General features: G+C 45.0%; 2 protein-coding genes and 1 pseudogene across 4 annotated transcripts; 2 read left to right on the forward strand and 1 right to left on the reverse strand.

The window, feature by feature from the left end:
* Positions 1-41014: 41014 nt before the first annotated feature.
* On the forward strand, positions 41015-46263 carry LOC127327899 (putative disease resistance RPP13-like protein 1). Of its 3 annotated transcripts, none has more exons than XM_051354703.2 (4): positions 41015-41321; positions 42150-45655; positions 45826-45907; positions 46028-46262. In XM_051354703.2, exons 2-3 carry the CDS (start codon positions 42158-42160, stop codon positions 45871-45873), a joined length of 3546 nt encoding a protein of 1181 aa, XP_051210663.1. In that variant the 5' UTR covers positions 41015-41321; positions 42150-42157; the 3' UTR covers positions 45874-45907; positions 46028-46262. The 3 variants fall into 3 exon arrangements, with proteins under 3 accessions (XP_051210663.1, XP_051210664.1, XP_051210662.1); XM_051354704.2 differs by lacking the exon at positions 41015-41321 and adding an exon at positions 41842-42050 and having other exon boundaries at positions 46011-46263; XM_051354702.2 differs by lacking the exon at positions 41015-41321 and adding an exon at positions 41843-42050.
* Positions 46264-46702: 439 nt separating this feature from the next.
* Positions 46703-49742, forward strand: LOC127328077 (receptor-like protein EIX2; annotated as a pseudogene).
* Positions 49743-50422: 680 nt separating this feature from the next.
* On the reverse strand, positions 50423-55168 carry LOC127327900 (V-type proton ATPase subunit C). Its single transcript, XM_051354705.2, has 10 exons — positions 54930-55168; positions 54767-54835; positions 54432-54659; positions 53454-53521; positions 53181-53322; positions 52762-52878; positions 52446-52571; positions 51246-51329; positions 50984-51063; positions 50423-50896 (listed from the first exon to the last, which is right to left on the reverse strand). The coding sequence occupies exons 1-10, from the start codon at positions 55065-55067 to the stop codon at positions 50797-50799; spliced, it is 1152 nt and encodes a 383-aa protein (XP_051210665.1). The 5' UTR covers positions 55068-55168; the 3' UTR covers positions 50423-50796.
* Positions 55169-72089: the final 16921 nt, after the last annotated feature.

The following is a 72089-nucleotide window of genomic DNA, read 5'->3' on the forward strand; positions in this document are numbered from 1 at the left end:
ACTGCCTCGGCCCCATGGACCAAGAAGAACGGAGTTTCCTGTGTCGCTGTATTGGGTGTTGTCCGTATACTCCACAGCACGCTAGGCAGCTCTTCTGGCCAAGTGTGTCGAGCTTTATCGAAGGGTGTCAACAATCATTTCTTGATACCATTGCAGATGATACCGTTTGCTTTCTCGACTTGACCATTGGTTTGCGGGTGCGCGACTGACGCAAAGTGTAGTTTGATGCCTACCTCTGCACAATATGCCTTGAATTCCTTGGAGGTGAAATTGCTGCCGTTGTCCGTGACGATGCTGTGAGGGACACCAAAACGGAAGACGATGCCCTTGACAAAACTTACCACCGATGCTGCATCTGGCGAAGTTATTGGTATTGCCTCAATCCACTTAGTAAACTTGTCGACAGCCACGAGCATATATACGTATCCTCCTGGCCATACCTTGTGTAATTTCCCCACCATATCGAGACCCCATTGTGCAAAAGGCCACGACAAGGGTATTGGCATCAGCTCTGCTGCCGGAGAATGAGGTTTTGCCGCGAATCTTTGGCACGCATCACAAGCGCGCACTATGTCCTTCGCATCTTCTATTGTAGTTAGCCAATAGAATCCTGCCCTGAAGACCTTGGCTGCTATTGCTCGGCTGCTTGCGTGGTGTCCACACACTCCTCCGTGTACATCCTCAGGATAATTCTTCCTTCTTCGGGTGTAACGCATCTCTGCAATACTCCCGATATACTTCGCTTGTACAGCTCTCCTTTGACCACAGTAAAAGCTTTGGATCGCCGAATAACTCGCCTTGCTTCTACTGGGTCTTCTAGTATCTCTTTCATTAGGATATATGCGACGTAGACCTGCATCCAAGGAACTTGAACCATCATTACCTCACGTGATTCCCCTTCTTCTTCCGATGTATTTGCTTCTGATTCTGCTGGAGCCCCCGAGTCTTTCTCGAGCTTCTTCTTCGGCTGTTTTGATGCTTTCCTCGCCTTGGTTGATCTTTCGCTTATCTCCTCCCAGAATACGCCTGGTGGTACTGCTAAGCATTGTGATCTGATGTTTGCCAAAACATCGGCTTCATCGTTGCTGAGTCTACTAATGTGGTTTACTTCACACCCATCAAAGAGTTTTTCGAGTTCATTATATACTTCCTTGTATGCTATCATGCTGTCATTGACTACATCGCACTGATTCATCACCTGTTGAGCCACCAATTGGGAGTCACCGAAAATTTTTAGTCGGGTTGCTCCGCAAGCTTTCGCCATCTTCATCCCATGTAAGAGCGCTTCGTACTCCGCCTCATTATTGGATGCATTGGAAAACGTCATCCGCAGCACATATTTCATTTTGTCTCCTTGAGGTGATACTAATATCACGCCTGCTCCAGCTCCTTCTACCCTTTTGGACCCGTCAAAGTTCATAGTCCAGGTACTCGATAAATCTGGAGGTCCTGTACTTTGCAGCTCCATCCACTCTGCAACAAAGTCCGGCAGGATTTGCGACTTTATTGCTTTTCTTTTTTCATACGTGATGTCCCGAGGGGAAAGCTCTATTCCCCAAAGGGAGACACGGCCTGTAGCTTCTGGATTATTCAAGATGTTCGACAGAGGTGCCTCATTGACTACTATGATCGGGTGTGCCGAAAAATAGTGCCGTAACTTTCTTGCTGTTGTGAATACTCCGTATGCGAGTTTCTGATAATGCGGGTACCTCTGTTTTGAAGGCGATAAAACTTCACTGATGAAATATACCGGCCTCTAAACTCCATGAAGCTTCCCTTCTTCTTCTCTTTCTACCACAAGTACTGTACTAACCACCTGAGGTGTGGCCGCGATATATAACAGTAGAGGTTCCTTTTCTTTTGGCGCCACCAGTATTGGAGGTGTCGAGATTGTGCGTTTAAGGTGCTCAAACGCCCTATCTGCTTCTTCGTTCCACTCGAACTTCTCTCCTTGCTTAATCAGCGTATAAAAGGGTAACGTTTTTTCTCCTAGCCTGGCGACAAATCTGCTCAGAGCCGCGACACGTCCCGTCAGCTGCTGTATCTCCTTAAGCTTCGTCGGCTTTCTCATTGTCACAATTGCTTGTATCTTCTTAGGATTAGCCTCAATGCCTCTGGCTGATACCAAGTATCCAAGGAGCTCTCCCGCGGGAATGCCAAAGGAACATTTCGTCGGGTTTAGCTTGAGGCGAAACTTGTCGAGATTATCGAAGGTTTCCTTAAGATCATCGATTAAAGATTCCATTGTCAACATAACCCTAGCTTTTTAGCAGTCGAGTACTTTTCCGGCTGAAACCCTCGAGATCTACTTGCCCTCTACTTCCGCTAAAACCCTAGTCTACAATCTGTAGGCATTGACAAGTTAATACCTTGTCAGCTGCGCTGATCATCCACCAGCACAATGTCTCGTAGATCCCCGTGTACCGGGGGTCTTGGCCGGGGCGCGCGGCCGCCTTGGACCCGAAAAGAGAACGCGGCCACGACTAGCTCTTCAACGACTACTTCTACCGCAAGGCATTGTTCACGCCGGCCATGTTTCGCCGTCGTTTTAGGATGTCTAGACCGTTGTTCACCCGGATAATGGATGGCGTCAAGGTCTACGACAACTACTTCTGCGCCAAAGTGGATGCAATTGGCAAGGAAGGCCTCTCTTCGTACCAGAAATGCACGGCAGCAATTAGGATGCTCGCATATGGTGTTGCCGGTGATTTCGTAGATAAGTACACGCGCATGAGTGAGTCGACCTGCTTGGATGCGATGTACAGGTTCTGCAGAGCAGTGATCGGTGCGTTCGGAGAACAATATATTCGGCAACCTAATGCAGAGGACACAGCTCGTCTGTTGTCAATCAACGCTTCCAGGGGGTTTCCTGGGATGCTTGGCAGCATAGACTGCATGCACTGGGAGTGGAAGAACTGCCCCTTTGGTTGGCAGGGGGCGTACAGCGGCCATTCTGAGGGGTGCACCGTGATTCTTGAAGCTGTTGCTTCACACGACACATGGATTTGGCACTCATTCTTTGGAATGGCTGGCTCGCACAATGACATCAACGTGCCGCAGCGCTCTCCGGTGTTTGATAGGCTAGTGTACGGTCAGTCCCCTGATGTGGATTTTTGAGATCAATGGCCACCACTACAACAAGGTTTGCCAAAGAGCAAGAGGCAGCCTGAAATATGTCGAGCGGGCGTTTGGCATCCTCTAAGCTCGTTGGGCTATCATCAGACACCCTGCTAGAGCATGGAGTGTGCGAACTGTAAGGGTATATTGCCCCTATGTGTGGTTTTGGTAATTAGTGACAACCCCTATGGACTAATGTTTTCATTGAGTTTATATGAAGGAATATTCCATAGGTACTACTTGTATTCCATGTGTTGGATTCAAGTATGGATGCCATGAAGATAAAGATATACCTTGTGTATTGGCATCAAGATCATCGATTTGAAGATATATATGTGATATGATCAAGAAGAAGAAATGAAGATGGGGTTCTTATGTGGAACTCAATATTAGCCATGCTCTAGCTTATGTGTTAAGCAATGAATGATCAAGATCTTGAGTGCTTGATTCCGAGTGGAGAATTCAAGATATGGCTCTAAGTCGGTGTCATGATAGTCTCATAAGTTGAGCTATGGTTGACTAAGATTTAGAGCATGCAAGCAAATGAAGAATTATTTATACACCTCAAGATAATATGATAGAGCATGAGAAGATACAAGGTTGACCAATACAAAGAGTGAAGAATAGATTCAAGTTTGGTCAACACATGAAGCATGAAGAATGTGCCACGTGAATTCATGTAGTATGGTAAGCCTTGTCAATTATGCTTCATGAACTAACCCATCATATATGTGCATCTGTGTTGTCCATGTGGGTTAGGTATCTTTCCATGGGCATGCATCAAAAGTGAGATCTCATATAGTCCATGAGAGGATGACATCAAGTGGTGATCGTCATCAAGGTTGAGTTGGGCAAGTTCAAGTTGAGCATCTCAAGAGGATCATATGCTTGAAGCTTGCCGTCCATTGGATGATAATGGACATGTGAAGATGTGCATCAATGGAGCTATCCCATCATGGTGTATGGGGGAGCATTTGTGAGTCTTCACGAAGCAACAATGATCAAGTAAGGCATTCCGGCTTGAGTGGAGCTTGAAGAGTTATCATCAAGATCAAGAGGGATGCGCAAGGCAAAGGTATGGCCTTGCTAGGTTTTTCTTTTACCGGTCTCAAGGTGATTGTTGGGAGACCGGGTTATAGGATAGATAGCCGCACTATCAAGAGGGGCTTTCGGTTGGGTAACTTGATCACATCATCTTAGGGAGCTCAACCCTTTGCATGCTTTGCATTCCATAAATCTTGTTGCTTCTTGGTGTTTCTCTGTGTGAGGTTCTTGAGCTTTTTGCTACTTTACAACAAGCCCAAGTTCATCGAAAACAGAATTCGTATGCATCTTCTATTACGTTTTCATGGTTGAAGGTTTTACCGGTTTGATGTTTTTATAGATAGGCAAAACCTTTTATATTATGTTTCTTACTCAATAGTTGGACTATGATGTTTCTATGCATAATGTTGTAGGGCTCATTGTCGTGATTCCAACTACCCCAAGATCATCGAAATCGGAGTCCGGATGCAAAAGTTATCGCAGTTTCGGTACACAGCCCGGTCCACCGAGTGCTGCTACCGGGTAGGACGGTAGCCAGCTCGGTCCCACCGAGTGCTGCTACCGGGTGGCTTGATTCTGCCCCCAAACGGTCATATTTTGATGGGCTATAAAAGGGGCATTCTTCCCCATTGTTCTTAGGGTTCTTAGGCACGTTTTTGACCACCATTGTTGACCTTCTTGAGCTTGCTTCCTCTCCCTTCCCTCCTATGATTCTTGCATATTCTTGGGAGATTTGAAAGAGGAGATCTAGATCTACAACCTCATCCAATCCATTCCTCCTCTAAGTGAGGGGAACTCTTGGGATCTAGATTTTGGAGTCATTTGTTGATTTCCTCCATTGTTCTTCCTCTCTAATCTCATCCTAGAATTTGTTGCTTGGGTGGGATTTGAGTGTGAAGGATTTGAACACCTCTAGTGTTCCTGCTTTGCATCGTTGCATAGTGTTGAGCTCTCCACCACGATTAGTTCGAGTGAGAGACCGTGAGCTTGTTACTCTTGGAGGGTGACCTCCTAGTTGGCTTGGTGGCTGTCCCGGTGACCTCTTCGTGGAAGATTGTGAAGAGGCCCGGGCTTCTCCTTCGTGGAGCTTGTGAAGTGGTTGTGGAGCTTGCCATCTCCGGAGTGGAGGAAAAGCTAACCATAAAGAAAGGGCCATTATCCTTCGTGGGTTTGGCTCGGAGAAGAAGGTGAGCCTTCGTGGCGTTGGGAAATCCTTCGTGGGACCTCCACCTCTCCAAACGTGACGTACCTTCTTGCAAAGGAAGGGAACACGGGAATACATCTTCGTCTCCGCGTGCCTCGATTATTTCTATACCCGAGCTTACTTTCCTTGTGATAGCCATCGAGTTTGAAGTATCTATTACATCTTGCTATCACTTGTTGTTCATATATATTGTGCCTATCTTGTTTAGCTCTAGTAGTTGTTGTTGCACTTAGTTGAGCCTAGCTTATTTAGGATTTGTGCTTGTGAAATAAACGTTAGTTTAATTCCGCATTCTTACAAGCCAAATTCGTAAGAGTTTTTAAACGCCTATTCACCCCTCCTCTAGGCAACATCTCGTCCTTTCAATTGGTATCAGAGCAAGGTCTCTCCTTCTTTAAGGCTTCACCGCCTTGAGAGTAAAGATGTCGACTAGTAATGTAGTGCACAATGACACAATTATCCTTGATGGCACAAATTATCTTTTGTGGAGAAATCGCTTGCTTTGTAATCTTCGGACCTTGTGTCCAAATATAGAGTGATTTCTAATGTAGGTTTTTCTCCTCCGATGGATCCTCAAAATCTATCTTTAGAGGATGAGAAAAACTTACATCTTGAAGCTCAAGTATCTAATGAGCTTTTATTCTCCTTGAGACCAGATTTTCGTAGGTTCTTGATACATATAAAGTGAAAGTCGTCTCATGAGATGTGGATCAAGCTTAAAGAAATGTTTGGTGGATCCATTTCTCATTTGGTCGGTGGTGTCTCCGAGGAGCTCTCTTCCCCTTCACATCATGAAGAGCTCCAAGTTGCTTCCACCTCCGGCCGTGATGATTTATCATCTTCTTCCACTTCACCAACGTGTTGCAAGACACAAGGTAATGACATGGTGAGTGGTGATGGAAATTGTAATGTTGATATTGTGCTCACTATTTGTGATCCTTCATCTCTATCCCATTGCAATGTTTCATCTTTGGACCTAGACACATCTAGCACCAAAAATGTCTTACATGCTAGTGTTGATAGTCCTTGCATATCATGTATAAACTCCCTACATAAATCCCATGATGATATGCTTGCCTTGTCTTGTTGCCATAATCAAAATGCTTCTATTTCCTCTAGTTGTTTGTTTACTAACAATGTAGAGGAAACCGAACACTCTATGGATCAAGACACGATTTCAAATAGGGATTCAAGAATATCCTCATCTTCATCCTCCGGTATGCACATGTGCCTTATGGCAAATGGATCAAAGGTATCTCCTACTTTGACCCCTAACACATCCTCTAATGAGGAGAGTGATGATGATGATGATGATGATGATGATAATGATGAAGAATATAATGCTTTGGTGCATGAGATGGGGCTTGAATATGCTTCTCTTCATGGTAATAAAGAAGCTCGTGCTAGTCTCGAACACTCTATGGAAACCATGTATAAATACAAGGGAACCATAGTAGAGTTGGAGTCCCATGTTGAAAATGGGAGAATGAGATTCAATCTCCTCAAGCATGAGCTGAACAATGAGAAGCATACTAATTTCCTTCTCACACAAAAAATTGAATCCTTTGAGCTTGAAAAGAAAAATTCTATTGATGATGCTTGTGCTACTAACTCTACTTCTTGTGAAGCATCTATCTTAAAGGATAATGTTGAGCTAAGGGCTCAACTTGAGTTGCTAACTAGCAATTATAGGGAATTGGAAGAAAGTCATAAAAAGCTCTCGGGCCCTCATGATGATCTTCTAATTTCCTATGATGGGCTAAAGTTAGCTCATGAGGCAAGTATCACCAAAGTAATATCTTGTGAGCCTCATTTGGACATTAGCACAACCTCTACTCAAAATACTATATTGTCTTGTGCTAGTCCTAGTAATCCATCTAGTCAAACTAGTGATACACCTTGTGTTGGATTACTTGCTTTGCCTTGTTGCTCTAACAATGAAGCTTCTACTTCCTCTAGTACTTGTATTTCTACTAACCATGTAGAGGAAATCAAAGAGCTCAAGGCCCAAGTCCTTTCTTTGAAGAAAGACTGGAAAAGCGTCATGAAGGGAAATCCGCACTTGACAAGATGTTGAGTGTGCAACAATCCCCCAATGACAAGAGTGGACTTGGATTCAAATCCAATAACAAGAACAAGTCCAAGAGCAAGAGCAACAAGAAGAAGGGCCAAGACAAAGTCAAGGATTCGGCCAAGATTGTTTGCTTCAAGTGCAAGGTTGAAGGGCATCATGTTAGATCATGCCCATTGAAGAAGAAGAAGCACTTGAGTGAGAAGCAACAAGGGAAACGACCACAAGGTCAATCTCAAGCTCAAGCTCGACCTCAAGTTGAAGATAGGCCACTTCTCCAGAAGAATCAAGATAAAGTTCCCCAAGAAAAGAAATCAATAAAGAAGAGAAAGGGCAACACTTGCTACTTATGTCGTGAGAATGGGCACTTTGCCTCTTCATGCTTAAATGGTACCTTATCTAACCCTATCATTATTAATGATGATTACTCTCTTGGGAAGGATAAGAATGGCAATGTGTTTGCCAAGTTTGTTGGAACTCCAAGTGGTTTCAAGAAAAGAACCATTTGGGTTGCCAAGCCTATTGTGACTAACCTCTTAGGACCCAACTTGGTTGGGGACCAACAAGCTCAAACTTGATCAATAGGTGTATGTGGAGGGCTTTGGAGATTTGGCTACTTCATGAAGAATTAAGGGATCTTCATATATTATATTTTGACCAAGCCAAGTCGTATGGATTATCATCTATATCTTATATCCAATGTTCCTCTTTGCGGTAACTTATACTTCAATTCTTCATATTTATTGTAAGTTACTTGCCCCCTTTGCATGTTTGGTTTTGTACCAAATATGTGTTTGTATGTGTTGTGTCTTACTTGCCTATCTTGTGTATCCAAGTATGTTTGTTTGACTCATCATATACTTGTGTGTTGTTTTGAGCCTAATGCATCTTGATGACATCTTATTTGGCTCTCTTTGAGTGATTAATGGAACATCCCATTTTGGGGGAGTGATATGCCTTGTGCATCTCTCTTTCTTTAAAAATGTGTGTACATGGGTACCACCACTTAGTATTGATATTGGAAGATTATCTAGTCATTATGTGGTGTGCCATACTCATGAGAAATTCAAATTCTAAATGTCCATTAATCATCTCTAGTCGAATTTTAATTGCCTCTTGATTAGAAGAAATGTTTTATCACATTTTGGGGGAGTAATATGTTTTGTACATATCACAAGCCAAGAAAATGTGAACATATGAGGTTATGCCACTTAGAGTTGATACTCTTAATTATATTGTTCCTAGGTGGCATGTTTGCTCAAACAAGCTCCTCTTTTATTAAAAAGATTTTATTGCTCATCTTATGAGTTCTTGTTTGAGTAGGAAATTCTTGGTGCAGTTTTTCCTCAAATACATATCTCTATATCTTATTTGGGACACCGTTTGCTTCAAGTTATTCTAATCATTGCTGTGCGTGATTGTTTGACTAGTTGAAGCTATCAAGAATCTTCATCCGTGCATAGTGCTTAATCTTATATATATTTATCCTATGCCTTTTTTGTGAAGTTGATCTCGTATCAATTAATAATCTTGTATGTGGTAATATCTGTGGATCATCTTCATCTTGGATTATCATTTTATTTGCCACTTAGAGTTGATATTTTTAATTATCTTATTCCTAGGTGGCATGTTTTCTCAAACAAAATCACTCTTATTAAATGCTCCCTTTGCTTATCTTTTTGTTTTTGTTTGAGTAAGAGATTCTTGGTGCGGTTTTCTCAAAGACATATCTATACATCTTATTTGGGAAATCGTTTGCTCCAAGTTATTATAATCATTGCTTTGCATGATTGGATATATTGATAATCTCTATTTATGCATGGTTCTTAATTCATATCTTTAACCATATGCATCTTGTGAAGTTGAACCCGAATCCTTGAAATATAACACTGGAAGTTAATTCCAATATTCTCATTGTCTTTGACAATTTATAACATTATATGTGGTTGGATTTATGGATCATCTTCACCTTGGATTTCTTCTTATTGCCTTATTTTATTTCCAAGAAATCTTTTGTTGCTCTCATGTGTCTTCCTTGTCCCTTTGAAAAATATTTTGATAAATTCTCTTGATTCATATCAAGTGTTTGTTTTGTAATACAAACCTTTTCTTTACGGTACATTGTGCCATTGTGAAGTGTAGAGGGTTTGGTTTATTTGTTTGAACCTTGCTCTTTTGGGAGTGTGTTATCTCATTCCTTCCTACATGTTTTATTTGTATGAATGAGATAACTCTTTGAGCACGTGTGGCTTTATTCACCTTTTATGCTCAATGATTTCTACTTAGTTCATTTGTTGAACTTTGTTGAATAAATATTTTGTAATTTTCTTATTTGATATAATTTGGACAACAAACTTGTTTGGTCACACCTTTATGCCTTCTTGAATTCATTTGGTGTTTTGTCCAAAGTGTATATTTCTTGGATCTTTAAAGTCTTTGTGCATGCTTATATGTAATTTGTTTATATTTGTAGCATGCTTGCTTTCTTTGATCCAATATATAGGGTATACTCCATCAAATCCTAAATGGCTAAGATGTGCATAAAGTTCCAACTTCATCTATAAATATGCACATATTGATATGGAATGTATCCTATGTATTGTGGTTAGTCTAACCATTTTGGACCCAATAAGTTTGGGGACCAAGATGTACTTGAATGTTGTTTTAGGTACATTGGAGATGCAATGGAGGCTTGTCTCATCTATAAGGAAGGTGTTGTCACCATATGAGAATTGGAGTCAAGCTAGGATGATCGATGAACTCTTATCTACTACATCATGCCATTGCTATCTCGTTAACAAGTATCGTATTCATGCATACTCATATAACATCCAACCTCTTGTAGGTTGCATCTTGGCATGAAATCCTTTATTTCGAAAATATTGTGATTCTTGAAAAATCCTTTTTAAAGAAAACTTCTTATTGTACATTTGAGTAACTTGAGAAGATGCATACGATGGGAATATATATAAATCATGTTTATGATTCATCTATCCCAAATATGCCCGCTAGCAATTTATTGCATATCAATTCCTCAAAGAACTCTTATGTGCAATATTGATGAAATTACGAGATAAATCCCTATTTGTGATATTTGTTGCCTTTCTCAAAACATTCCAACTAGCTTTACTTCCCTTATTGTTAGTTGTGATGTTTTCGAGATTTTCTTGGTTGAAGTTCATTCATATACCATAAGTGAAAATTGGAGCCATAGGCTATATATGCTTTTAAGCAAACATCCTTTGGTATATTTTATGACTTCATCTTGGATATCATGTCTTATTTATTTTTAACCTCTTGTGTGTGCATGTTTCTTTATGGATCATCTTGTCCACTTTAGAAACTTATATACATGATAGCATTAATCCATTACCTTGATATCCTTGTTCCTTGCCGACCATCCTTTTATTCTTTTGGTTTTAGTGGTGTTGGTAAGGACTTGATTTATGAGTGCTTGGTTTATTTGTTTTTCTTCATGCACTCATATCTCGTAATTGTTGGACTCAAGTTGTTCTTGATAAGCATATTCTCTTTATCTTGGTTGTGTTCTAAATGATATAGAGGTAGTGAGGATTCCATGTTTGTGCATATTGTATTCAAATGCAAACATTATAAATTGTGCACGAACCTTGGGGAGCTTCCTTATTTTATTTAGAGCACTATATCTCTCTTATCAAGATATCTTTGTTTATCCAATTGGATCTTTGATTGCTTGCTTTATTTGTTGAAGCTTACTTCACCATGTTATCTTTGTGCAATCTTTGGTCCTCAATATAGTTTGACTTCCTTCAAGTATTTGTCATTGGATATGTGCATTTGATTTCACTCAAATTATGAGAAGTGCACACCTTGGGGAGGAACTCACATTATATTGGCTTTCTAAATTTTTCACCCATTTTGGCACTTGATGCCAATGGGGGAGAAGTTTAGAGGGTTTAAGGGAATGGTTTTATACTTAAGTTTGGTTTGTGCTTAAGTGTTTTGCCTCTCATGCATTCCATATTTATATGTCTTGCATGGTTGTATATATATAGTGGAAACTATCCCAAAGGTTAATCTTGACAATGTATGCAATGAATTCATGTTCATCACACGTGCATACATTGTGGGGGAGTTTGCTCTATATATGTTGGTTCTACTCACATTCCTTGCATTAGTTGTAGTTGTGTGAGTAGAGCTGGTTTTGATATGGGCTAGTAGCTTCGTGTTACTTGACCATATCAAATACAACCTCTTGTATACAACTTATTCTCGGATAAGTTGCATACTTGTTTCTAATTTTCATTATATAAACCCTCTTATTGTGGTTGTCATCAATTACCAAAATGGGTGAGATGAGGGTATATTGCTCCTATGTGTGGTTTTGGTAATTAGTGACAACCCCTATGGACTAATGTTTTCATTGAGTTTATATGAAGGAATATTCCATAGGTACTATTTGTATTCCATGTGTTGGATTTAAGTATGGATGCCATGAAGATAAAGATATACCTTGTGTATTGGCATCAAGATCATCGATTTGAAGATATATATGTGATATGGTCAAGAAGAAGAAATGAAGATGGGGTTCTTATGTGGAACTCAATATTAGCCATGCTCTAGCTTATGTGTTAAGCAATGAATGATCAAGATCTTGAGTGCTTGATTCCGAGTGAAGAATTCAAGATATGGCTCTAAGTCGGTGTCATGATAGTCTCATAAGTTGAGCTATGGTTGACTAAGATTTAGAGCATGCAAGCAAATGAAGAATTATTTATACACCTCAAGATAATATGATAGAGCATGAGAAGATACAAGGTTGACCAATACAAAGAGTAAAGATTAGATTCAAGTTTGGTCAACACATGAAGCATGAAGAATATGCCACGTCAAGTCATGTGGTATGGTAAGCCTTGTCAATTATGCTTCATGAACTAACCCATCATATGGGCATGCATCAAAACTGAGATCTCATATAGTCCGTGAGAGGATGACATCAAGTGGTGATCGTCATCAAGGTTGAGTTGGGCAAGTTCAAGTTGAGCATCTCAAGAGGATCATATGCTTGAAGCTTGCCTTCCATTGGATGATAATGGACATGTGAAGATGTGCATCAATGGAGCTATCCCATCATGGTGTATGGGGGAGCATTTGTGAGTCTTCACGAAGCAACAATGATCAAGTAAGGCATTCCGGCTTGAGTGGAGCTTGAAGAGTTATCATCAAGATCAAGCGGTATGCGCAAGGCAAAGGTATGGCCTTGCTAGGTTTTCCTTTTACCGGTCTCAAGGTGATTGTTGGGAGACCGGGTTATAGGATAGATAGCCGCACTATCAAGAGGGGCTTTTGGTTGGGTAACTTGATCACATCGTCTTAGGGAGCTCAACCCTTTGCATGCTTTGCATTCCATAAATCTTGTTGCTTCTTGGTGTTTCTCTGTGTGAGGTTCTTGAGCTTGTTGCTACTTTACAACAAGCCCAAGTTCATCGAAAACGGAATTCGTATGCATCTTCTATTGCGTTTTCATGGTTGGAGGTTTTACCGGTTTGATGTTTTTATAGATAGGCAAAACCTTTTATATTATGTTTCTTACTCAATGGTTGGACTATGATGTTTCTATGCATAATGTTGTAGGGCTCGTTTTCGTGATTCCAATGAGCCCAAGATCATCGAAATCGGAGTCCGGATGCAAAAGTTATCGTAGTTTCGGTACACAGCCCGGTCCACCGAGTGCTGCTACCGGGTAGGTCGGTAGCCAGCTCGGTCCCACCGAGTGCTGCTACCGGGTGGCTCAATTCTGCCCCCAAACCGTCATATTTGCTTGGGTGGGATTTGAGTGTGAAGGATTTGAACACCTCTAGTGTTCTTGCTTTGCATCGTTGCATAGTGTTGAGCTCTCCACCACGATTAGTTCGAGTGAGAGACCATGAGCTTGTTACTCTTGGAGGGTGACCTCCTAGTTGGCTTGGTGGCTGTCCCGGTGACCTCTTCGTGGAAGATTGTGAAGAGGCCCGGGCTTCTCCTTCGTGGAGCTTGTGAAGTGGTTGTGGAGCTTGCCATCTCCGGAGTGGAGGAAAAGCTAACCATAAGGAAAGGGCCATTATCCTTCGTGGGTTTGGCTCGGAGAAGAAGGTGAGCCTTCGTGGCGTTGGGGAATCCTTCGTGGGACCTCCACCTCTCCAAACGTGACTGATGTCTACGTTCCCCCTCCTTTCCTGTAGACAGTGTTGGGCCTCCAAGAGCAGAGGTTTGTAGAACAGCAGCAAGTTTTCCCTTAAGTGGATACCCAAGGTTTATCGAACTCAGGGAGGAAGAGGTCAAAGATATCCCTCTCATGCAACCCTGCAACCACAAAGCAAGAAGTCTCTTGTGTCCCCAACACACCAAATAGGTGCACTAGTTCGGCGAAGAGATAGTGAAATACAGGTGGTATGAATAAGTATGAGCAGTAGCAACGGTGCCAGAAAAGTGCTTGGCGCGTAGTTGATGATGGTGGTATTGCAGCAGTAGTAACACAGTAAAACAGTAAACAAGCAGTAGTAACGCAGCAGTAGTAAACAAGTAGCGATAACAGTATTTAGGAACAAGGCCTAGGGATTACACTTTCACTAGTGGACACTCTCAACATTGATCACATAACAGAATAGATAAATGCATACTCTACACTTTTGTTGGATGATGAACACATTGCGTAGGATTACACGAACCCTCAATGCCGGAGTTAACAAGCTCCACAATAATGCTCATGTTTAAGTAACCTTTAGTGTAAGATAGATCAACAGACTAAACCGAGTACTAGCATAGCATGCACACTGTCACCTTCATGCATATGTAGGAGGAATAGATCACATCAATAATATCATAGCAATAGTTAACTCCATAATCTACAAGAGATCATGATCATAGCATAAACCAAGTACTAACACGGTGCACACACTGTCACCATTACACACGTGCAGGAGGAATAGAACTACTTTAATAACACATCACTAGAGTAGCACATAGATAGTAGTGATACAAAACTCAGATGAATCTCAATCATGTAAAGCAGCTCATGAGATCATTGTATTGAAGTACATAGTAGAGAGATTAACCACATAGCTACCGGTACAGCCCCGAACCTCGATGGAGAACTACTCCCTCCTCATGGGAGCAGCAGCGGTGATGGAGATGGCGGTGGAGATGGCAGCGGTGTCGATGGAGAAGCCTTCCGGGGGCACTTCCCCGCTCCGGCAGGGTGCCGGAACAGAGATCATGTCCCCCAGATCTTGGCCTCGCGATGGCGGCGGCTCTGGAAGGTTTTCGTGGGTTTCGTCAATCGGTGTAGGGTTTTCTGATCCAGGGGCTTCTTATAGGCGAAGAGGCGGCACAGGAAGGTCGAAGGGGGGCCCACACCCTAGGGGGGCGCCCCCCAGGGCCGCGCCGGGGTGTGGTGTGGTGGCCCCGCCTCCCTTCTCTCGGCGGTTCTCGTGTGTTCTGGATGCTTCCGGGTAAAATAGGAACCTGGGCGTTGATTTCGTCCGATTCCGAGAATATTTCGTTACTAGGATTTCTGAAACCAAAAACAGCAGAAAACAGGAACTGGCACTTCGGCATCTTGTTAATAGGTTAGTTCCAGAAAATGCACGAATATGACATAAAGTGTGCATAAAACATGTAGATAACATCAATAATGTGGCATGGAACATAAGAAATTATCGATACGTTGGAGACGTATCAGCATCCCCAAGCTTAGTTCTGCTCGTCCCGAGCAGGTAAAACGATAACAAAGATAATTTCTGAAGTGACATGCCATCATAAACTTGATCATACTATTTGTAAAGCATATGTAGTGAATGCAGCGATCAAAACAATGTGTATGACATGAGTAAACAAGTGAATCATAAAGCAAAGACTTTTCATGAATAGCACTTCAAGACAAGCATCAATAAGTCTTGCATAAGAGTTAACTCATAAAGCAATAATTCAAAGTAAAGGCATTGAAGCAACACAAAAGAAGATTAAGTTTCAGCGGTTGCTTTCAACTTGTAACATGTATATCTCATGGATATTGTCAACATAGAGTAATATAACAAGTGCAATAAGCAAATATGTAGGAATCAATGCACAATTCACACAAGTGTTTGCTTCTTGAGGTGGAGAGAAATAGGTGAACTGACTCAACATTGAAAGTAAAAGAATGGTCCTCATAGAGGAAAAGCATCGATTGCTATATTTGTGCTAGAGCTTTTATTTTGAAAACATGAAACAATTTTGTCAACGGTAGTAATAAAGCATATGTATCATGTAAATTATATCTTACAAGTTGCAAGCCTCATGCATAGTATACTAATAGTGCCCGCACCTTGTCCTAATTAGCTTGGACTACCTGGATTATCACCGCAATACATATGCTTTAACCAAGTATCACAAAGGGGCACCTCTATGCCGCCTGTACAAAGGTCTAAGGAGAAAGCTCGCATTTGGATTTCTCGCTTTTGATTATTCTCAACTTAGACATCCATACCGGGACAACATAGACAACAGATAATGGACTCCTCTTTTAATGCTTTAAGCATTCAACAACAATTAATTCTTTTCTCATTAGAGATTTGAGGATGTTTGTCCAAAACTGAAACTTCCACCATGGAACATGGCTTTAGTTAGCGGCCCAATGTTCTTCTCTCACAATATGCATGCTCAAACCATTCAACTCAGTGTAGATCGCCCTTACTTCAGACAAGACGGACATGCATAGCAACTCACATGAAATTCAACAATGAATAGTTGATGGCGTCCCCAGTGAACATGGTTATCACACAACAAGCAACTTAATAAGAGATAAAGTGCATAATTACATATTCAATACCACAATAGTTTTTAAGCTATTTGTCCCATGAGCTATATATTGCAAAGGTGAATGATGGAATTTTAAAGGTAGCACTCAAGCAATTTACTTTGGAATGGCAGAAAATACCATGTAGTAGGTAGGTATGGTGGACACAAATGGCATAGTGTTGTTTGGCTCAGGATTTTGGATGCATGAGAAGTATTCCCTCTCGATACAATGGTTTAGGCTAGCAAGGCTTATTTGAAACAAACACAAGGATGAACCGGTGCAGCAAAACTCACATAAAAGACATATTGAAAACATCATAAGACTCCACACCGTCTTCCTTGTTGTTCAAACTCAATACTAGAAATTATCTAGACCTTAGAGAAACCAAATATGCAAACCAAATTTTAGCATGCTCTATGTATTCTTCACTAATAAGTGCAAAGTATATGATGCAAGAGCTTAAACATGAGCACAACAATTGCCAAGTATCACATTACCCAAGACATTATAGCAATTACTACATGTATCATTTTCCAATTCCAACCATATAACAATTTAACGAAGAGGAAACTTCGCCATGAATATTATGAGCTAAGAACACATGTGTTCATACGAACCAGCGGAGCGTGTCTCTCTCCCACACAAGCATTTATTCAAACAAAAACAAAAATAGAAACAAACAAACAGACGCTCCAAGAAAAGCACATAAGATGTGACCGAATAAAAATATAGTTTCAAGAGAAGGAACCTGATAATTTGTCGATGAAGAAGGGGATGCCTTGGGCATCCCCAAGCTTAGACGCTTGAGTCTTCTTGATATATGCAGGGGTGAACCACCGGGGCATCCCCAAGCTTAGAGCTTTCACTCTCCTTGATCATGGTATATCATCCTCCTCTCTTGACCCTTGAAAACTTCCTCCACACCAAACTCGAAACAACTCATTAGAGGGTTAGTGCACAATAAAAATTAACATATTCAGAGGTGACACAATCATTCTTAACACTTCTGGACATTGCATAATGCTACTGGACATTAGTGGATCAAAGAAATTCATCCAACATAGCAAAAGAGGCAATGCGAAATAAAAGGCAGAATCTGTCAAAACAGAACAGTTCGTATTGACGAATTTTTAAATGGCACCAGACTTGCTCAAATGAAAATGCTCAAATTGAATGAAAGTTGCGTACATATCTGAGGATCATGCACGTAAATTGGCTTAATTTTCTGAGTTACCTACAGGGAGGTGGACCCAGATTCGTGACAGCAAAGAAATCTGGAACTGTGCAGTAATCCAAATCTAGTACTTACTTTTCTATCAACGGCTTTACTTGGCACAACAAAACACAAAACTAAGATAAGGAGAGGTTGCTACAGTAGTAAACAACTTCCAAGACACAAATATAAAACAAAGTACTGTAGCAAAATAACACATGGGTTATCTCCCAAGAAGTTCTTTTCTTTATAGCCATTAAGATGGGCTCAGCAGTTTTAATGATGCACTCGCAAGAAATAGTATTTGAAGCAAAAAGAGAGCATCCAGAGGCAAATTCAAAACACATTTAAGTCTAACATGCTTCCTATGCATAGGAATCTTGTAAATAAACAAGTTCATGAAGAGCAAAGCAACAAGCATAGGAAGATAAAACAAGTATAGCTTGAAAAATTTCAGCACATAGAGAGGTATTTTAGTAACATGAAAATTTCCACAACCATATTTTCCTCTCTCATAATAACTTTCAGTAGCAACATGAGCAAACTCAACAATATAACCATCACATAAAGCATTCTTATCATGAGTCTCATGCATAAAATTATTACTCTCCACATAAGCATAATCAATTTTATTAGTTGTAGTGGGAGCAAATTCAACAAAGTAGCTATCATTATTATTCTCATCAAGTGTAGGAGGCATAGTATAATCACAACAAAATTTACTCTCCATAGTAGGTGGCACCAAAAGACCACTATCATTATAATCATCATAAATAGGAGGCAAAGTATCATCAAAGAAAATTTTCTCCTCAATGCTTGGTGGACTAAAAAGATCATGCTCATCAAAACCAGCTTCCCCAAGCTTAGAATTTTCCATATCATTAGCAACAATGGTGTTCAAAGTATTCATGCTAACATGTTCCATGGGTTTTTTAATTTTCGCATTAAACCATTCATGTCTTGACTCAGGAAATAGTACAAAGAGCTCACAGATGTTTTCCATTATGCCTAACTAGTGTAAACAAGAAACAAAAAGTTGCAATTGCAGGATCTAAAGGAAATAGCTTCGAGCACAAACACAATGGCGCCAGAAAAGTACTTTACCTGGAACCGGAGTATGAGTGCCTTTTACCTTTCCTCCCCGGCAACGGCGCCAGAAAAGTGCTTGATGTCTACGTTCCCCCTCCTTTCCTGTAGACAGTGTTGGGCCTCCAAGAGCAGAGGTTTGTAGAACAGCAGCAAGTTTTCCCTTAAGTGGATACCCAAGGTTTATCGAACTCAGGGAGGAAGAGGTCAAAGATATCCCTCTCATGCAACCCTGCAACCACAAAGCAAGAAGTCTCTTGTGTCCCCAACACACCAAATAGGTGCACTAGTTCGGCGAAGAGATAGTGAAATACAGGTGGTATGAATAAGTATGAGCAGTAGCAACGGTGCCAGAAAAGTGCTTGGCGCGTAGTTGATGGTGGTGGTATTGCAGCAGTAGTAACACAGTAAAACAGTAAACAAGCAGTAGTAACGCAGCAGTAGTAAACAAGTAGCGATAACAGTATTTAGGAACAAGGCCTAGGGATTACACTTTCACTAGTGGACACTCTCAACATTGATCACATAACAGAATAGATAAATGCATACTCTACACTTTTGTTGGATGATGAACACATTGCGTAGGATTACACGAACCCTCAATGCCGGAGTTAACAAGCTCCACAATAATGCTCATGTTTAAGTAACCTTTAGTGTAAGATAGATCAACAGACTAAACCGAGTACTAGCATAGCATGCACACTGTCACCTTCATGCATATGTAGGAGGAATAGATCACATCAATAATATCATAGCAATAGTTAACTCCATAATCTACAAGAGATCATGATCATAGCATAAACCAAGTACTAACACGGTGCACACACTGTCACCATTACACACGTGCAGGAGGAATAGAACTACTTTAATAACACATCACTAGAGTAGCACATAGATAGTAGTGATACAAAACTCAGATGAATCTCAATCATGTAAAGCAGCTCATGAGATCATTGTATTGAAGTACATAGTAGAGAGATTAACCACATAGCTACCGGTACAGCCCCGAACCTCGATGGAGAACTACTCCCTCCTCATGGGAGCAGCAGCGGTGATGGAGATGGCGGTGGAGATGGCAGCGGTGTCGATGGAGAAGCCTTCCGGGGGCACTTCCCCGCTCCGGCAGGGTGCCGGAACAGAGATCCTGTCCCCCAGATCTTGGCCTCGCGATGGCGGCGGCTCTGGAAGGTTTTCGTGGGTTTCATCAATCGGTGTAGGGTTTTCTGATCCAGGGGCTTCTTATAGGCGAAGAGGCGGCACAGGAAGGTCGAAGGGGGGCCCACACCCTAGGGGGGCGCGCCCCCCCCTAGGCCGCGCCGGGGTGTGGTGTGGTGGCCCTGCCTCCCTTCTCTGGCGGTTCTCGTGTGTTCTGGATGCTTCCGGGTAAAATAGGAACCTGGGCGTTGATTTCGTCCGATTCCGAGAATATTTCGTTACTAGGATTTCTGAAACCAAAAACAGCAGAAAACAGGAACTGGCACTTCGGCATCTTGTTAATAGGTTAGTTCCAGAAAATGCACGAATATGACATAAAGTGTGCATAAAACATGTAGATAACATCAATAATGTGGCATGGAACATAAGAAATTATCGATACGTTGGAGACGTATCAGTGACGTACCTTCTTGCAAAGGAAGGGAACACGGGAATACATCTTCGTCTCCGTGTGCCTCGGTTATTTCTATACCCGAGCTTACTTTCCTTGTGATAGCCATCGAGCTTGAAGTATCTATTATATCTTGCTATCACTTGTTGTTCATATATATTGTGCCTATCTTGCTTAGCTCTAGTAGTTGTTGTTGCACTTAGTTGAGCCTAGCTTATTTAGGATTTGTGCTTGTGAAATAAACGTTAGTTTAATTCCGCATTCTTACAAGCCAAATTCGTAAGAGTTTTTAAACGCCTATTCACCCCCCTCTAGGCGACATCTCGTTCTTTCACAAACTCTGTGGGAGGTGATGACCGCTTGTGTAATCATGCATAACATGATTGTTGAGGTAGAGCGGGATGATTCATTGTTTGATAATGAGTGGGATGGCCAGGGAGAGTTGGTTACTCCTCAAGGTGGTTCGGCATCATTCCAAGATATCCTCCATGTGCACCACGAAATTCGGGATCTAGCTGTACACAATCAGCTCCAGGCTGATTTGGTGGAGCACATGTGGCAGTATGTTGGCAACAATGCTGCAAACAACAATGAAGCAAATCCCGAAGAAAACAATGCCTAGAGCATTTGTATCGTTTTTACATTTTTTTTTGAATAATACTTTGTCATTGAATACGTGGATAATAAACTTATGTAATCTTGAGTATTTAAACTCAGTTATATATATTTTTATGATTTTTTATGCTTTTATAGTGAATTTAGAGGTAAATAGCATTTCTACGGCGCCGCGACCCAAATCTGCCACGTTGGGCGCAGCGCGCGACCCAAACGGACACGTGGACGCGGGGCTCCGTCCGGGTGTCCGCGCGGCCACCCAAACGGCCCAAAAACGGACGGCCCAGCGGCGTTCGTTTGGATCGCCACGTTGGAGATGCCCTTACATCATATCCACATCACCGAAGAACAATATAGTGAGAGGGGCTATGGTCCTAGGAGCTGAAGACGACCTCATTCATGGCTTACCAGTTTCCACGGTCCGCACGTGGCACGGAGCCGTTTTCAGGCTGTCCAACCAAGCACAAAAGATAAACGCCCAATTCGTGGCTTAGGGCATCTCCAACGCGGCGACCCATCCCGCGCCTGCGCGTCCGGACGGGTCCAACCGGACAAAAACGCGGCCCAGCGCGCGGACTCATCCCAAAAACGGATGGCCGTGGCGTCCGGGACGACCCAAAGCCGGCCCAAATCTGGGCCGAGTTTGTGTGGCCGCGGACGCCGATCGCTGGCCGCTCGCGTCCTCCCCTTGTCCGCCCTGGCCCGCCTATCTGTCTCCCAAAACACACCCACTTCACTCCAGTCCCAAAACCTAGAGATGGCCGACGAAGCTCCTGCCGCCGCCACCGCCACCATCGGAGACGAGGCCCAGGTCGTGGCCATTGCCGCTCCTCCCGTGGAGGCGGCTCCTGAACTGGACGCTCCGGTGGTCGTGGAGCCCGAGCCGGCGACGAAGAAGGCGAAGCCCGAGCTCACCGCGGAGCAGAGGGCGATGGAGAGCAAGAAGCGGGGCGACCGGCGCAGGGCACACGAACAACGGAAGAAGGAGGCCGCTGCCGCGGAGGAGCGGCATCGGGCGGCGGAGCAGCTCCTCCAACTCCAAACGCAGGCGAAGGCGAATGTGATGCAAGAGCATGCCATGCTCTTTTACGGGCACACAGCGCTCGCTCGTCACATGATCATCCCGGGCGCCGGCACGGCCTCGGGGGGGCGCTCGGCCTCGTCCGTGACCCGGGCCCTTCCTCCAAGGTCAACAGCCCCACCGACTGCCCCGTTTGGGTACACGCCCAGCGCGCAGGAAATGGGGGCGCAGTCGGGGCGGTACGCGTACCCGTCACGGGATGGGTCACCGGAGGCGGGCGAGTCCATGACGGGGCCGTCGCCTTCGTCCATTGACCTCAACCATGCGCCGGCGAACTCCAAAGCCCCAAAGCACCTGGGAGCAGCAGCGATGACCGGTGCACGCAACCTGCTCGACGATTTGTCGACCGAGCGCGTGCCGCCATATCCTTCGATCGAGCAGGCCCCTCCGTCTTACCCGCCGACAATGCTGACCACCGTGCCATATCCTTCGACCGAGCAGGCTCCCCAGGCACCTCCCATTGACACAGAGGAGGACACCACTGGCCATCACGGCAGCATGAACATCGAGGAGGAGCTGTTGTTCGCGGAGCTCACACAAGCCGCAGATGCACAAGCTCGAAGTTGCCGGGTTAGCAAAAGAACCAGCAACTACACGGTGCAGGAGGACAAGATGCTCGTCGATGCATGGTTGACCATTGGGCAAGATGCATTGACAGGTGCCGAGCAGAAGGGGACCGCATTCTAGCGCCGGATCTATGAATACTTCCATGAACATCGCAAATACGGACATGAGCCATTTGAGAGCGACCGCAGCGACATATCCCTCCAAAAGAGGTGGGGAGCAATTCAAATGGAATGCAACAAGTTCTAGGCGGCGTATGATCACGTGAAGCGGATGCCCGTTAGCGGCATGGGCATGAAGGACTTGGTATGATTCTTAACCTCAACTTGTTCATTCGATGTTTGTACATATTGTTGTCTCGCTTTGCTCTAGGTGTGGCAAGCTTTGGATTTCTACAAAAGTAACAATGAACAAAAGACCTTTGCCTTCCCTCATTGCTGGAAGGAACTCCATGGCACCCCCAAGTTCCAGGAGGGGTACATGACGACCTTGACTGGCAAGAAGCCTGTCAAAGATGCCACGGTCATTGACCTTGATGGTGGGCAGCCTTGTGGTAGCTCCGCTTCTCGTGCAAGTCGTCCACGAGGCCACAAGTCAACCAAAGCCGACATGAAGCGTGATGCTTCGGCCATGCAATTGGTTGGCACTTTGAAGGAGATGCATGCTAACAGAGAGGTGTCCACGGACAAGAGGGATGAGAGGAGGCACCGGGAGAAAGAAGAGGACAGGAAGAACTACTTCGATGTCCAAAAGAAAAAGCTTGAGATTGAAGAGGTGAAGGCCAAGACCAAAGCTAGAGAAATTGAGCTCAAAGAGAGATAAAATGAGCTCATAGCAATGGCAAGGGCCAAAGAGGTGGAGTTGAAGGCGAAGGAAGTTGAGCTGAAACAGCAAGCCGAGGACAACCTGATCATGAACGCCGACCTGACCACCATGAGCGAGGTGAAGAGAGCTTGGTTCGAGAAGAGGCAGAAGGAGATCCTAGAGCGCCCAAATTGAGTTGACAATCTCAATTTGTAATTTTTATATTTTTTCAAACTATGGCACATTTCATTTTTTCATCCTGCTACATTTTATTTGATATTATTTTATGCTATTCGATATTATTCTATATTTGTTAGATATTATTCTATATTTTGTAGATATTATTTATAAGTATGTGTGGCCAAATAGGCCGAATAGGCAAATGGGCAAATGGGTGGAACGCGGGGCGCTGTTCGCGTGTCCGCGTGGCCACCCAAACAACCCAAAACGGACGATTCAGCGCGTCCGTTTGGGTCGCCGCACTGGAGATGCCCTTGTAACCATGCCTAACGGCGTCGGCCCGCAAATTCCCTGGCGGAGTACAAACCCGTTTGTGGGCCACAGTTCCCGCATCCGCCCGAGCGCAGCGGCGACTACGAGCTCCGAGTGCCGGCGATTTACACAAAAATAACCCTTTTCTGAAACTATAGCACAGACTGACCCTCCGGCGAAACTATTTCACCCATCTAACCCTTTTGTGTGGCGCCCCTCCCATCGGCGCCACACCTCACTGTGTGGCGCCTGTGGGCCGGCGCCACTCTCCCATCCGATGTGGCGCCCACGACGCTGAGGTGTGCTCGACGCTGACATGGCACGATGTGTGGCGCCGCTCCCATAGGCGCCACACATTGAAAGTGTGGCGCCGCTCTGAAGGGCGCCACACATCCAATTATGTGTGGCGCCCGTGCCCGCCCCAGCCCGACCCATCCTCACTTCTCCTCTCTGTTTCGCGTCAAGAACAAGGCGGCCCGGCGGTTCCTCCTCCGCCCCACCCACCCCCCCCCCCCCCCCCCCCACCAAATCGACCACCAAATCATCAGATCTGCCCGTAAGCGCCTTGAGCCAACACCAATGGGCCAACTGTTGGGGGGATGGCCCCCGGTATGCCAAAGGCATGCCAAACCGGATGGTTTGAGCCATCAAGATACCGGTTTAAAAGTTATTCCGGCTAACAAGTGTTGGCTCTGTGCGAAGTGAATCATGCCGGTATCCCAGGAGGGGTATACCGGCACCGGCTAAGAAGATACCGGAGTACCGGTACAGGCTACACTGTAGCACGTCGGCAAGGCTGGTCAAAGATTCTCTCCGGAGCTAGAGGACAAGGATGAGCGAAGCACTTCAGCTTTAAATGAAGCCCTGACGCCAAAAGCAGAAGGTGACGTAAAAGGTACCGGATGATGTCGGCGCCCCTGATTAAAGAGATACCGGCGTCACCGGTAGCCAAAGTAGCTTTGTAAAGTAGTTTGTCTGTTCAAAGATGCCATTAGGGTTTCCTAGGGTTCCTTCCCCTGTAAGCCACCCTCTCCCCTATATAAGGAGAGGGGGCACACCCTTGCACGGGTATGATCTAACGTGTTATGATCTACGTTCAGCCAGCGACTCATATCCCGGAACCTGTAACCACTTGTGATCAAGGAATAGAAAGATCTAAGGGAGAAATAGTCTGAGTGTTCTTCTTCCTCTACCTCTGGCCAAGGCCAAGTTCTTCATAGGAAAGCAACCGGCTATCCTTCCGGAAACCCTCCCCCGAATCCTCTAGCGCACATTCGGCCCCAACTTAAGCCATCCCATGGCATCTGTCTGTTCACCATGACGACAGTTGGCGCCCACCGTGGGGCCAGCAGCGGCGCTTGCTGGAGTTCACATTCGGGCGGGCCTCCTCACCATCTCCGGCGAGCGTGTGGTGTCTGGTCTCGTCCAGCGCCTCGGCTCGTTGAACTTCGTCAACGACAACGCGGGCTGCTTCGCCAACGGAGGTAAGTTCCCCAAGAACGGCAGCATCATCGAGTTCGGCAGCCTCCACGTCTACTATGGCACCGTCCCTGAGCGCCAGTGCCTCTCGCCGGTGCTGGTAGCTCCGGACCCGCCAAGATCCGCGCTTCGCAACGGCCACGCCACCGGCAGCGTGGAGGTGCTGGTGGTTGGCACGGCTGGCGCCGGCAAAGAACCTGCGGCGGAAGGCGCTGGACAAACAAGGTCCACGCGCACGGCCAAGCCACCGACCGAGCGTGACCAGGAGGTTGCGGGTACATCTGCAGCGCCACCGGAGACTCCTCTCCAAGCAGCCATGAGCGTGCTGGCGACGCCCATCGCGCAGAACATCGACCCGGCAGCGGCTCAGGCGGAGCTGGAGGCGCAACGACAGAAGCTTCTTTCCGGCGGCGCGGATATCATCCGGGCGCAGCGCGAGCTGAACCTAACCCTACGTGAGTACAACGCTGCTCATGGCTTTGCTTCGGTTAGCGCTCAACCTGCTAGGGTACCGGAAAACCGGCTTAAAGCTCGCAATCTAGACCAGGATCTGCGTAAGGAGATTCTTACCGGTAAAAGTGCCTCTGCATCTTTGAGCATTGTAGAGAAACCTAAGTACAGTAGCCCGGATAAAACTATAAAAGCTGCTAGGGCTGCTGTAGAAATGTGTGATTCGCTTACCGGAGATGCTCTTGCAAAACAACAAGATCGTGTCAGGGAATTGCTTGACATAATACAGGAACAACATGCTGAGCAGCTTGCTAAAATGAACAAAGCAGCGGCATCAAAATCGGTGCGTTCGGCAAAGAATGCCGGAAGCAAGTCCCATGGGCAGGCATCGTCCCCCCATCCGGACAGAAGAAGAGAAAAAGAAGTGAATGCACAGCAAATGACTGTGTATGATCCGGTACTTGCCGGAAAACAACAAGCCGGGCAACACGAGGCCGGAAGAAAAAGCCAAGGGGCAGCACGTGGCAATGCCGGAAATGGCTATGCCGGAAACAATTATGCCGGTAAAGCTGAAGCCGGGCAAAATTATCGCGCGGCAAGAGCAGCGTATGAAGAGGAGGAAATGCCTCCGCCAAGGTACCGGCAGGCAAGAGCCGCGGTACCGGAACGTTACGATGAAGCTGATTCCGGAGCAGAAAGAGCCGGAGCCTACCGGAACCCTTTAGGGACACGGCTAGGAGAAAGATGCCTACCAGACCGGGATGCGAGGCACAGGCTGGACAGAGTATACTTATCCGAGATGATCGAGGCAGAGGGTCCTCCGGGTCCGAAATGTTTTGGCCCGCGGATCATAAAAGAGGAACCACCGGTTCGCAACTTCCAGTTGCCCCGTGACACAAAAACATACGATGGCACCACTAAGCCAGAAGATTGGCTTGCGGATTATGCTACCGCGGTATACGTCGCTGGTGGCGGAGGAACCGTCGCAGGTGGAGGAAACCGGCGTTGGGCCGTAAGAATCGTACCATCCTTCCTGGTAGGACCGGCACGTATTTGGCTTAACAACCTGCCGGCAGAAAGCATAAATGGCTGGATAGACTTTGAAGAAGCTTTCGTGAGCAACTTCAGCAGTACCTACCGGAGGCCAAACAGACCGCAATAGCTCGCCTTGTGCGTGCAGCGCTCGAATGAAACAGACCGGGATTACCTGACCCGGTGGAACTCCACAAGAAACTCCTGTGAGGGGGTAATCGAGGCACAGGCCATTGCTTGGTTTTGCAATGGGTGCAGAAGAGGTTCACCGCTGTGGCAAAAGCTGCAGAGGAACATGCAGGTAACTTTGGCAGAAATGATACGTGTGGCAGATAGCTACGCATTGGGAGACCCAATGCAACCGGCGGTTCAAGCTGAACCGGCGCAAGCAAGCCAACCGCGCCATGATCCATACCGGGACAACCGGCATAACAAAAGAAGGGAAGATTTTCTGGATCGGAGATATGGCCCGCAGCAAGTTGCCGCGGTGCAGGATAATCCTGGTGCCGGAGGAAGCCAGAGACAAAAAACCGGATCGCAGCCGTGGGCGGGTCCTAAAAAACAATGGGTAGAAAAGAAGCCGTGGCAAAACGATGAAAAGTACACCATGGAATCCGCAATGGATCAGCCATGTCGGTGGCACACACCAAATCCGGCAAGACCCGCAAACCACTTGACAAAAGATTGCACTTGGACAAAAAGGTTGATGGAAAGAGGCATGATGAAAGATGCCAGGGATCATGATGCCGGAAGACTTCCACCACCACCCCCGCTTACCGGAGCAAATGCTTTACCGGTACACCCTCAGCCGAACCGGCAGCAACAACAAGTTCATCAGGTGGCACAAGGTATTAACCAAGCCCCACAACCGGCACCTTTAGGCCGGAATGTTTATCAGGATCCGGACATGTGCTGTGTTGTGTTCGTAACTGAACCAACCGACAAAAAAGCATGCGTCGCCGTTCCATGGAGGTAAACGCAGTGATGCCGGCAGTGCCAAAATACATGATGTGGTCAGATCAGGAAATTACCTGGTCATTCAAATATCACCCTAAGATCATGCCGAATCCGGGTGGTTACGCTCTCGTTGTGGACCCAATCATGCATGGGCCAACGGCTCGCGTCAAATTCAGCAAGGTGCTGATAGACAATGGGAGCAGCATAAACATTATGTACCGGCATACCATGCACACGCTTGGCATAACAGAAAACATGCTTCAGCCCACTCACACAACATTCCACGGAATCGTTCCGGGGTTGTCCTGTTCGCCCATGGGAAAAGTCCGGGTGGATGTGTCGTTTGGGGGACGTGATAATTGCCGGGTGGAAAATCTCTTGTTTGAGGTGGTGGACCTAGACAGCCCTTATCATGCCCTGCTGGGGAGACCGGCATTGGCTGCGTTCATGGCCTCGACTCATACGGCGTATCTTAAGATGAAGATGCCGGCACCCAACGGACCCTTAACTGTGGTGGGAAACTACAAGGTGTCGCTGGAAACTGCTTCTGCCGGATCGAATCTGGCCGAATCGCTGGTGATAGCGGAAGAAAAAAGGAGAATGCAAACTGCGGTTGCGCTGGCTCAATCCTCCCAGCTGAACTTAGCGGCAATGAGCGGCCAGCTTGGCTCACCGGCTTTCAAGCCGACAAAAGAAACGAAGGACATTGTGCTGGATCCGGCTTACCCAGAGTGTACCGTTCGTATCGGTACCGGACTGAATGAGGCATAGGAAAGCGCGCTCATCAACTTCCTCCGTGAGAATCGGAACATCTTTGCCTGGTCTACCGATGACTTAGTGGGTGTGCCGAGGGAGTTGGCTGAGCACTCTCTGAATGTCCGGAAGGACGCGAAGCCGGTGCGGCAACCTTTACGCCGGTTTGCTGAGGATAGGAGGAAGATCATTGGAGAGGAAGTAACAAAGTTACTGGTGTCCGGCTTCATCGTGGAAGTACTGCACACTGAGTGGCTGGCCAATCCGGTGCTGGTCGAGAAGAAAAAGGAAGAAGACCCCAAAGCTCCAAAGGTGTGGCGCATGTGCATCGACTACACCAACCTGAACAAGGCTTGCCCAAAAGATCCTTTCCCTTTACCCCGGATTGATCAAGTGATCGATTCCACTGCTGGTTGTGAACTGTTGTCTTTCCTGGATGCCTATTCCGGTTTCCACCAAATTCCCTTGAAAAAGGAAGATCAAATAAAGACTGCGTTTATTACCCCGCACGAGGCTTATTGCTATGTCACTATGCCATTCGGTTTGCGCAACGCTGGTGCAACGTACCAGCGCTGTATGCAAAAGTGTTTGTTTGATCAAATTGGAAAAAATGTGCAAGTGTATGTGGACGATGTTGTCATAAAAACTAAAGTAAAAGAAACCTTGATCAGCGATCTAAGGCAAACATTTGACAACTTGAGAAGGTTCCGGATGAAACTCAATCCGGCTAAATGCACCTTCGGTGTTCCTGCCGGTAAACTTCTTGGCTTTCTCGTGTCAAGCCGCGGGATAGAAGTTAATCCGGTAAAAATCCGGGCTATTGAAAGAATGAACATACCGAGAGATCTCAAAGATGTGCAGAAGTTTACCGGAAGCTTGGCATCGCTAAGCCGGTTTGTAAGCCGGTTGGGCGAAAAGGCTTTGCCGCTGTATGCTTTAATGAAAAAATCCGACACCTTCGTCTGGACCCCGCAGGCAGACGCAGCGTTTAAAGAGCTAAAGAAAATGCTAGCAACCGCACCGGTATTGGCTTCACCTTTGGAAAGGGAACCCATGCTGTTGTACATAGCAGCAACAAACCGGGTTGTGAGCGTTGTGGTTGTGGTAGAAAGAGAGGAGGAAGGAAAAACTGTGCAAAGGCCAGTATACTACCTGAGCGAGGTGCTCTCCCTCTCAAAACAAAACTACCCTCACTTCCAGAAAATGGCTTACGGCGTGTACATGGCCGCCACAAAGCTCAAGCACTACTTCGAGGAACACCCCATGACGGTGGTGAGCGAGGCACCCATTTCAGATATCATGTGTAACAAAGATGCTAGCGGCAGGATTGCCAAATGGGCAATTCAGCTGTCACCATATGTACCGGTATATGAGAGAAGAGAAGCCATAAAATCACAAGCCTTGGCTGATTTTCTGGGCGATTGGGCGGAAACGCAATACAAACCGCCGGAACAAAAAGTGGAATACTGGAAGATGCACTTTGACGGATCCAAGCTCAAAGAGGGTCTAGGTGCCGGTGTGGTTCTTACTTCACCAAAGGGAGATCATCTCCGGTATGTTTTGCAAGTGCATTTCAGGGCATCAAACAATGTCGCTGAGTACGAGGCTCTAATTCATGGGCTCAAGGTCGCAAAAGAAATCGGTGCACGCTGGATTATTTGGTACGGTGACTCAGATCTTGTGGTACAACAATGTTCCGGAGATTGGGACGCAAAGGATGCCAACATGGCCTCATACCGGTTTCATGTGCAAAAGATTGCCGGATTCTTCGAGGGGTGCGAATTCCACCATGTGCCGCGGGCAGAAAATGAAGCTGCGGATACACTCTCTAAGTTGGGATCTTCCCGGCAAGAAATTCCTTCCGGAGTGGCTTTGGCTCACCTGAGGGTGCCATCCATCAAACCGAGTCCGGAATCTGAATCAATCTTTGTACCGGAGTCACACGTTGTGCCAATGGACATTGACGAGGGGAACCCGGGGATTGTTCCGGTAAACTCGGGGACTGCCGGATCCATACCGGAAGAAGCTATGCTGGTGGACAGTATGGAGGTGGACGTGCCGGTATTTCTGGTTCGGGAAGCACCAACCTGGGTTGAACCTATTAAGGAATTCCTGATCAACGGCACCTTGCCGGTTGACGAAAATGAATCAAGAAGGATCCAGAGGAGATCCAAGGCTTATACCATCATCAACGGAGAGGTATACAAAAGAAGTGTTACCGGTGTCCTCCAAAGATGTGTGGAACCGGAAGAGGGAAAAGAAATGCTGGTGGAAATTCACCAAGGAGAATGTGGGCATCATGCCTCATCAAGGGCGCTGGTGGCAAAAGTGTTCCGGCATGGGTTCTACTGGCCTACTGCGCTGGAAAATGCTGAGGATTTGGTACGAAAATGCAACGGGTGCCAGAGGTACGCCAAGCAAAACCATACCCCAGCATCCGGCTTAAAAACTATACCGTTAACTTGGCCGTTTGCTGTTTGGTGCCTTGACATGGTTGGCCCATTCAAAACTGCTAGGAGCAGCTTTACCCACATCCTAGTGATGGTGGATAAATTCACTAAGTGGCTTGAGGTCAAACCTATCGCAAAATGTGATGGGCACACGGCCGTGAAATTCTTGAAAGATGTTATTTTGCGGTATGGATACCCGCATAGCATTATCACTGACAATGGCACAAACTTTGCTCAAGGTGAGTTTAAAAGATTTTGTGAGGATAACAATATCCGGTTGGATTTGTGCTCAGTTGCACACCCGCAAGGCAATGGCCAAGTGGAAAGAACCAATGCTTTGGTGCTTTCCGGTATCAAGCCAAGGCTAATTGAACCGCTTGAAAAGACACCGGGATGCTGGCTTGATGAGTTACCATCAGTACTGTGGAGCATAAGAACAACTCCGAACCGGTCAACCGGATACACTCCATTCTTCATGGTTTATGGAGCTGAAGCCGTGATACCAACCGATATCATTCATGATTCACCAAGGGTTCAACTCTATACCGAAGAAGAGGTAAAAGAGGCCCGAGAAAATGATGTGGACTTGCTAGAGGAAGCAAGAGAACTGGCTTTGGCAAGAACAGCCATATACCAGCAGAACCTCAGACGCTATCATAGCCGGAAGGTTAATCCGAGAGTGTTCCGGGAAGGAGACCTGGTGCTATGCCTAGTGCAGCGCACTGAGGGGCACCACAAACTCTCACCTCCCTGGGAAGGACCCTTCATTGTGAGCAAGGCTCTACACAATGATGCATACTACTTGATCGATGCACAGGAATCGAAGAAGGGAAAGGCGGACAGGTCCGGAGACGAAACCAAGCGCCCATGGAACATAGCTTTGCTACGTCCTTTCTATTCCTGAAGATGTGCTGTAAGAAGTTCTTTTTTGTACCTTATTTGCTATGAATAAAAGATGCCGGAACCTCGAATAAATCTCGGGGACTATCTCTACCGGAATTCCATATAACATGTTTATTTTTTCAGTTACCGGTTGCTTAGTGAACATTTTTTCTTTCCGGTTTAGTAGCGTGTCAAACTTACCGGAGTCTTCGACTCTGCTGCTGTCTGCAACCCGGCTTCATGGCAAGCAAGATAAACCGGTAAGGATTAAACACGCGAACGACGAAGAGAGGGAGTGGGAACGAACAATCCGCAAAACTTTAACTAACCCCGGTTATACCGGTTTTTTGTGCAAAATTTCGAGTTATTTCTAAGTTCAAGAAAATGCTTGCTTGGCAAAAGAACTTTGGAACTCATACGCCAAAAAACCCAGAGAGGTAGGCAGAGCCAAAGTAAAAGAACCAAGTGTGCATCGGATTGGATGCCGAAACAATTCCGGAATCTTCACAGTGCAGGATAAAAGCAAACGATAAATAAAGTGCTAAGATAGCATACAAACTTAAACTTCACAAGTTACCGGTATAGCTTACCGGAATAACATGTTGTAGCACAGCCAAAAAATCGGCAAAGTATTATCTTACATCATAGACCCCGGCATACCTGGGTAGAATTTAATGATCATTGTTTTGAGGCAACAGGTGATACATAATGAGTAAGCTTAAGCAACCGGAGGCTGCGTGCCGGCTTTGGAAGCTTCCGGAGGAGCGTCGCCTTGTTCCGGAGGGGCGCTGCCTTCTGCGGTTTCGTCATCCTCCTCGTCCTCAGCGTCTTCTTCGTCGTCGGAGATTTCGTCTCTGACGCCGGGAGGAGGAGGGATGAAGGTGTGCGTTTGGGCAAACTCCGCGATCCGGTAGGCGCGATCCTGGCGCTTGGCGGACAAGATTGGGTTTGTATCTGTGGGCGCATCGCCGCGGATGCTATGGAAAGCATCCAGGTCCAGATCTTCATACCAGGAGCAGGCGATGCGTAGCGCCGCATCCGCTCCGGCACGGGCCGCTGAGCATTTCCATTCCCGGAACCTCCGGCAAGCATCTTTCAACCGATCTGAGATGAGCGTCAGATTCACCGGAACGGCCTCCTCATGCCACAGGACTTTAAAAATCTCTATGGCCCTTTCCGGCAGCTCGACCAGATGCCGGTCCACCGCTCTCATGTGGCAGATCCGGGCGGCCAGCGCCACAAGATGGTCGTAGGAATCCCAGGGCGCATCCGGATTAGTCATGGATTGCTTAGCCCTGTGTTCTGCCACCTTCTTGGAAGCATGCACCTGTGAATCCGGAAAGAGTTCTGCGGGAGGAAGAAGAAAAGAGAACCGGTATAAGAAAATGTTGCCGGTAAGATAGGAAGCAAGCTTATAAGCAGGAAAGACAAAGAGAACAAATATAAAAAGATCTTGCCGGAAAAACAGAGAAGCTTTTAAGCGAAAGAAAAGAGAAAAAGGACTTACTGGAAGCCAGGGCATCGGCTTGCATGACCAACTGGTCATACGCGGCCTGATCCGTGGTGAGGGTAGCGATCCGTTCTTCTGCGGCTTTTCGCGCCTTGCTCTCCTCTTCCAGCTCCAACCGCAGCACCTTGCTGTTGTGGGTAAACTCCTTCAAGGTGTCGTCCAGCTTCGTCTCAGCGGCAGCTTGGGCGTCCTTGAGCTCCTGAGAGTGCCGGACTTCAGACTCCATGAGCTTATCCTTCAGCTCAGCGGTAACTTTCCGTTGAGCATCCAGAGCTTCTTGGTGCTCCTTGGCGAGCTGCTCTTTTTCAGCTGCAATCCGGAAGCAAAATGTTAAGAAACCGGTAGGTTAAAAAGACGGAAACCAACCGGAAAGGAAAAGATACCTTTGAGCGTGGCGAGCTGGTCGGAGAGGTCCTTGATGGTAGATTCCGGCACAGCTGGCGTGCAAAGAGTTTATATAACTACTTGGAAAGAAACAACCGGTAAAAAGAAGCCGGAGGCACAAAAACTAACCTTGGCATTTGCTGTGGGCCTCGGAAAGCTCCCGGTGCTCCCACAGAAGCTCCTCAAAGAGACGCTTCCGGGTGTCGAAGGTGTTCTGTTCAAGTGAAAAAGTTCCGGTAAGAAGATGCCGGTATGAACAGAAAGTTTCACGCTGAGCTGCGCTTTCAACCCGAAACCCGGGGACTGGCTATGCCGGTTTCTTGGTTTTTCTAACAAAGTTTCGCGCTGAGAGCTGCGCTCTCAACCCGAAACTCGGGGACTGGGAAGATAAATATAATCTTGAAAAAGTAAAACCGGCATAAATTTAAAGAGTTGTGAAGGTTGTGCAACTTACCGCCACGCTATGGTTGGCGTCGTGCCACGCGGTGTCGAACTCCTTGACCGCGCGCCGCAGCCGGCCAAAGTGCTGACCGGTGCTCCGGGGGCCGGCAGGATCAACCACCGGCAGACTGTCCTTCCCCAGGCCGAGCGTCGATGGGGACAGATCTGCCCGATTCCACTTTTCAGCGTAATCAGCGAGGTGGCCCAGGTCGGCTCCGCCGCGCGTGAGCTCGGTGATCCGGCCCAGCTGGGCTGAGGCCGTTTCTCCGGCCACATGGGCGGCGCGGCTGGCGTGCAGCACGAGGCTCCGCGAGCTGGAGGAAGGGGAGCTGGCAGCGCTGGCCACCGCGGCAGGGTCTGGCGCTGGAGTTGTAGGCCGGCCGGCGGCTGGTGTGCCGGTAGGAGCAGCCGGTGGAGGCGCAGGAGCTTCCGGTGCGTCCTTGGCCACAGAGGAGCTTGCCGGCGCGGAAGGATCCGACACGGACTTAGAGGGAGAGGCAGTTGATGTCGTAGTCTTCTCCGGGACGGGAGGAACCAGAGGTTCCGCCCTCCCGGCATCTTCTGTGCCGGCGCCAATGTTGCTGGCGCCGGTGCCTTGAACTTCTGGAGGGGAAGAGAAATCCTCCTCCGCGCGGTGGTCTGAAGGTTCAGGGGCCGCGCGCCCCGCACTTATGTTGCCTCCCCGTGGGGAGGCTGGAGATTTGCCGGCACCAGATGGTACCAGACTTGGTTGAGGAGGAGGAGAGGCCCTGGCGGCACCCTCAGTGCTTTCCGGCCTCATGCCGGTGGCGCTCTTGGCAATCTTGAGCGGAGGGCTAAAAAGATAAAGAAAAAGGAAGTTCAGAAAAAGCTTCCGGAAAAAAGAAAGATCATGAAACAAAAGGAAGGTGGAAATGGAAATTTACCCGGAAGAAACCGGCATTTCCCGTTTCCGGTAGCGCTTGGATGTGACCACCTTCCCGGCAACAGTTTCCGTCCGGGAGCGCTTGGGGGGAGGAGCGTCACTCGTGCCGGCCTCAGGTGCCGGAGCCTTCTTCTTCTGGCCCCTGGTGGCAAGTTTGTCCAGGAACTCCTGGCCAACCATTGCCTCCAGCGGGGTGGCGTGCTCCACAATCGGAGGGTTGCCACTGGCAGAGGGGAGGTCTGCACAAAAGCAAGGTATAAGGTACCGAAATAGTAAAATACCAAGGAACCGGAAGCTGCGGCTGAAAACTTACCGGGGCGCGAGGTGTGGGTCCTGCCCATCTTGTGCTTATGACCAGCTGCGTGAGGATCCGGATCCTCCTCGTCCAACGCACGCTTGCGGATGGGGCCTTGTAGCGCCTCCGCAGTAATACGAGGGAAGCGCTCGCAGGTCTGAAAAAAGAAAGGAAAAAGATGGTTAGCAACACATTAAAAGATACCGGAAAAACAACCCGGATTGCTCAGTTCTTACTTCAGCGGTTGGGGGATTCATAGCGCTGAGAGGAAGGAGGCCCCACTCCCAATCCATCGGCATCTCTGTTTGGCAAATTTGCTTAGCCTTGAGGACTACGTCCTCTTTGCTTAGTGCGAAGCTGGTAATCTTTGTCGGATCACGGCGGCCGCGCATCTGGCTCATCTTGTGAGCCCGGCGCTGAAGAGGAAGCACCCGGCGAGAGATGAACGCCCGGATGATATCGTCGGAGCAGATGCCGGTATCCTTCTTGAGATTCTCTAGGAAGCGAACAATCCGGTTGGTTTCAATATGGTTGGTCCCCAGATTGTACGTCCAATTGGTTTTTGAAGGCGTCCCCGGTAGGTAGGCCGGCAGGTTGATAAAATCTGAGGTGCCCTTGTTCTTCACATAAAAGAATGTCTGTTGCCATGCCCGGCATGACTCCAGACCGGAGAATTTGAAGAAGGGGCTCCCCTGGCGTGCGCTGATGATGCACGAGCCGCACTGAACCGGAGGTTTGGGGTTCGGAATGTTTTTGCCTTGGACCGAGTTGATCCGAAGGCCAAAGAAGCGAGCGAAAGCTTCTTTTGAGGGAAGGAGACCTACGTAGGCCTCCATGAAGGAAACAAAGCAAGAAAGATAGAAAATGGCGTTGCCACGGAGATGATGGGGTTGGAGTTTGTAAAAATCAAGGAACTCCCGGAAGAAATTAGAGGCCGGGAGGCCGAAACCACGCTCGAAATGAGCAGAGAAAACTACGTATTCTCCGGCTTCCGGCGCGGGCTCTACCTCGCCGCGCGGAAGCCGGCAGGCTACCTCAGCCGGTATCCTCCGGGAGCGGTATAGCCAATCGATCTCCGGCTGCTTCACATCGGAACCTTTCCAGGCGCCGCGGGTTATTGCCTGGTTGGAGCTGCTGGCTTCCTGGCCCTTCCCGGCTCCGGCCTCGGGAGCAGAAGAGGAGATGTTCATCCGGTCGATCTCGGCCTCGAGCCTGCCGGTAGCTCCGCTGTGCTGGCTGCTGCCGGTAGAATCCGAAACATATTCTCCGGAAGACATACCGGAAAAAAGAGCTCGAGTCTATCTAGAAACAAGTTTCCCCGAATCTACCCGCTCGTGAAAATCTACGAGTAAGAGAAAAAACAAAGGAAAAGAAAAGATAAATACCCTATCGGCCCAGGAACTGGAAAGCAAACGAGAAAGAATGTAAGGGGGTTGAGGCTAACCTGAGGCGGAGGATGCGAGGACGTTGGTCGCCGGAGAAGCGGAGGAGATGAACCGAGACGAGGAAGAAGAAGGAGTGCCGGGGCGGCGCTCGAAACGGAAACGGCGGAAAAGCTTCGGTGAAGCGCTGCGCGGCAAAGCCTCGCGGAGTCTTGGCGGAGCGGTGGATCTTGGCGGCGACCGGCGGCGAGAGGAGCGCAGAGGGCGAAGGGCTCAAGGTGCTCTGGGAGTGCGAGTGCGGGAAGAAGATGAAGTGGAACCTCCGCCCCCCCTTAAATAGAGAGAGGAGGTCGTGGGCCGGAAACTGCCGGGCCGCGACGGTTCGCCTGGTGGGCCACCACGCGGCGCAAGGCAACACGAGCGCAAAGCGAAAAACCACAGGGAGGCCGCACGGATCCGGAACGGCAGCGAGGATTCGGTGTGGCGTCATAATTGCTGGCGCCGAAGTCGAAGGGAAGTGACCTCTGACACTGTCGTGCCAGGCACAGTGCGCATGTCACTGACAGGCACTGTACCCGAGAAATTCTCGACTTCGTCGAGGAAAGTCTTAATGACGAAGCTACCGGAAAGATTTGGCAAGGAGCCGGATGAGTTTAAATGGAAACCGGAAGGATTAATCCGGTACGCTCCGGATGAGGACCTGGCATGGTCCATCGGATAGAATCCGCTGGACTATGCTAAATGTGAGATCGGCAGAAACGCCGGAAGGTTAGAACTGGTTGCCGGAAGGTTTAAACCGGTATCGTGAATGAAAAGGAACCTGGCATGGTCCGTTGGATAGGATCCACCGGACTATACCAGCTTCGGGGACTAATGTTGGGGGGATGGCCCCCGGTATGCCAAAGGCATGCCAAACCGGATGGTTTGAGCCATCAAGATACCGGTTTAAAAGTTATTCCGGCTAACAAGTGTTAGCTCTGTGCGAAGTGAATCATGCCGGTATCCCAGGAGGGGTATACCGGCACCGGCTAAGAAGATACCGGAGTACCGGTACAGGCTACACTGTAGCACGTCGACAAGGCTGGTCAAAGATTCTCTCCGGAGCTAGAGGACAAGGATGGACGAAGCACTTCAGCTTTAAACGAAGCCCTGACGCCAAAAGCAGAAGGTGACGTAAAAGGTACCGGATGATGTCGGCGCCCCTGATGAAAGAGATACCGGCGTCACCGGTAGCCAAAGTGGCTTTGTAAAGTAGTTTGTCTGTTCAAAGATGCCATTAGGGTTTCCTAGGGTTCCTTCCCCTGTAAGCCACCCTCTCCCCTATATAAGGAGAGGGGGCACACCCTTGCACGGGTATGATCTAACGTGTTATGATCTACGTTCAGCCAGTGACTCATATCCAGGAACCTGTAACCACTTGTGATCAAGGAATAGAAAGATCTGAGGGAGAAATAGTCTGAGTGTTCTTCTTCCTCTACCTCTGGCCAAGGCCAAGTTCTTCATAGGAAAGCAACCGGCTATCCTTCCGGAAACCCTCCCCCGAATCCTCTAGCGCACATTCGGCCCCAACTTAAGCCATCCCATGGCATCTGTCTGTTCACCACGACGACACCAACTTCCCACCACTGTCAGCAAAGAGAGTCCTCGAAAGCATATACCACAAGTACACTCGGTTGTATGTCCTGATAGTCTCTCGGTCGGCCCCTTCCGGGCATTCTCCAAAGTGAGTCCTGATCCAAGAGAAAGGTGCGCCGGCGGGAGCTCTATCCTTTGGATCTTCTGGCGGCGGAGGAGCCATGCCAATAAGCGCCTCCATCTGCTGCCGCCACCCATCAGAAGCTGTGTTCATACACAGTGGCTCGCCCTGAATAGGAAGGGCAAGGATCATGGAAACATCCTGCAGAGTAGGGGTCATCTCGCCGGCCCTCAAGTGGAAGGTGTGCATCTCCGGCCTCCACCGGTCGACAAGGGCGGTGAGTGCCGCGGCGGTCATGTTCGCCCCCCCCCCCCCCCCCCGGCTTACAAGCGTGATGAACGGGAGAAGACCGGTAGGCTGGATGAACTCCGTGTACCTCTCGTCATACGCCATATCTACGTGCCATGGTAACGAATCTTCAAGGGTTGAAGAACCGTTCCCTTCTCCGTCATATGAAAAGCCCGGTGATCCTTGTCATACTCATTATCTATGAGATACACCATCCTACATGTTTACATAAAACACCATATTATGAGCCATTCCTAACAAATGTGAGTTATTTCATCGCAAATAATAGGCATATGTAACAAATTTGAATGCATTTGCTAAGCAAAAAATTAGTCATTCCAACATACATAGCCATTTCAACACATACATACATGTAAAATTTCACATCTATGGTTCAAACACATGCATACACATGAGGCTATGAATTTCAACACATACACTACAATATAGAGTCCACCAAAAAAATTCATGTCTAGGGTTCATGTCCAAATCTAGCAAGATCTATGAAATTAGTGGATGAATGGAAAGGATTCCAAGGGGGTTACCTTGAGGAATGGTTGGGAATGAGATTGCCCGGGCAGATCTGACGATTTGGTGGTCGATTTGGTAGGGGGAGAGGGTGGGGCGGAGGAGGAACCGCCGGGCCACCTTGTTCTTGACGCGAAACGGAGAGGAGAAGTGAGGATGGGTCGGGCAGGGGCGGGCGCGGGCGCCACACATAAGTGGATGTGTGGCCCCTTCAGAGCGGCGCCACACTTTCAATGTGTGGCGCCTATGGAAGCGGTGCCACACATCGTGCCATGTCAGCGTCGAGCACACCTTAGCGTCGAGGGCGCCACGTCGGATGGGAGAGTGGCGCCGGCCGCACAGGCGCCACACAGTGAGGTGTGGCGCCGATGGGAGGGGCGTCACACAAAAGGGTTAGATGGTGAAATAGTTTCGCCGGAGGGTCAGTGTGTGCTATAGTTTGAGTAAAGGGTTATTTCTGTGTAAATCGCCCCGGGTGCCAAGGCTGCGCGGTGGCTCTGCTCGCTGGCGCCCGCGCGCGGCGGTTATTGCTGCGCGCAGCTCCGTCGAACGGAGCTTCCCGTGCCGTGCGCGCATGGCCGCCGCGAGGGGCGGAGTGGGAGGACTCGCCGGTTCCGTGGAGAGGATGGAGCCTGCGCCGGTCTGCCATCGTTGTCCACGCACGGTCACCATCGTTGTCGTCTCGAGGTGCGGCGCCCGCCAACCCAAGGTAAGCTCCGGTTTCATTCTTGTTCTGTTGCTCGGTTTCGGGATTTGGGGGTTTCTTCTCTAGGGCTAGGGGCTCTTCTTAATTTGGGGGGAAATGGTATTCTCGTTGAAATTTTCCTCCTTAGTCCTTTCCAAACTGTGACTAATTTCATTAACAAGCTATAATAACTTACTAGATTGCCACCAAGCATGATCAGTAGCACATAATAAGGACACAACCGAGAGCAACAAGAACTTTTTATAGTCAGCTAAAAACATGTTCTTTAGCTTAATCTGAAATTGTTAGCACATAATCTTGACCATCAGGTATTAAAAGCATGCAATTAGCACTAACTCGGAAGCATCATGACTTGACAGACAAGGGCTGGGGTTAGAACATGATTCATGAAAAAAAAAATGCCGTTAACAACATAAACCCCGCTCCGAGAACATGGGATTCCCAAATATAGTTCTAAACGAGATGAACTTGCCCAAATTATGTTTGTTACAGCAGTGTATAGGGAATGCTTTGCTGATTGAAGGAAACGATGGAGAGGAGAGGCAGCAGATGGGGAATGCTACTGATTCAATCCAGTCCAAAATTACGAGTAGTTCTACCTGTGGCATGTGCAGCAAGTTGAGGCCAAAAAACAGGCTCCCGCGCCGCGTGCCTGGCAGTGCCAAAATCTTCCAATGCCGGGACGATCATCTAGACTCACTACTGACTGACTGATCATGTCTGGAAACCGTCTAGCTGTGATGACTAATTGGTTTGGGCCAGGTCTAGGTTCTGGTCTGCTTCTGCCCCCCAACTTGGTGTGATCCACTAGCATCCAGACGATGTTTAGATGGGCTAGATGCATGTCTAGGCCAACACTGCTTATCCGTAAGACAGAGCTATGATCTTGCCAAGTGTGCACCCCCTTCATTTGTAATTTACCAAGAGTAACCATGCAAAGGGGCGAGACTGTCATCCCTAATATCTTGTTCAATACTAGTAGCCTTATTTCAAACAAGGAAGCACTTGTCAAGTGCTATGTATAATCATAGTAGTTATCATAGATGACAAAGCAAGAGCTATCATGGAGGCCATTCAACGTTTTGGACTTTCTGAAATGTTGGATATATTAAATTAAAATGTGACATTTAATTTTAGTCATCCAAGGCTCCATTTTAGTCAAAGTCCACACAGCTGCCACTGCCATGCCCAACCACTTTCAACTCCCATCGTTTTCACTCGTCCTCTTGATACCCAGCTGCCACAACGAGCATTTCTCCACTCACACTGTTTGTCTTCCCATCAAGTTCACAGCCATGTCCACCTCATCTTTCTAACTTCTCCTTCGTAGCTTGCCATCGCCGAGCTGCCACCGACACCGCGAAGACCACTAGTAGTTAGCCGTCACATCCAAGCTAGGCTCCATTTTAGGCATCGGTGACTCCTCGCCTCTTCGGGAGCCTCCTCTGATCGTCAGTTTGGCTGAAAAAAATGTTCGATTAATCCAATAGGTACTTATTTAATTTCTCATCTAGTTTGATCTTGAAGCATGCCTCTGGCAGAATTACTTGTTGTACTTTTCACAATTGTTAATATATACCAACAATTCATAGTTTCTGTCAAGTCTCACCGATCTGAAGTAGCGACATTGATTTTGGGAGTTCTTTTTTAATGTTTAGTAGTTTTCTCCATTTGATTTTGCAAGCTATATATCTATGTCAGTTCCTTGATTTTTTTTATATTACACACATCAGTGATGATATGGGACCACTTATACAGAATCATTATTCCACGGTACCCTATTCCCTTGCAAGTTAAAGGAGCAAAAACTTCTATAGGTGTATTTTAAATCTCAAGATCATCTTCATCTGTCACAAGATGTTTTAGGTCTAACTATAGCCACATGTTTATATAAGATTACCTTAGTTGGTTGCGCCATTGGAGGATGGGGACAGAAGCATCATTGACTTTTCAAGCTACATATTAGAAAATATCCCTACTGTTGGATGATTCTCTAACTAAGGAATACCAACATGCATGCATCTAAACTTGCAAAAGAATTAATAGCGTGGTCCAGTGTACTAGCTCTTGGGGTTATATATAGTACTGCCTATTGAAAGATGACTTTTCTTCTATTATTTCACTCTCTCCCCCACACCAAGTGAGCACAATCATCTTTCTTCTCCAAATTGTGGCTGAAAGGCAAGATCACATCCATCTGCCCATAATTCTTGCCTTAGGTTTCTAACTTGAATTTTTTCATAATTTTTACATTTCTTCATAATTTCTTTGTTATTAACTTTATTCTTCTTCGGAATTGAATATCTTGCGATCTGCAGGAATCAAAATGGCCACTGAACTAGCTGTTACAGGATGGTTCTTATCGCCAATCATACGGGAGATGCAGGACACCGCTTTGGCCTACATAAGGGGGCAATTTAGTTGGAAGAAAGATCAGGAGAAGGACCTTGAACGCCTTGACACCACCCTTACAGAGATCCTGACCATTGTGGATGTCATCGAGAAGCGGGAGATTAAGGATGGAAACCAGAGGAGGCTGCTAGGCAAACTTAAAGACGCCATTTACAGCGCTGTTGATGTGCTAGACAGTTTCCAATACATGGTCCTCGAGTCCAAGGTTGACAGCCAATCTGCGGTGAGTTGTGTCACCTCATCATGTATTTACTTGGGTAAACGTTTGGTCGGTACCGACAATTTCAGGCGGAAGCTAGCAGATATTTTGGAGAAATTAGGTGAGGTCAAAACGACAGCAGATACATTATTGAGGGTCGTTAGTTTTGACAATGCTACTGCAAAGTTATTGCCGGTAACACGGCTGCGTGTAACTACTCCTTTGAAGGAAAATCACCATATATATGGTCGAAGAGATGAGCTAGATAATCTGAGAGATATGCTGTTTGAGATAAGTGACAGCAGTGCACCTGGACCCAGTAATGCACCTGTAGCACCTGGTGACTCAAGCATCCCTAATGTTATATCCATTGTAGGTGTTGGTGGGGTTGGGAAGACTAGCCTTGCACAGCTGGCATTCAGAGATGAACAAATACGCATGAACTTCAGTCTCAGAATGTGGGTTTCTGTATCTGATACTTATGATGAGATTAGATTAACAAGGGACATTTTGGAGTGTTCAACCGATGAAAATTATCATACTGTTACTGAATTTGATAAGTTGCATAATGCTATTCGTGAAAAGATAGGTGGGAAGAAGTTTCTTCTTATACTGGATGATGTTTGGTATGATGAGGACAGAACAAATTGGGAGAATAAATTACTGTGGAGCAAAGTCTTGTCTTGTTTAAATACTGGACTGGAAGGGTCCAAGATTTTGGTGACAACTCGAGCTGACAAAGCTTGCAGTATCCTAGATGCTAGGACACCCCCTTTACGTTTGGGAGGATTGGACACAGATGATTACTGGTTGCTATTCAGAAACTGTGCCTTTGGTGAGAAATATCCTGGACAATTTCCAGAACTTAAGGAAATAGGAGTACAGATTTGTCGCAGATTGAATGGTTTGCCTCTAGCAGCAAAGATAATCGGTCGCCTATTGAGTGCTGATTTTGATATCGGCCACTGGAAGAAAGTTCTGGAGAGTGATCTATCTGGTGATGTTATGAAGATTCTCAGATTGAGTTATCAACACTTACCTGTCCAACTGAAGCTATGCTTTAGCTTCTGCAGCCTTTTCCCAAAGGACTGGCTTTTTGATCTTAACAAGCTCACTGAAATGTGGATTGCACAGGGTTTTGTACAGAGGGAGGATCCATATGACACTGATTCCAATATTGAAGATGTAGCAAAGGGCTACTTCGATGAACTTGTGCAAAGATCATTCTTTGAACGCTCATTGTTTGGCCTTCCAACAGACTATGTCATGCATGATTTGATCAATGACCTGGCTCGTAATGTCTCCAAGGATGAGTATGTCAGGGTTGAAAATGATAAACAACAAAAGGAGATCTTACCAAACATTCGCCATCTATCGATATCAGCAAATTTTTTAGGTGCCATGAAAAAAACAGAATTGAGAAATTTGCGTACCTTGATTGTTTGGAAGAAAAGGTTTACTTGCTTAAAATTGTCCCTTCCAGATGATGTATTCAACAAGTCCAAGAGCATCCGTGTGCTGGATCTGAGCGGTTGTTGCCTGGATAGGCTGCCTACATCAGTGCAAGTTCTTAAACATCTGCGTTATTTCGCTTTTCGGGTTCCTGAGAGGCCATGGCAAACACCATTGATTCGGCTTTACCACCTGGAGGTCTTGGCCACAAGCGGACACTCCTGCCGGGAAAGTGAATGCGTCAACCTTCCTGCAACCATGAAGAGGAACCTTCTCAAATTAAGAAAAGCTTTCCTTTATAATATTTACGGTGCCACGATTTCTGGTTTCGGAGGACAAACTCATCTCCATGGCGTTGGGGAGTTCCACGTCAGGAAGGAGAGTGGCTACAAACTAAGTGAGCTGAAGGAGATGAAAAATATCATCGGACAGTTAAAAATTAGATCTCTCGAGAATGTTGAACGTCAGCAAGAGGCAATTAATGCCTGCCTAGACTGCAAAGAGCATATCAAATATTTGGAACTCGAGTGGAGCATCCATGCGAGGTCTTTAACTTGTGATCTTGATTATGATGTGCTTAGTGCCCTTAGACCTAACCCTGATCTTGATCGGCTGAAGATCATTGGATATAGGGGAGCAAGGTCACCCAATTGGTTTGAGACAAATTGGCTGACTGCATTGAGTTCTCTAGCTCTTGAGAACTGCATCAGTTGGGTACAATTGCCCCCTTTTGGTCAGCTTCCTCTGCTCAAGTATCTTCAACTAAGCGGCATGCATGCTGTCAAGCAGATAGGTCAAGAATTCTATGGGAATGGTTGCTTTCCAGTTTTGGAAGACATGGTATTTGATGGCATGCTCCAATTTGAAGGCTGGTCTGGAACCGAAGATGGGTCGTCTTTGCTTCCATGTCTTGAAAGACTACACATATCACGGTGTCCTAAGCTTCGAGAAATACCAAGCAGCTTCAGTGCAAAGCCAAGAGTTGAAGTTGAAATATCATCTGATTCCTCGCCAACTTCTTGTTTAATTGATTCACTGATTGCAACAGCTTCACGATTGATCTTTCTAGCTTGCTCCTACAGCTTCTTGAGTGACCTCAACACTGAGCAGCTCAACCATGTCGCTGAGCTGAACATGAAGAACTGTACAGACCCAATGCCAACTGGTGGATTTCACAGACTTGGCTCCCTTGAGGTGTTCAGGATCAGCAACTGTTCGACGTTACTATCATCAGTTAGTACAGAAGCGGTTGAGGACCAGCTGGAGACGTATCTACTTCCTCCGTCTCTTTGCCACATTGAAATATCTCAAAGCAATTTCCATCGCAACTTATTACCAAGGTATTTGCAAGGCCTAACTTGCCTCTCAACGTTGGTGCTCGAAAGTTGCCATTTGATGACCTCATTGTCATTTGCTTCTGGACCCCACCACCTCACAGCTCTGGAAACTATAACCATTAGAGGTTGCAATGAGCTTGCTTCATTGGATGGATTTAGAAATCATAGAGCTCTCCGGAAGTTAGTTGTTGCAGATTGTTACAATTTCTGCTCCTTGCCAACCGACTTGAATATAGTGGGATCTCTTGAGGAGTTAGTCATATGTGGGTGTCCAATGATGAGGTTTCTCCCCCAAGATGGCCTGCCCACTTCTGTGCAGACCATTTTGTTATCAAGCTGCCATCCAGAGCTTGAGAGCCAGCTTCAAAGGAAGGAAGGTGCTGAATGGAACAAGATTCTGCATATCCCAAAGAAGAAATTTGAGGTGTTTATATGCTGCTCTCATTCTTCACTTACATTGGATTCTGATTCATTGTGTTGTTCATCTTGTTATTACAATAATTGACAAAGTTAAATCATGTTTCTCATTGCAACCAAGTCAATGAGTACAATGTTATGTGCCTTTTACTTATGTATATTTTGGCATCTTGTCAGGTAGAGCTGATTGATTTGTTGACTCTATTTCCGGCCAATTCTTTGTGAAGATGTTATTTTATGAGTTCTCCGACTAAATAAGGTATTTTCTTCCTTAAACCACCGTGATACATTTGGGTTTAGTCGAACCAACCAGATAACAGCTTGCGTCTTTGCTCCTGGGTTGTATGCTGACATGTGTAAAGCTTTTGCTCTGTTCCAGGATTGCCAACTCGTGAATGTTAAGTAAAGGAAATCCAGCAAGATGGCCAGAAGATGATTTTTCTGAAGCGGATTTTCTTCTAGGATTAATTATTTGTTCTATGGCGGGCACTTGGATGGTATTTTGTGGTGGTGGTATGCTTATTTTGGGCTACTCGACAAGCTATATGTCAGGTTGTATGTCATTTCTGTCTTTACCTGGAGGGAAGTGGTTCAGGAACATGGGTGTAAATTAAGCAAGCACATAGTGTGGTAAGTGGTAACCATATAAAGATGTTGTTATATTGTATCTACATGCTATTTAGTGCCTAGATATATTTAAATTAAAAAAATCTCCGACATGTTTCATGGGACGGGAGAAGTACTACTAACTCGATGAATGCAATTGCTTTTTTTTTTTAAACCCGATGAATGCAATTGCTAGCTCGACATGCATGTGGGAGTGAGTGTGCAAGGTGCCAAGAGAGTACCTCCGAAGGACCAAACCGTTCATCCACAAAATTGAACATGGCAACAGGCATGTTTAGGTCATCCGGCCGTGATCTGCGCGTGCTAGCTAGTCTCTTCCCAGTCAACAGATTTTTCTCCTTTTGATAGTGGATTCGGCAGAAGAAACCTGACCGTGTTATCCTCTATAGCCCCCTCCATGCGCAGCTTGCTAACCCATCACAACGCCATGGCCGCACCGTGCTTCCTCGTCCTAGTCGTCCTAGCAGCTACAGCCTCCTCCTCCAGGAGTGCTATAGCTCTTAATGATGATCCATCATCAATCAGCTCGAATTCAGTGCCACCCGCCAACCGGAGCTGCTTCCCGGCCGAGAGGACTGCGCTGCTGGCCTTCAAGGCCGGCATCACAAGCGATCCACAAAATCTCCTCATCTCGTGGCAGCAAGGACACCATGACTACTGCCGGTGGGGCGGCGTCACCTGCAGCAGCCGGACAGGCCATATCATCAAACTCGACCTCCGCAACCGTTCCCCAACAGAGGATGAATTGTTTGGTCTCGAGGACTCTCAGGGTCACTCGTTGCATGGAGAGGTATCATCTTCGCTTCTTGCTCTCCGACGTAGTTTGAGGTATCTAGACCTGAGCGGGAATACTTTTCTTGGAGGTGCAATGCCTATGCCACGATTTCTGGGCTCTCTTCATAGTTTAACGTATCTCAACCTCTCCTACATGGGTTTCCATGGTCTAGTGCCTCCTCAGCTAGGCAACCTCTCCAACCTGGTACTACTTGACATCCACAATGATATTACCTACAAGAGTCTATACTCAAAGGATATATCTTGGTTAGCGCGTCTCCACTCGCTAGAGCATCTCAACATGGCTGCCATCAACCTCAGCGGAGTCGTTGACTGGGCACTTCCGGTCGATGCTCTTCCCAATTTGGTTGTATTAATTCTCAGGTCATGTGGTATTAATATGATTAATGCTCCATCAACACTTGTGCAACACAACCTTACAGTTCTCGAGGAGCTTGACCTTTCCTATAACTCTTTGAACATCCCAGCTACATCCGGTTGGTTCTGGGATGTAACTAGCCTCAAGAGCTTAAGCTTAATGTCTTGTGGATTATCAGGCATATTTCCTGACGAGTTGGGAAACTTAACCTTGTTAGAGACCTTTGACATTTCATTTAACAACATCAAGGGAATGATACCAGGAACAATGCAAAATATGTGTGATTTGAGGACGCTTGATCTTAGCGGCAACAACATCGGTGAGGACATAACAAACTTGATAGATAAGATACCCAATTGTTCCTGGAAGAATTTGCATGAGCTGAGTCTGATGAGTACAAACATCACTGGCACAACATTACAATATCTGGCAAATCTTACTAGTTTAAGCATTCTTGATGTTAGTAACAACCAGTTGAGCTGTTCAGTTCCCGTGGAGATTGGCATACTTAAAAATTTGACTGAGTTATACCTTGGATTGAACAACTTGAGTGGTGTGATATCAGAAGATCTTTTTGTTGGTTTGGTGAATTTGAAGACCATTGACTTATCTCATACTAATCTAGAACTCATTACCGACTCGCATTGGGTACCTGCGTTCAACTTGGATTATGCATGGTTTGCATCTTGTCATCTAGGCCCCGAGTTTCCTAATTGGCTTCGATGGCAGAAGAGCACTATCCATCTTGATATTTCAAACACGAGTCTAGTTGGTAGGATTCCAGATTGGTTTTGGACTAGCTTTTCTAATGCTAGAGTTTTGGAAATATCTTATCTTCGATGGCAGCGGTGAGCTACCACTCAATTTAGAGTTCATGTCAGTACTTGCAATTTCAGTGCATTCAAATCTATTGACTGGTTTGATACCCAGGTTACCAAGAAAAATTGTGTTACTGGACATATCTAGAAACTCTTTAAATGGGTTTGCATCAAATTTCCGAGCTCCAGGTCTGCAGGTTGCAATTATGTTTTCTAATTCTATAACTGGGACCATTCCGACGTCAATTTGTCAAATGCGAAATCTGCGGGTCTTAGATCTTTCAAACAATATGCTTTCAGGAGAACTTCCTGATTGTGGTGTAAAAGAGCTTAAACAACGGAACCCTTATATCGACAACTCTTCAAGAGTCAATTCAATGAGTTCTTTTAGTTTGCAGATCACAACTATCCTTCTGAGTAACAACAGTCTTTCAAGTGGATTTCCTTTGGTCATGCAACAGTGCCAAAATCTTATGTTTCTTGATCTAAGTCGAAACAAATTCACCGGAGAGTTACCTGAATGGATTAGTACAGCCATGCCTAGTTTGGTTATACTACTGTTAAGACCGAACAACTTTTCTGGTAACATTCCAGCTGAATTAATGGAACTTCCCGCTGCTCGCATTTTAGATCTATCCAATAATAACTTCTCTGGGGTCATACCGAACTATCTAGAAAACTTGAAAGCTTTGAATGACGGTTCTGGTGATGATTATGTGAATCCTTTTGGAGAATGGTACAATGAAAATTATTTTCCCTATGATATGGGAATGTCAGATGATAGCTTCTCGGTGGTGATAAAAGGGCAAGTGCTTCAGTACAGACAGAATACTCTATATTTAATGAGCATTGATTTATCTTCCAACCATTTAACTGGAGAAATTCCAGTGCAACTAGGATCCCTTATCGGTCTCATAAATTTAAATCTATCATCAAACTTATTGACTGGAAATATCCCATATCAGATCGGCAACCTTCGATCACTTGAGTCTTTTGACCTCTCAAAGAACGCACTTGAAGGTGGAATTCCTCAGTGCTTATCAAACTTGACATACTTGAGCTATCTAAACTTGTCATTCAACAACTTGTCTGGAAAAATACCCTCGGGACATCAACTTGACGTCCTCAAGACAGATGATCCAGCTTCTATGTACATCGGTAATCCCGGTCTTTGTGGACATCCAGTTCCAAGGCAATGCCTTGGTCGTCTCGCAGATCCGCTGGCTAACTGTGATTCAGCAATATGGTCTGGAGGTGTTTTGTCTCAAATGGATTTCCTTCTAGGATCAATTGTTGGTTTTGTGGCAGGCACCTGGATGGTATTTTGTGGACTTCTGTTCATGAAGAGGTGGAGGTATGCTTATTTGGGGCTACTCGACCAGCTATATGACTGGTTGTATGTTATTTTCGTTGTTACTTGGCAGAAACGGTTCAGAAACGACACAGGCAAAAAGTAAGCATACCTTCATACGAAGATGCTGCTGCTCGAATAAAGGGGATGAAAATTTTATTCCTATATTGTATATATTGTTTAACACTTTTTCATTAAGAATATTAGTCCACCCGTGGTAGCTGTGTATGCCTCATGGTTTCCTCTCCCGTAACGTAAATATATCATGTTTATTCCGTACTCCTTGTGGAATATTATTTGTAATCGTTTGGATTACTTATGTGAAAGTGAAACCACGCACCTTTATGGCTGCTTCGGATCATCAGATGTATGATATGAACTAATTTTGCTATGGTGTGTTACTTTCGGTGGAATGGATTTTCATGTTTTATAACTCGTCCAGTATTTTTTGAAGCGAATTGAATTTGCAACTGCTACTCTGAATCTCATTTCTGCACTCCGTGATTTAACAACAGTCCTTCACCATTGAGAGTAGCACTAATATGTGTCACTAAATCATGACGAAAAGGGCTGCAAATGCACGCCCCTTGTGTGCGAGCATCATTGCTTTTCGCACCATAATCCTATTGTCACCCGACAATTCAGGCCATCTGATGCAGCATAGCTTCAAATAGACACCATTGATGCCTTTTCTTGCCCACCTGATGCCTCTAAGCCTCTTAGATTCTAACCGACAACCGTGTCATCTTGTCCGTGCACCCCTTAGATGTTAATCTGACCAAGCAACAATACATGTATTTACAGCCAACAGAGGTACACATGAAGTCACATAAAAGCCCCGCGATGAACTGGGTTATTCAACATAATTTATTATGAACCTGGTAAATCAAAGTTACAAGAATGTAGTATCCACAAGTGCTTCCAAGGTCCAATAATACAATACTGCACAAAACCTAGCAGTTGCAGTACTGCAGGATGGATAAAAAAAAGGTCCACTTTGTGCGAGGAAATGTTTCAGGTTCTTCTTCAGGAATCTACATTATTGATCGGCTCATCTCCTACAGAACAGTACAAACCGATAGACCAAGAAAGAATCGACGCATTACAAATAATATACACTGAACCATCCGATGGTTTTAGGATTATACTCAAAAAGGTAATATAGTTGCTCGAACCCAATTGCAAAGAAAACGCTGCGCTCAGACAAAGTTTATGGTGAAGGAGACATAAGGGTGGGACTCTGTCTCGCCTCCGAGACCAGCAGCGATACCCACGTCATCTTCAGATCTCCAGTAGCTACTGTAATTCGAATGTTCAGTTAGCCAAAAAGATGAGCCAGCTGCGACTAACAACACCTATAGGCCGTGGCCCAAACAAGGAATGTACCTATTGGCATTGCCGCAGAGCCCATCCAAGATGCTCCGTACTTTCTTCTCACTCTTTGTAGATGGTGCTAGAACAACAGACTGGTGCAAACACAACGGGAATATTTATAGATCAGCCATGATAGTATAAAATTGACTATCGGAATACAGCAAGGGCCATTACAATGAACTCTGCAGTTGTCTATTTCAAATGCTACATGCACATTTACAGAACACATGTGAAAGTATAAAATTGGCTATCAAATAACAGCAAGGGAAATTACCAGGAACCGAGCAGGCAGACCATATCTCAGAATACTCTCTACAAAGACACGAACAGCACAGAAATGCATCCAGGAACTGAATACCTAGAAACATAGTAGAGTAAAAGCAGTTACAACTCAGGAACCATGAGAACAAGTATTTACGATAAAAGGACAACAAACCTAGCAAACCCAATATTTTAGTCATTTTTCTGAAATAACTATCATCAATCATGTGATATAGCATTATATCTACTAGGCTTTCATCAGTTAACTTCTGCCATGATGAAAATTAGAAGTAGCACTGCTATATGTAGACAAATGACAGGACCATAGTTTTCCAGTTCTCCATCTAGCACTGCTATATGCAGACGAATAACAGCACCATAAATTTCCAGTTCTCCATTGATAGAGAAGCGCAGCAGTTTCTCTGATTACTATTATGTTATGAGAACAGGCTGTGATGTTCCGCGGAGCTTAAGGAACAACAGCCATCAATTGTGGCTTTAATTAACTATCACAGATCAGAAAACAAAGTGGCCAATCTGCTGGGCAAGTTACCACCATATGGATTTCGCCCTAACAAAGATGCTCTTTTGAGACAATAACAGCATTAACAAAAATAACCCCCAGTATGCCAGTAGGGATGGCAAATTTACCCACACGTACGGATACCTGCGGGTACCCTACCCGCATGGGCAGGGTATGGGTACACTTTTACACCCATGGGTACTACCCATACCCTACCCTTTAAGTCATGAGTAGGCACGGGTATAGCCTCATACCCACAGGTATGCCCATACCCTACCCGTTTATTGTCAAAACATTACATAATATAAGAGATAAGAGTGAATACCCTACCTGTTGCTCTTAACACCCTCATTCAAAATTATAATTAAGAGAAAACTACCAAAGCGGCAACTATGTAAGGCTGGCAGATGTTAGCAAGCACTATGAAAATAGAATTTCAGATTCAGCATAGTTTGGTCACACCTCAATCTGACCTTCAGACTACCATCGAAGCAGATGAAGAAATTCAAAACTTTACAGGCTTGCAATTTAACTTGAGAAGAATTCAGAAAGTTGTAAAAATGAAGAATCGAACGGGTTGTTTCTACAGTGTCTTTTGCAAACATGGATGAACTCAGCACCTGTGGTTTGTTCACCTTATGGCTTCATCATTGACAATATTATGACATATATACCGCAAAAGACATGTACCTCGCTGTAGCTGGCATAGCACCATTGCAAGAGAGAGGTCCTCATAAGTTCCTGGTCTTGGAGCAGCTTCTCCAGCTCTTGTTTCTGACTTTCCTGTGCTTCAGGACTATACTCAAAATCACGGATCTGGAATCCAGTATGAAACATATGTTAGTGGGGAAAAAATTACGAAAGAGTGATAGGCAGCAACTAACAAGATTTTTTTTCCCAAGCTATTTGGAGCTATATCGAGGGCTGCATGGAGTACTGCCACCTTTCCAAATTAAGGTTATGTGTAAGCAAAGGTTCAAAAAAACGTTCAGAGCAACAAACTTACTTGGAAACCTTTCTCACGAGCATGGACCTTAAAGTTGTCAACAACCTTAGCAAATAATGTGACAGTGTAGAGAGCATACTCGTTGTCCTCATAAAGCTTTTTTGATGATCTCGGAACCTATAAATCAATAATTAGCTCTGATGAAAGAATTGACTGAATACGATCACAAATTTGGATAACTTGAAGTGGAAAAAAATGAAGCTCCTCATAAGGTCAGAGTAAAATAGCATCCAAGTAAAGGAGTTGCAAGTCAAATGAATCTGGAATTTAATAACATTATTGGTTTTAAATTAAAAGCCACAGGTAGAATATCCAATTTATGAAAGGAAACACGACATGAAAATAGTTCAAACGATGGTTTATCACTGACACTATCATTATTCAAACTTCAAAGGCATACTCAGAATTTCTTAACTTACCACAAATGTATCAAGTGACTCATAGCTTGCTAGCCAGTCCTTTTGAGAATATTTAGGGACAATAGAAAGGAGTGTCACTAGATGTTCCGTAGTGACCATGTCCTCTGGCTTTATCAGGTTGGAAAGATCCCGGACTGCTAAACTGCCATACAAGAACAAATCGATTGGCATTGGACTCAGGAGCAACAGATAGTGCTGCATACATGATATACTACTAGTTTCAAGCATGTCCACCTAGAGCTAGTCACAAGGTATGGTGAGATCATAATTTACCTTCCAGTTTGCTTTCTGTTGATTGCACCGAGCTGGCTCTTAACGTTACTGTACTCCGCAACTCTGACCTGGAGAAGAGCGTATTCAGTCTATTTGTAAATACAACATCCACCCAGATCAATTATCTCATCTATTACAAAATAAAATAAAGTTTTATGACTGTGACCAAAAGGTAACACTTCTGACGAGGGCTGGGGACAAATCACAGGCTCATCGACATGGTACTTTATTTATAGTTACTTCGAGTTATCCCTTTTCCCTTCAATTTATATGGTAACATTGCTGATAGTTGGGCACAAATCACACGCATAACATTTCTGATATTTTCTCTTTACAAAAAATAGACAGAATGTTTCCGCAGCAGTTTGCATCGTGAACATTATGCGGAAACTCAATGCTAGAAAAGGAACCAACAAATGGAATAATCAAGAAACTAGCTGTGCGAATAGCTACATAGAGGGAACCAAACAGAGGAAGACAAAATGACGAAGTAAGCCACAGCCAAAATCTACCAGCTTGAATAGCACATTCAGGGTTAGTAAATTTAATTGTTAACAGACACTGTCCAAAGTACAGTGCCCACAGAGCCTAGCTGATTTACGACCACATTTTTAGTATTAGACTGCTGTGGTCAATGTTCCAAAATCTTACATGCAGAAATGTTTCCTCCAGAGACTGCGAAAAAAGAAACTAACAAAGAGACAGAAGCAGAGTGGTCATCATTCGTCACCTCCATGTCTTGCTCGTCTTGGCAAATAGCTAGCTAGAGGGGAACCAACCCGACAAAGAGAAAATAACAGAGTAAACTACATCCAAACCAACAGTCCAAAATACAATACTCTGGCTAATTAGCGATCAAATGCATGAAGCGTTGTGCTAAGCTGCCCTTGCCAACGTTCCGAAATATCACTAGCAGCAGCAATGCGAGAAAAATGATGATGAAGAGACAGAGGCAGAGTGGTGATGATCATGGTTTACCTTCATGTCGTCCTCGATCTTGGCGACCTGCGACTGGATGCTTGCGACGGTCTCCTTGAGCGGCGCGTTGACGGGGTACTTGCCCTCGTCCCATACGAACCTGGTGAGGTAGGAGTCGACGGGGACGCCGTCGACGGTGAGCGTGCCGCTCTCTACCCCGCCCGCGCGCTCCAGGTCCTCGATCTGCCTCCGGATCTTGTGCGACACCCCCTCGATGAAGATGTTGGACTGCACGCGCGCGCGCCGACAGGGTGACAAGGGACCGATCGCGTCAGATCAGGGAGGCCGTGAGGAGATCGGGTGGGTCGAGCGGGTGGTGGGGATCGGGATTGTACCTTGACGAGGTCGTCGCTGAGGGCGAGCAGCGAGTCGAGCGTGCCGGGGCGGAGATCCGGGACGGTGAACTGCACGCACGCGCGGGTGGAGAGTCAGGCGACGCGAGAAGGAGGCCGAGGCGGGCGGCGATCGGAGAAGGGAGAGAGAGGATATGGGGCTTACGCGGTAGAGCGGGGTGTCGAAGGAGTGGCGGGAGATGGAGTCCTGGAGGCGGCCCCAGAGCGCGGTCTTGGCGGCGGCGATGGAGCTGCCGTCGGCGGACTGCACGGGCAGGGCGGCGATCCAGTACCGCGTCGCCATGGTCGCCGGCGAGGTCGTGGGGCGGCGGCGGCGGCGGCAGAGAGCTGAGGTTCGGCGAGGTCGATTGGATTTCGATCTCCTCTTCTTCTTCTTGTTGGAGATGGATGAATGGATCGGGAAGAAGACAACGACGACGTGGCCACGTGGACACGCCCACACTCGGGACGTGGGTGGGGCCCGCCTGTCTGTCACCAGCTCTTCTCCCTGTACAGACGGATTTACAATTTTTCTAGTACATAAAAATGGTTTTTATCTATTTTTGCGGGAATAATAAAAATAAAAAAAAGGTTTAGCATAGAGCTAATGATACCACACAAGTATTTCGACCCAACATTCACTTGAGCCCATGTGGTCCGAAAGTTTCAAAAAATTAGTGTAGTCACCGATGTACAAACAACATGTGAATCATGAGTGCAAAATATCTTGAATTCTAGGCATACAAAAATAACAAACCAGCCTACCTTTTGAAGCTTTTTCACCACACCGATATATGCATTTCCTGTCTATAAAAGAATATCGAAATTTGGATGTATCTAGTGGCGGATCCCACGTCACGCTAAGATCCTACTAAAGGTCCGGCCTAACTTAGGCCCGCCCCACCCTAGTAAATTGAGCTAGATCCGCTATTGAATGTATCTATACATTAAAAAGTGATTAAATACATCTAAATTTAGACAAATTTGCGACATCTTTTTATGAACAGAGGTAGTATATTTTTATGAAAAAAATTACACGTTGGTACAATATATCACTATCTACATCCAATTTTTCTAACTTTGAAACCGACTTTTCGAAACTTCGAAAACAATGGGTTGCATGTCGCCCATGCTCTAAAGCGTTGTATACTATTTAAATTACCTGGAATAAATTGGGCTGATGACGGTGTTGTCGCATGTCATGCATGTCTACCAGACCTGGGCCCACAGAAGTGCGGGCCGTGCGGCCTCTCAGGGCCCCAAACTTTTGGGGGCCCAAAATTTCGAAGTTAGCTGTTCATATACTCAAGTTTGTAAGTCAAAAGCTAATTATAAAACGAGAGTGGATTTTGTACACCCACGCATGGGTGTGGGTGTTTCCATCACCGTCCATTGTGCTATGAGATTCGGATAAAAAAAGGAGCTCAATTGGTGTTATGGTTGAATCCTTCTTATGGGTTGAGGTGGAGGTTGTACGTTCAAATACTTTTCTGCAGCTTTAACACTATCTTTTATTCTTTATTTTCTGTAGCTTTTTTCTAAAACTCAAAAAAAACACGTGTGTTAATCACGCCCCACTATTGAAACACTATTATTTATTATTTCTTTATGCGACTATTTTATATACCGATTGATGCAAATACTTGATTATTCATTTTATTAACAGTCAACAAATTTTGATAAGCTTTTTCTATTCCAATCGATGCCAATGATGCAAATACTTGATTATTCATTTTATTAGCATTATTAGTAAAAATCCAACAAGCCAAGTGTATAAATCACACCCTACTCTTGATACTAATTTGTGGCTTATGGGTAAAGGTGGAGGTTGCAAGTTCAAATCCTGATGGCAACAACAACAATATTCTTTATTCTTTCTTTTCTGCAGCTTTAACACTATTTTTATTCTTTATTTTCTGCATACTTTTTCTATACTGATTGATGCAAATATTTGGTTATTCATTTTATTTGCATTAATAAAACTCAAACAAGACACATATATAAATCACGACCCACTGTTGAAACACTATTCTTTATTCTTTCTTTTTTGCAACTATTTTCTATAACGATTGATGCGAATACTTGATTATTCACTTTATTAACACTCAACAAATTTAGATAAGCTTTTTCTATGCGGATAGGTCTTATAATGGGATTATCTATGAACATGTACTTGTTGGGATAGCTTTGAATGTTATAAGCCTTTGAGATTCTAAAAGTATCTTTCATCTCTTAATAGGAGTCCCCCATTACCTGATCTCTTAGGCATCCACGTCACCTCTTTTCCCCAGTGAGCCTCCGCAGCGTGCCCAACTACCTTTGCTACTGGTTCATTTTCTGTCCTTGGTTATCCTAATTATGTTTTCTTCCGTTTCAGTATTCAACAAAATACAATCCATTACTTCATGGAGACAAAATACAGCCCATTACTCCATCCTCTTCAATGCAGCACTGTTATTTCTCCTCCACCGTAAAACTAATAGCCATCTGCAGGCCTCGAGTGCGCATTTCCGCTTCCTCTTCTATTTAATTACCCAGATGGCCCATGATCTTTTATATCCCCCAATCGCCGCGAGGAACAAGAAACGTATGGGTGGGCATCTTCAATCTCCGCATGCATATGAAGAGCTCGTGCAGATTTCCCACCGATTTAAACCCGAGCTCCACCTTGACCTTGCTCACATCGCCCTCCAGTAGTGGTGGTTGTCTTCAATGTTTTTCTCTTCCTCTCCTAACTACTCTGCTAAATTTTGATATGGGTGTTGTATATATGCAATCTACTCGGCAATATTTTAAGCTCGGCTAAATTTAGATCGGATGTTTTATATGCAACCAAATTTCTTTTCTTATTTTGCCATCTGATTTTGTTCTTCATTGATCTTCAGCACACCAACATTCAGGAGTGGCAATGACACCCATCGACGCCTCGCCTGCGCGTCGCCGGAGCCATGCTCCTCAGTCTTCATAACTCCCTTTCTGCCGCGCTCAACTCCTCCTAAATCAGGTACTCCGTATCCAATATCGCATACCAGCACAAGAACGAAGACTGAAGCCCACATCAGGCTGGACGTGTGAAGTGGCGATTCCTAGGTAGCATCAAAGGCTACCATAAATCACCTTAGTGATACAGGTCTATTATATATTTCTCCGTTCTGTAGTAGCATTGCAAATGTTAATTTGACCTTTCATTAATTTGATGTGGGACATGCTTCTAGAGACGCAATGTGAATGTGTGATTCTGATCATGGATGCGGTGGTGGCAACAACGATTACACCTATGTGTACTTTTTTTCCTATCATATTTGTTAAAGAAAAAAAGACAAGTCATATATTGGATACTCCGTGACCATTTGTTTTTTTTTTCATAATATTGTATTTGACAATGCAGTGAAGTGGAATGCAAAAATTAATTATTAGTGTGGCTCATAAAGTCCGAATACTGAATACACTCATTTTTTCTTATATTCCATCTTCTCTATGTTTTTTTGTTATTTGTTTCACTCATTCGCAGACTGCCTCCGGCAATGTTCTCTTTCCTAATCACAAAGATTCAAATTCAAGGGGTGAAATAGACACTATGAACTACTTATTTGTCCTGTGAGAGTAATCTGGTCTAAACATATATTCCAAGTGCTCTCTTTCCAGAGTTAAACGAATTGAGTTATTCATCTAATCTACTAATCATTGCTTGATTTTCAGCATCCTTTCCCTGATGGTGCATTGATTATGTTACCTTGCCTCATGATGCATCGGTATGGGGATTTAGCATATCCCAGTTTTTTTGTAGACTAAATTTACAACATGAACCTTTATGTTTTGGTAACTGTCAAACTGTTAGGGTGAGCATTGCATATCTGAAATGATTGTATGATATTTACTAAATAAACTTATTTTTTGTACTACATTGGATAGTGTTGTTTCTAACTCTTAAATTCAAAACAAAATATAAGACTCATTGCAATTTTTCACAAAGTGCTTAGCGACATAATATACTTTAACATTGACTGATATCCACCGTTACTAATCTTGCATTATTACTTTTACCTTACCGATTCTCCAAAGATATATCAACATATTCTCGCAGCAACGCGCCGGGCAACATCTAGTTTTCCTAGTTTTGAAAACCCGAACGGTTTAAATATCTCAAAACTATGAGATGTAAGTTTTTTTGTTGGACCGTTGGGTCTGGTAAGGTTTTGAAACTATATGTTTCCACTTAAATTATTTATTAAGATGATCTTACCACGATTTTAGAATCTACGGGGCTGAGTTCTTTAGTTTGAACATCCAAATAAGACATATGTACATTAGAATTGTTTATTAGTTATATTTCTCCAGTTAGGTAGGGCCCCATTTTAAGTTTCACACAAGGCCTCGGATTATGCAGGCCCGGTCCCGGCCTTTGGCCGTCGGCACACTCCTGTTCTCCCGTAGTCTTGCCAAAAATATGTTGCATATAAGCTTTGGTCAAAATCAAACTCCGTAAAGTTTAATCATCTATATTGATAAAATAATATTTTTAGAATTGTTAAGAAATATATTTTCATATTATATGCATTTCGCCTGGTAGATCTTTGTATCATTATCTTTATTCTTGATCAAAGTTTACATAGTTTGACTTGCACGAAAAATTATGCGCAACATAAAATGGGCAGGAGGGAGTACTACTATTCGTTTTCCTCTCCATTCAATGGAGATGCGGCGATGTTTAGCTGGATCCCAAGGCCAAAGCAACCAATCAAAACCACTCCACGAAACATTGAACACCGGCAACAAATAATCCACTTCATTAATATGGCCAAAAGTTCATGAATACATAAAATACCGGTACATTTGAAATTTCAATTGTTTTGAAGCTTCATTTCTTTTTAATACAAGAATGGTCCCCAAGGAGACCCGTCGTTGTAATAATTGTAAAGCTCAAGTACACAACTTACAACAGGACCCCGAATAACAAAGAAATTACAAATAGTTTCTTGGATTTCAACAGCTAGGACATCAACCTACAACAAGATTTTAACAACATGACTGCCTAGGTAAAACGGCTCTAATGTTACCCTTATGAGAGATTATGTGCCCGAGCCGGATGGGTAAACAGGCTCTTGCCTATGTACGGAAACCGGCCTAGTTGTGGGTTTTGTACTAGTGAGAGAAACTAAAACGCGGTTAGGTCCTTGCCTCCGCTCGGGATCCCCACCTCGTCGTTGCCGGGGGCAAAGCCACTTTGGGTGGCGAAGCTGCCGTGGCTCTAGTCCATGGCCTCCAAACAGAAGTTGCAAATCCTCCTTGTTGGCATCTCATCGACAGGCTGGAGATTTGAAAGATCGAGATGTCGCCTAGAGGGGGGGGGTGAATAGGCAATTACAAACTCTTGCGGATTTGTCTTGTATGAATGCGGAATTAAACTATCGTTTAGTTTACAAGCACAAACCCTAAATATGCTAAGCTCAACTAAGTGTAACAATAGCAACTAGAGCTAAGCAAGATAGGCACAAGATATATGTAGCACAAGCGATAGCAAGATATATGTACTTCAAGCACGATGGCTATCACAAGGAAAGAGAGCTCGGGTATAGAAATAACCGAGGCACGCGGAGACGAGGATGTATTCCCGTGTTCCCTTGCTTTGCAACAAGGTACGTCACGTTTGGAGGAGTGGAGGTCCCACGAAGGATTCCCCGCGCCACGAAGGCTCACCCTATTCTCCGAACCACACCCACGAAGGATAATGGCCCTTTCCTTATGGTTAGCTTTTCCTCCGCTCCGGAGATGGCAAGCTCCACAACCACTTCACAAGCTCCACGAAGGAGAAGCCCGGGCCTCTTCACAATCTTCTTGAAGAGATCACCGGAGCACCAATCACCAAGCCAACTAGGAGGTCACCCTCCAAGAGTAACAAGCTCACGGTCTCTCACTCGAACAAATCGTGGTGGAGAGCTCAACACTATGCAATGATGCAAAGCAAGAACACCGGAGGTGTTCAAGTCCTTCACACTCAAATCCCACCAAAGCAACGAATGCTAGGATGAGATTGGAGAGGAAGAACAAGGGGGAAAGTCAACCAAAGACTCCAAGATCTAGATCCCAAGAGATTCCCTCACTTAGAGAAGAAATGGTTTGGTGGGAGTGTAGATCTAGATCTCCTCTCTCAAATCCTCAAATATGAGCAAGAATGGTTGGAGGAATCAAGGGGGAGAGCAAGTTCTTCAAATAGCAACAATGGAGGTGAGAGAATGGGAAGAACTACTTGGGCTCAAGGTGGAAGAAAGGTATTTATAGCCCAAGTGGAAAAATAACTGTTGGGGAAAAAGACAGAAAAAACGGGCAGAAAAAGTCGAAAAACGTCCCGGGCGGCGGCCCGGCCCTGACCGGATCTTGGGCTGAGGAGGCCGGCCAGCCATCCGGCCCGGCCGGGCCACCGACCGGATGAGGAGCAGGCCGCAGGCGGCGGCAGGAAGCAAGGGGGCGCGCGGGAGATGGGCCGCGCGGGGGCTAAGGCCCGGCGGCGGGAGGCCGGCTTTGGCCGGCGGAGCCGGCAGGCCGGCGGCTGCCGGGCCCGTGGCCGGACTGGACCGGGAGGCCCACTGGATGCGGCCCCCGGATGGCACCAGCACCGGACCCGGTTCGGACCGGGTGGGCCGGTGGCTGGGCCGGTCGGCCGGCTGGCCCCTCCCCCCTTTTTTTCTTTTTCTCTTTTTATTCTTTTCTCCCCTTACCTTTTTCTTTAACAACTAATGCTCCCGAACTCCGATTCGCATGAAACCAATTTTGTTTGGAAGATAACAACAAATGCTATCTTATAGAAAGTGAAAACCCAAGAATCTGTAGGAGGGGATTTTATCATGAATATAAAAGGTAGAACCTTATATCATGAATAACCGTTAAAATCCCCCAACCTCGAAAACGCAATAGAAGATGCATGCGAACTCCGTTTTCGATGAACTTGGGCTTGTTGTAAAGCTAGCAACAAGCTCAAGAACCTCACACCGAGAAATACCAAGAAGCAATAAGAATGTGCAAAGAATGCAAAGGATTGAGCTCCCTAAGACGATGTGATCAAGTTACCCAACCGAAAGCCCCTCTTGATAGTGCGGCTATCTATCCTATAATCCGGTCTCCCAACAACCACCTTGAGACCGGTAAAAGGAAAACCTAGCAAGGCCATACCTTTGCCTTGCGCATCCCGCTTGATCTTGATGATAGCTCTTCAAGCTCCACTCAAGCCGGAATGCCACACTTGATCATCGTCGCTTCGTGAAGACTCACAAATGCTCCCCCATACACCATGATGGAAAAGCTCTATTGATGCACATCTTCACATGTCCATCATCACCAAATGGACGGCAAGCTTCAAGTATGTGATCCACTCAAGATGCTCAACTTGAACTTGCCCAACTCAACCTTGTATCTTCTCATACTCACATAAGATAGAGCATGGCTAATATTGAGTTCCACATAAGAACTCCATCTTCGTTTCTTCTTCTTGATCATATCACATATATATATCTTCATACCGATGATCTTGATGCCAATACACAAGGTATATCTTTATCTTCATGGCATCCATACTTGAATCCAACACATGGAGAGCAAGTAGTACCTATGGAATATTCCTTCATATAAACTCAATGAAAACATTAGTCCATAGGGGTTGTCATTGATTACCAAAACCACACATAGGGGCAATATACCCTTACAATCTCCCCCATTTTGGTAATTGATGACAACCACAATAAGAGGGTTTATATAATGAATATTAGTGACAAGTACGCAACTTATCCGAGAATAAGTTGTATACAAGAGGTTGTATTTGATATGGTCAAGTAACACAAAGCTATTAGCCCATATCAAAACCGGCTCTACTCACACAACTACAACAAATGCAATGGATGTGAGTAGAACCAATATATATAGAGAAAACTCCCCCACAATGTATGCACGTGTGATGAATCATGAATTCATTGCATATATTGTCAAGATTAACCTTTGGGATAGTTTCCACTATATATATACAACCATGCAAGACATATAGATATGGAATGCATGAGAGGCAAAACACTTAAGCACAAACCAAACTTAAGTATAAAACCATTCCCTTAAACCCTCTAAACTTCTCCCCCATTGGCATCGATTGTCAAAATGGGTGAAAAATTTAGAAGGCCAATATAATGTGAGTTCCTCCCCAAAGTGTGCACTTCTCATAATTTGAGTGAAATCAAGTGCACATATCCAATGATGAATACTTGAAGGAAGTCAAACTATATTGAGGATCAAAGATTGCATAAAGATAACATGGTGAAGTGAGCTTCAACAAATAAAGCAAGCAATCAAAGATCCAATTGGACAAACAAAGATATCATGATAAGAGAGATATAGTGCTTCTAAAAATAAGAAAGCTCCCCAAGGTTCGTGCACAATTTATAATGTTTGCATTTGAATACAATATGCACAAACATGGAATCCTCACTCCCTATATATCATTTAGAACACAACTAAGATAAAGAGAGTATGCTTATCAAGAACAACTTTAGTCCAACAATTACGAGATATGAGTGCATGAAGAAAATAAATAAACCAAGCACTCATAAATTTTTTTTACCAACCCACTAAAAACAAAAGGGGTAAAAGATGGTCGGCAAAGAACAAGGATATCAAGATGATGGATTAACGCTCTTATGTATATGAGTTTCTAAAGTGGACAAAGTGATCCATAAAGAAACATGCACACACAAGAGGTTAACAAAATAGATAAGACAAGATATCCAAGATGAAGTCATAAAATATACCAAAGGATGTTTGGTTAAGAAACATATATAGCCTATGGCTCCAATTTTCACTTATGGTATATGAATGAACTTCAACCAAGTTAAACCTCAAAAACATCACAACTAAAAATAAGGGAAATAGAGCTAGTTGGAGTGTTTTGAGAAAGGCAACAAGTATCATAAATATGGATTTATTTCGCAATTTCATCAATATTGCACATAAGAGCTCTTTGAGGAATTGATATGCAATAAATTGCTAGAGAGCATATTTGGGTAGGTGAATCATAAACATGATGTATATATATTCCCAACATATGCATCTTCTCAAATTACTCAAATGTACAATAAAAAGTTTTACTTAAAAAATGAGTTTTCAAGAACCGCAATATTTTTGAAATAAATAATTTCATGCCAAGATACAACCTACAAGAGGTTGGATGCTATATGAGAATGCATGAATAAGATACTTGTTACCGAGATAGCAATGGCTTGATGTAGTAGATAAGAGTTCATCGATCATCCTAGCTTGACTTCAATTCTCATATGGTGACAACACCTTCCTTATAGATGAGACAAGCCTCCATTGCATCTCCAATGTACCTAAAACATTATTCAAGTACATCTTGGTCCCCAAACTTATTGGGTCCAACATGGTTAGACTAACCACAATATATAGGACACACTCCATATAAACATGTGCATATTTAGATGAAGTTTGAATTTCATGCACATCTTAGCCATTTAGGATTTGATGGAGTATATCCTACATAATGGATCAAAAGAAAGCAAGCATGCTACAAGTATAAACAAATTACATATAAGCATGCACCAAAACCTTTAAAGATCCAAGAAAGATATACTTTGGACAAAACACCAAAAGAATTAGATAAGGCATAGAGGTGCCACAAAACAAATTTGTTGTCCAAGTTATATCTAAGAAGCAAATCTCAAAAGATTTGTTCAACAAAGTTCAACAAATGAACTAAGAAGAAACCATTGAGCATAGAGGATGAAATAAAGCAAACATGCTCAAAGATTTATCTCATTCAAGCTAATAAAATATGTAAGAAGGAATGAGATAGCAAACTCCCCAAAAGAGCAAGGTTCGAACAAATAAACCAAACCCTCACTTTTCACAATGGCACAATGTACCGTAAAGAAAAGGTATGTATTCCAAAACAAACACTTGATATGAATCAAGAGGATTTATCAAAAGATTTTTCAAAGGGACAAGGAAGACATATGGGAGCTATAAAGATTTCTTGGAAATAAAATAAGGAAGTAAGAAACAATCCAAGGTGAAGATGATCCAAAAATTCAACCACATACAAGGTTATCAATTGTCAAAGACAATGAGTATATTGGAAATAATTTCCGGTGGAGTATTGACAATGATAGTAAGGATCAACTTCACAATAAAAGACATAGGATAAGTATATAGAATTATGCACTATGCACGGATGAAGATTCTTGATAACTTCAACTAGTCACACAATCACGCACGGCAATGATTAGAATAACTTGAAGCAAACGGTGTCCCAAATAAGATATAGAGATATGTATTTGAGGAAAAACCGCACCAAGAATTTCATATTCAAACAAGGACCCATAAGATGAACAATAAAAGATTTTTAATAAGAATGGAGCTTGTTTGAGCAAACATGCCAGTTAGGTACAAGATAATTAAGAGTATCAACTATAAGAGGCAAAACCTCATATGTTTACATTTCCTAGGTTTGTGATATGTACAAAACATATTACTCCCCCATAATGTGATAAAACATTTCTTTTTATTCAAGAGGCAATTGAAATTCGACTAGAGATGATTAATGGACATTTAGAATTTGAATTTCTCATGAGTATGACACACCACATAGTGACTAGATAATCTTGCAATATCAATACTAAGTGGTGATACCCATATACACACATTTTATAGAAGGAGAAATGCACAAAGCATAACACTCCCCCAAAATGGGATGTTCCATTAATCACTCAAAGAGAGCCAAATAAAATATCATCAAGATGCATTAGGCTCAAAATAATACACAAGTATATGATGAGTCAAACAAACATACTTGAATACACAAGATAGGTAAGTAAGACACAACACATACACACAAATATTTGGTACAAAACCAAACATGCAAAGGGGCAAGTAACTTACAATATACATGAAGATTTGAAATATAAGTTACCGCAAGGAGGAACATTGGATATAAGATATAGATGATGATCCATATGACTTGGCTTGGTCAAAGTTTAATATATGAAGATCCCTTAATTCTTCATGGAGTAGCCAAATCTCCAATGCCCTCCACATGTACCTATTGATCAAGTTTGAGATTGTTGGTCCCAAACCAAGTTGGGTCCTAAGAGGTTAGTCACAATAGGCTTGGCAACCCAAATGGTTCTTTTCTTGAAACCACTTTGAGCTCCAACAAACTTGGCAAACACATTGCCATCCTTATCCTTCCCTAGAGAATAATCATCATCAACAATTATAGGGTTAGATAAGGTACCACCTAAGCAAGAAGAAGCAAAGTGCCCCTTCTCACGGCATAAGTAGCAAGTGTTCCCCTTTCTCTTCTTTATTGATTTCTTCTCTTGGGGAACAATATCTTGATTCTTCTTGGGAAGTGGCCTATCTTCAACTTGAGGTCGAGCATGAGCTTGACCTTTACCTTGTGGCCGTTTCCCTTGTTGTTTCTCACTCAAGTGCTTCTTCTTCTTCTTCAATGGGCATGATCTAACATGATGCCCTTCAACCTTGCACTTGAAACAAACCAACTTGGCCGGATCCTTGACTTTGTCTTGGCCCTTCTTCTTGTTGCTCTTGCTCTTGGACTTGTTCTTGTTATTGGAGTTGAATCCAAGTCCACTCTTGTCATTGGGGGATTGTTGCACACTTAGCACCTTGTCAAGTGCGGATTTCCCTTCATGACGCTTTTCCAAGTCTTTCTTTAAAGAAAGGACTTGGGCCTCGAGCTCTTTGATTTCCTCTACATGGTTAGTAGAAATACAAGTACTAGAGGAAGTAGAAGCTTCATTGTTAGAGCAACAAGGCAAAGTGAGTAATCCAACACAAGGTGTATCACTAGTTTGACTAGATGGATTACAAGGACTAGCACATGGCAATATAACATTTGTAGTAGAGATTGTGCTATCATCCATATAAGGCTCACAAGATGTTACCTTAGTGATACTTGCCTCATGAGCTAACTTTAGCCCATCATAAGAAATTAGAAGATCATCATGAGAGCTTGAGAGCTTTTTATGACTTTCTTCCAATTCCCTATAATTGCTAGTTAGCATATCAAGTTGAGCCCTTAGCTCAACATTCTCCTTTAAGGTCGATGCTTCACAAGAATTAGAGTTAGTAGTACAAGCATCAACAATAGTTTTCTCATTTTCATGCATATAGGATTCAATTTTTTGTGTAAGCATGAAATTAGCATGCTTCTCATCTTTTAGCTCATGCTTGAGGAGAGTGAATCTCATTTCCCCATTTTCAACATGGGACTCCAACTCCACTATGGTTTCCCTATATTTATTCAAGGTATCCATAGAGTGTTCGAGATAAGCACGAGCTTCTTTATTACCACGAAGAGAAGCATATTCCATTGCCATATCATGCACCAAGATATTATGTTCTTCATCATTATCATCATCATCATCACTCTCATCATTAGAGGATGTGTTAGGAGTCAAAGTAGGAGATACCTTTGGTCCATTTGCCATAAGGCACATGTGCATACCGGAGGATGAAGATGAAGATATTCTTGAATCCTCATTTGAAATCATGTCTTGATCCATAGAGTGTTCGGTTTCCTCTACATTGTTAGTCAACAAGCAACTAGAGGAAATAGAAACATTTTGATTATGGGAGCAAGACAAGGCAAGCATATCCTCATGAGATCTATGTAAGCAATTTACACATGATATGCAAGGACTATCAACACAAGCATGTAGATTATTTTCAATGCAAGATGTGTTTAAGTCCAAAGAGGAAACATTGCAATGAGATAGGGATGAAGAGTCATCACTATTGAGCACAATATCAACATTGCAATTTCCCTCACCACTCACCATATCATTACCTTGTGTCTTGCAACATGTTGGTGAAGTGGAAGAAGATGATGACTCATCACGGCCGGAGGTGGAAGCAACTTGGAACTCTTCAATGATGTGAAGGGGAAGAGAGCTCCTCGGAGTCACCACCAACCAAATGAGAAGTGGATCCACCAAACATTTCCTTAAGCTTGATCCACATCTCATGAGACGACTTTCGCTTTATATATATCAAGAACCTACGAAAATCGGGTCTCAAAGAGAATAAAAGCTCATTAGATACTAGAGCTTCAAGATGTAAGTTTTTCTCATCCTCTAAAGATAGATTTTGAGAATCCATCGGAGGAGAAAAACCAACATCTAGAAATTGCTCTATATGTGGACACAAGGTCCGAAGATTACAAAGTAAGCAATTTTGCCACAAAAGATAATTTGTGGCATTAAAGACAATTGTGTCATTGTGCACTATACTAGCCAACATCTTTACTCTCAAGGCGGTGAAGCCTAAAACAAGGAGAGACCTTGCTCTGATACCAATTGAAAGATCGAGATGTCGCCTAGAGGGGGGGGGGGTGAATAGGCAATTACAAACTCTTGCGGATTTGTCTTGTATGAATGCGGAATTAAACTATCGTTTAGTTTACAAGCACAAACCCTAAATATGCTAAGCTCAACTAAGTGTAACAATAGCAACTAGAGCTAAGCAAGATAGGCACAAGATATATGTAGCACAAGTGATAGCAAGATATATGTACTTCAAGCACGATGGCTATCACAAGGAAAGAGAGCTCGGGTATAGAAATAACCGAGGCACGCGGAGACGAGGATGTATTCCTGTGTTCCCTTGCTTTGCAACAAGGTACGTCACGTTTGGAGGAGTGGAGGTCCCACGAAGGATTCCCCGCGCCACGAAGGCTCACCCTATTCTCCGAACCACACCCACGAAGGATAATGGCCCTTTCCTTATGGTTAGCTTTTCCTCCGCTCCGGAGATGGCAAGCTTCACAACCACTTCACAAGCTCCACGAAGGAGAAGCCCGGGCCTCTTCACAATCTTCTTGAAGAGATCACCGGAGCACCAATCACCAAGCCAACTAGGAGGTCACCCTCCAAGAGTAACAAGCTCACGGTATCTCACTCGAACAAATCGTGGTGGAGAGCTCAACACTATGCAATGATGCAAAGCAAGAACACTGGAGGTGTTCAAGTCCTTCACACTCAAATCCCACCAAAGCAACGAATGCTAGGATGAGATTGGAGAGGAAGAACAAGGGGGAAAGTCAACCAAAGACTCCAAGATCTAGATCCCAAGAGATTCCCTCACTTAGAGAAGAAATGGTTTGGTGGGAGTGTAGATCTAGATCTCCTCTCTCAAATCCTCAAATATGAGCAAGAATGGTTGGAGGAATCAAGGGGGAGAGCAAGTTCTTCAAATAGCAACAATGGAGGTGAGAGAATGGGAAGAACTACTTGGGCTCAAGGTGGAAGAAAGGTATTTATAGCCCAAGTGGAAAAATAACTGTTGGGGAAAAAGACAGAAAAAAAGGGCGAGAAAAAGTCGAAAAAACGTCCCAGCCGGCGGCCCGCTGACCGGATCTTTGGGCTGAGGAGGCCGGCCAGCCATCCGGCCCAGCCGGGCCACCGACCGGATGAGGAGCAGGCCGCGCAGGGGCGGCAGGAGAAGCAAGGGGCGCGCGGGGAGATGGGCCGCGCGGGGGCTAAGGCCCGCCGGCGGGTGAGGCCGGCTTTGGCCGGCGAGGCCGGCAGCCGGCGGCTGCCGGGCCCGTGGCCGGACTGGACCGGGAGGCCCACTGGATGCGGTCCCCGATGGCACCAGCACCGGACCCGGTTCGGACCGGGTGGGCCGGTGGCTGGGCCGGTCGGCCGGCTGGCCCCTCCCCCCTTTTTTTCTTTTTCTCTTTTTATTCTTTTCTCCCCTTACCTTTTTCTTTAACAACTAATGCTCCCGAACTCCGATTCGCATGAAACCAATTTTGTTTGGAAGATAACAACACATGCTATCTTATAGAAAGTGAAAACCCAAGAATCTGTAGGAGGGGATTTTATCATGAATATAAAAGGTAGAACCTTATATCATGAATAACCGTTAAAATCCCCCAACCTCGAAAACGCAATAGAAGATGCATGCGAACTCCGTTTTCGATGAACTTGGGCTTGTTGTAAAGCTAGCAACAAGCTCAAGAACCTCACACCGAGAAATACCAAGAAGCAATAAGAATGTGCAAAGAATGCAAAGGATTGAGCTCCCTAAGACGATGTGATCAAGTTATCCAACCGAAAGCCCCTCTTGATAGTGCGGCTATCTATCCTATAATCCGGTCTCCCAACAACCACCTTGAGACCGGTAAAAGGAAAACCTAGCAAGGCCATACCTTTGCCTTGCGCATCCCGCTTGATCTTGATGATAGCTCTTCAAGCTCCACTCAAGCCGGAATGCCACACTTGATCATCGTCGCTTCGTGAAGACTCACAAATGCTCCCCCATACACCATGATGGGAAAGCTCTATTGATGCACATCTTCACATGTCCATCATCACCAAATGGACGGCAAGCTTCAAGTATGTGATCCACTCAAGATGCTCAACTTGAACTTGCCCAACTCAACCTTGTATCTTCTCATACTCACATAAGATAGAGCATGGCTAATATTGAGTTCCACATAAGAACTCCATCTTCGTTTCTTCTTCTTGATCATATCACATATATATATCTTCATACCGATGATCTTGATGCCAATACACAAGGTATATCTTTATCTTCATGGCATTCATACTTGAATCCAACACATGGAGAGCAAGTAGTACCTATGGAATATTCCTTCATATAAACTCAATGAAAACGTTAGTCCATAGGGATTGTCATTGATTACCAAAACCACACATAGGGGCAATATACCCTTACAAGATTGCAACCGGACAAGGCCTTGTCACCACACATGCCCTGCACTTTGACCTGAATGGTCAACACATCGGCGAAGATTTTTGAAGCTTCATGGAGATCGATCAATAAAGCTTCCATTTTTATGAGGTCTGCAAAAGCAATAAACTTGAGGTAGCCACTCTAACATTTTGCCAACTGAAAATGCAAATTTCAGCCCTTTTTTGAGAAAACAAATTAAGTACAAATTGATCTTTCTGAAGAAAGAAGCAAGCAACTGGCGGTCTAGCTAGGGCAGACCTTGTGACTTAACTACGGCTTTCTCGGTAAACAAGTTCACGAGAATTATCTTATGCATGCGAGCTTCACATCACGCACTTGGAGACATTAACTCGCAATTCAAGGGAACGTGAGCACACTGTACAGATCCAACTCCAGCAATGGTGGAAGGAAGCACACTTGCGTGCGTGCGATCGTTGCAGAATCGGTTTTCCATATATTAGTGCTGATTCTATCTTGTAGTCATGTGCACCGTAGTTGTACTTTGTTCGCTGTCACTGGTGCTCAAGAGCACGGATGAGTTTCCGTTGATGATCACACTACTCAATACCCCTGCTACTTGGACACGTACTTGTTCATTGTCAAATTAAGGATTAAGTGTCAGTGTGCATGTGGAACTTGCAGGCAATTAATATGAGATCCCGGAGGATCAGGATGCGCATGTGATCAAACGGACACGGTGGCCTGGCCGGCCAGGCACGTACCATGCATCTATATATAAGTGCAGCTACCTCAACACTGATGGAAAGGCAGAGGCAAAGTAGATTGCTGGTCACTAGTCCACCATTAATTTCCACACATCTCCATCGGAGGTAGCTAGCAGCTAGCGGCGAGGACGAGGAGCATGGGCAGCAACATGCAGTTGAAGCTGGGCGTCCTCATCCTCCTAGTCGCCGCCGTCGCCGCCGACAACAAGTACAACTTCTACATCGAGGTGGACACGCCATTCATCGGCAGCACGCGGGACGTCATACTGGGCGTCCACAACAAGGGCGGCGCCGGCGCGACCTGGACGGTGCGTGGTTTCGCCTTACAAGGCATGAAGCGCCGCTTCCACCTCACCGGCGACCTGGTGGACCCTTGCCGCCTCACCCTCCAACTTAAGCAGGCGAGCGGTCCTTTTGATGCATTCACCGGCGGATGGATTCCTTCTCGCGTAGAGATCGTAGTCTACAAGAAAAGCGGCAAGCCGGCAACATACCTCCGGAAATTTCAGGACTTTATGTTTGTTACCCATAAATACCCTCTAGAAAGAAACCTGTGCTAGATGGTCATGTTGCCACCACCGCCGCCGTCGACGTCGCCGCGCGTAGGCGTGTTTTTCCCCTTCCTGTTTGTTTCCCATTGTCTTTGAGAGGTCGGTTGAGTGTGTTGGTGTCACTGTTTGTATTTCCTTGCAGTATCATTTTGTGTTCTTCGAGCTGAAAGATGAATAAAAAGACGCGGACGGGGCAGTTGTCTTTCTTCTTGTTCCCTGCACACAGTCACTACAGAAATGGTGCGCTGCCCTAACAGTCTTCTCAATTTCTCA

Source organism: Lolium perenne, chromosome 1 (genome assembly GCF_019359855.2).
Source record: "Lolium perenne isolate Kyuss_39 chromosome 1, Kyuss_2.0, whole genome shotgun sequence".
Lineage (NCBI taxonomy): Eukaryota > Viridiplantae > Streptophyta > Magnoliopsida > Poales > Poaceae > Lolium > Lolium perenne.

What these genes read in the sequence shown, in the direction of transcription:
- LOC127327899 (XM_051354703.2), top strand. Translation starts at nt 42,158, where the DNA reads ATGGCCACTGAACTAGCTGTTACAGGATGGTTCTTATCGCCAATCATA. An exon ending in TCCCAAAGAAGAAATTTGAG is followed by an intron (nt 45,656 to 45,825) that starts GTGTTTATATGC and finishes GCATCTTGTCAG; the next exon opens with GTAGAGCTGATTGATTTGTT.
- LOC127327900 (XM_051354705.2), bottom strand. Translation starts at nt 55,067, where the DNA reads ATGGCGACGCGGTACTGGATCGCCGCCCTGCCCGTGCAGTCCGCCGAC. An exon ending in TCGACACCCCGCTCTACCGC is followed by an intron (nt 54,836 to 54,929) that starts GTAAGCCCCATA and finishes GCGTGCGTGCAG; the next exon opens with TTCACCGTCCCGGATCTCCG. An exon ending in GCTATGCCAGCTACAGCGAG is followed by an intron (nt 51,330 to 52,445) that starts GTACATGTCTTT and finishes CTATGTTTCTAG; the next exon opens with GTATTCAGTTCCTGGATGCA.